At 37.6% G+C, this 72,089-nt stretch overlaps 5 protein-coding genes and 2 pseudogenes across 5 annotated transcripts; all 7 read right to left on the bottom strand.

Annotated features, from left to right (window-relative positions):
* Positions 1-14,080: 14,080 nt before the first annotated feature.
* LOC118899589 (olfactory receptor 10Q1-like) lies at positions 14,081-15,167 on the bottom strand. Its single transcript, XM_036861354.1, is given in 4 exon segments — positions 14,081-14,204; positions 14,206-14,626; positions 14,629-15,036; positions 15,152-15,167. Coding segments are annotated over 4 exon segments (969 nt in total).
* A 10,454-nt stretch (positions 15,168-25,621) lies between these two features.
* On the bottom strand, positions 25,622-26,694 carry LOC118899590 (olfactory receptor 10W1). Its single transcript, XM_036861355.1, is given in 2 exon segments — positions 25,622-26,436; positions 26,439-26,694. Coding segments are annotated over 2 exon segments (1,071 nt in total).
* A 16,476-nt stretch (positions 26,695-43,170) lies between these two features.
* Positions 43,171-44,115, bottom strand: LOC118899728 (olfactory receptor 5B2-like). Its single transcript, XM_036861630.1, has one exon. The coding sequence runs from the start codon at positions 44,113-44,115 to the stop codon at positions 43,171-43,173; it is 945 nt and encodes a 314-aa protein (XP_036717525.1).
* Positions 44,116-54,233: 10,118 nt separating this feature from the next.
* Positions 54,234-55,147, bottom strand: LOC118899725 (annotated as a pseudogene).
* An 8,371-nt stretch (positions 55,148-63,518) lies between these two features.
* Positions 63,519-64,010, bottom strand: LOC118899591 (annotated as a pseudogene).
* A 5,002-nt stretch (positions 64,011-69,012) lies between these two features.
* Positions 69,013-69,960, bottom strand: LOC118899730 (olfactory receptor 5B2-like). Its single transcript, XM_036861631.1, has one exon. It carries the CDS (start codon positions 69,955-69,957, stop codon positions 69,013-69,015), a length of 945 nt encoding a protein of 314 aa, XP_036717526.1. The 5' UTR covers positions 69,958-69,960.
* A 728-nt stretch (positions 69,961-70,688) lies between these two features.
* On the bottom strand, positions 70,689-71,489 carry LOC118899592 (olfactory receptor 5B2-like). Its single transcript, XM_036861356.1, has one exon. The coding sequence runs from the start codon at positions 71,487-71,489 to the stop codon at positions 70,689-70,691; it is 801 nt and encodes a 266-aa protein (XP_036717251.1).
* Positions 71,490-72,089: the final 600 nt, after the last annotated feature.

The following is a 72,089-nucleotide window of genomic DNA, read 5'->3' on the forward strand; positions in this document are numbered from 1 at the left end:
TTCAGCATTCAGGGCTCTTAGTTCCAAATTAAAGAAATAAACTCTGGATGTTTAATATTGAAAAGAAATATATTGAAATGTTATTGGGTGGTTCACAGATACACTGGGAAGGCTGGAAATATAGACTCTGAAATAGGAGAAAGGGAGGATGCATAGCCAGAGACAGAACTAAAATTAATAGACTCTCTCTTCTAATGATTGCCTGTGCCTCATAACATAGTACAGCCATGTCTCACCCAAAACAAGAATACTCACCCCTTCCTCAACAGGAAATGACTTAACCTATGGACTAACTGTATAAATATTCATGACTAATATTTAAAATAACTAGGTAATGGAGAAGAAACAAAAGGCAAGTTATTCTATCTGTCTATCTATCTATCTAGTCACAGCTAGGAAAGAAATGTGGGTGGAACCGGAACCCTTGCTTCTACAATTTGTCCATGAGGCATATTTATGAGTTCCTTCCTATACTACTGTTACGGTCTAAATGTTTGTGTCCCCTTAAAATCCATATGTTGAAACATGACCCCAGCTGATGGTATTAGGAGGTACGGTCTTGGAAGGTGATTAGGTCATGGTAACAGAGCCCTCATGAAAGGGATCAGTGTCCTTACAAATGAGGCCCGAAAGAGCTCCCTTGCCCCTTCTGCTATGTGAGGATGCAGTGAGAAAATGGCAGTCTATGAGCCAGGAGGCACACTCTCTCCAGACACTGAATTGCTAGTGTCTTGATCTTGGACTTCTAGCCTCCAGTACTGTAAACAATAATTTCTGTTGTTTATAAGCCACCCGATTTATGGTATTTTGTTATAGCAGCCCAAAGGGACTATGATAAATACTATCTTAGCATAGGTCTTCTTGTTTCTAGAGACTGAAACAAGAATTTATGTCTTAACATTTGATTTGGAAGATGAAATCCCAGGGATGTAAGGAGGAGGCCAATGGAGGCAACAGAGGCTAGGCTAGATGCAAAACAGTGCAATGAAATGCATCACTGCAAGGGTGATTGTTCCCAACAAGCACAGAAGAGACAGAGAAGATTACTCATCAGATATATTCGCCCAGCATGTCGGACTCCTCTGGCAGGAAAAATCATAGCTAGGAGGACCAGTCCAGGGAGAGAAAAAAGGGATACTTATATGTCCCATTCCTTTTCATCTCTTGCTTCCCATTAGCCAAGGTTCATCCATGGGGACTTGACCCTTTCGAACTTCCAGGTTGCATCATCTGGCCCCTTGGTGGCCACACAGGAAATCAGGAACCGTATTCCACAATACGGCTATATCTGAATCCAGAAGATGAGGGAAACTTTGTGTGGGCAGGTTTGACATATAAGTTTAATGTGGGTCTCAGCCAGCTGAGAGAGCTTGGAAAGAGGTAGCAGAGTTCCCGAGGTGAACTATGTCATTAGAAAGAAGAAGGTAATATAAGGTTTGTGTCCAATGCAATCCACTTCTTGTGCTACTCATATCTACTCATGCCCTCTCATTATCTCTAGATTCTATAGTATAATTTTTGCAAGAGAATGAAAAAACTCTGAGAAGGGAAGTACAAGTCCAGTCAGTCTAGAGCAGTTTCTCATCCTTTTATTCATTATTGCCCGAGAACCCCCTTAAGGAGGCTTATAGATCTTTTATCCTCAATTCTCTCCACCTCCCGTGAAATCAAATGCTATGAAATAAGATTTTGTCAGATAGTGTTGAACTTTGGAGAGGCACAAACCATTAAAATGTCTTAGATTTTTTTTCACCCCGAAGTACTAATGTTTTCCCACTTCTGGGTAGTATCATCCCTGTTGAAACCCCTCCAAGTTGGCCAGTGCTGCCCTCCTGGAAAACTAAGGCAAGAATGTCATCGGAAAGCATCACAATCCTCATGGCCCATTAGCTGGTGCTGAGGCTCTGATTGATATTCTTCCTCTCCCTCTGCCATCACTCATTAGATTCCCCCACTCTTGGCTTATACTGTGGCTGATTTAGGTTGTTCTCTGTGGAACCCAGAACTTTTGCCCTGAAGGGTATAATTCTTAGTGGCCCTGACCTTTGGGTTGTGGTGGCTGTAATTGCTTATTACAGTCATTCCTCCAGAGTTCGGAATTACCCTGGTTCAAGGTTTCCAGAATAGGAAGCCCATCTTCCCTACTGTGCCGTGAACTTGTGGAGGTTAGAACCTGAGTATTAACCCTATCTAAAGAGAAGGACTTGGAAAAATCGTCAGAGCCTCTAAATGAATTTTATCTGCTCCAAGTTTATTAATGAAACATTACTTAGGCTTTGCTTTATATTCTGTTCTAGCCTAAGTATTATGGGGGAAGTCATGAGGGCTAACACTCAGGTTCTTTCCTCCAAAAGTCCACGACTGACTTGAGATATAAGACGTGAACAAAAAGCAAGAGTCTGTAGTTGCCAATGGCAGGTGGAGACAAATATAATGGTTCCCATCAGATATCAAGCATGGGAGGGAAAATGCTGCAGGAATTCAGGGGAGAGAGAGCTTTCTGTGAACTAGAGTAATAAGTAAATATTTCATGGAATAAGTGAACTAGAGCTATGCTTTAAAAATGGGTAGGGTTTATACAGGTAGAAAGACACAGAGAAGGGTTTTGAACCAAGTGGATGGTACGAGCAAAGGCCAGGTGGTAGGCCCAGGCACGGCATATTCTGGTTCAGTAAAGAGACTAAAGAGACCAGCACTGCTAAGACTGAGGTTTATAAAAAGAAGTAAGAAATAAAGTTGCAAAGTTGTAGCTTGGGGCCTGATCCTGACAGGCTTTTCAAGTCAGGATAAGGTGTTTGGATTTGCATTTACCAATTCCTTACCAAACACTTCGTAGTCATTCATAAATTATACAGTGTCGCGTAATTCCATGAGTGAAGTCATAAAATCTATAGCTGGAGGGTACCACATAGGTCAATGAGAACATCACTCATTGTACAAATAAGTAAACTGACCCCCCAGAAGGATGGGTCTCTTGTCAACATCAGTTGATTAATTTTGGCAGAACCAAAATGAGAATCCACGTGAAGTGGTTCCTAGTCCAGTGCTCTCTTGTTGATTCTCTTTCAACGTGATGTGGTAGAAAGAGTAGGGACTTTGAAATGAGACAGACCTGGATATGAATTCCAACTTTGCTACTTGATGGGTGGGTGACCTTGGGCATGTCACTTAGCATCTTAAAGCTCCCATTTCCATATCAATAAACTGGAGATGAGGTTTGCAAAGCACCTATCTTGGCCTCTGGAACATAGTGAGCAGCTCAACAGGTGTTAGTTTCTCCTCCTCTGTTTCCTTCAGAGGGGTCAGCATCCTAGGGATTATAATTTAAGAGTTCCATAATCCCAGCCTCTTTTCTGAGCTGGTTTGAGATAAACACTGATAAAATCACCAAGGGGTCAGATAACAAAGTATCTCCAGAAAGACCAGGCTAGAACACAGGTATATTAGGCTCTGGGACAGTGAGGGATGCGAATGGAGAAGCATCAGAATATGGGGGTCAGTCACAGAAACCATCCAACGATAAGTGCCCAATTTTACGTGTCAAGCACAAAATACCATGAAAAAGGAGTGTGAAGAAGACGTTAAAACCAAGCTCACAAAGGAAAAAGAAATTGGATAAACAAATTGTGGTATATTCATACAATGGATTGCTACTCAGGAATTAAAAAGAACAAATTGCTGAAATACACAACCACCTGTATGAATCTCAAAAACATTATGTTAAGTGAAGGAAGCCAGACTCAAAGGAATATACACTGTATGAGTTCATTCATATGAAATTACTGGATGGGCAACACTAATTTATGATGATAGAAGTCAGAATCGTGGTGGATTGGGCAGGGAGAGGAATTGATTGGTGAGGAGGACAGGAGAATTTTCTGGGGTAATGAAAATATTTCATTATTGAGTACAATTTCCCAAACACATCAAACTGAACCAGTTGAGATCTATGCATTTTATCGTACGTTACTTACATTTCAATTCTAATATGTAACAAAAACAAGACAAGCTCACCAGTTTTTCCTTTTTGCTTCAAGTGGAATTTAAATCTATTGCAGTAAGTCCCCTACATATGAACCTTCAAGTCGCAAACTTTCAAAAATGAGAACGTGCATTCAGGCATGAGTGAAATTGCAACTTGCCTTCCATCTCCTATTGCTGACAGTCCTTCAGCTCTACTATCTCCCACCTCCTCTCCCTCTTCCAGTCAGTAACTCTTCTGGCCTGTTCACTTGATGCCAGCCCCTGTATGCCAGCTGTTGTACTCTACTACTGAACTTTTCAAGGTACTCTACTGTAAGATTAACAATGTTTTCTTTATTTGTGTTTGTTTTTTATGTATTATTTGTGTGAAAAGTATTATAAACCTATTACAGTACACTACTATATAGCTGATTGTGTTAGTTGGATACTTAGGCTAACTTTGTTGGACTTACGAACAAATTGGACTTACGAACGCTCTCTCGGAACTGAACTCGTTTGTATGTAAGGGACTTACTGTATCACATTAGAGTCAATGGAAAATCTTTTCTTGCCTTTTCTTTCCTCCCAGATAAGCAGAGGTTGAGATGTTGAATCTTTGCTATGATTCTGGAAGCAGAAGCTGGGAGGCAGAGAAGAACCAAGGATGCTCCTACACGTGATAACATCCAGAGTGAAGCTATCATCCCCCAGATAGTTTAATAAAAAGTAATACAAAGCAGCCGCATAGCACAGGGAGATCAGCTCGGTGCTTTGCAACCTCCTAGAGGGGTGGGATAGGAAGAGTGGGAGGGTGGGAGACGCAAGAAGGAAGAGATATGGGGATATATGTATATTTATAGCTGATTCACTTGGTTATAAAGCAGAAACTAACACACCATTATAAAGCAATTATACTCCAATAAAGATGTTAAAAAAAAAAAGTAATACACATTAGACATGAGAGAAGAGACCAGAAAAGTCATAGTTTCTCAGGAATAAGAAGACCCAGACAAGCCAGTGGGAGACACTTGTGTATAGCCACAAGGACTATTTGCTGGAGGCTTGTGGCCTCATATGTGAGTGTGGAAGAAGTTGTCAGTGTAGACATTTTGGAGCTAAGGTTCCTAAGAAAAGCTCTTTCGCCATGGAAAAAAATAATATTCTTCTTGGAAAACACAGAAGGACTTGCCAAAACTTATCTCAAGGAAGACCTTAGCATATCTTTACACCATGGTCTTCTTGCAAATATTATTCTCCTCTACTCTAGGGAAAAAAAGACATAATTGTGTGTTTATTTTCCCAATGGTCTGTAAACTTCTTGAAAGTAGGTGTCTTGTGTTTTTGTCTCTAAATTGCAAACATATAAACCGATACCTGGCAAATAATATGGTCCCATCTTCATCCCCAAGTCACAATTCCTCAGTAGTCTCCTAAATCTCCTAAATCCCAGTTGAAGGAATTGTTGTATGATGGCATAAAAGAGTCTTTCTAAAACAGTTTCACAAAGATCACCAAGTGTGTGGTCTGTCTCTGAAGATTGCTACACAAAATTGTGTCCCGTCTATGTTGAGTATCCTATTTTTCCCAATGCTATGAGTGCCATACTTTTCCCTTCTCATGAGAGCTGGCCTGAAACCAAAAAGAGGCAACTAGGACAATTCTCAGACTGGAGCTAGTGAACAGAGAGAGGCCCAAGCAATAATCACCATCATGTTTCAAACTTGTACTGATGTTCACTAGAATCTGTGATTTTACTATGTGGTTTTCAAAGTCATTGCTGAGAGAGAGAGAGAGAGAGAGAGAGCTATCATCGTTATGAAAATACCTGTTGAGATTCTTGATGGTGTGGTACTGCAGGTTATTTTTGATCCACCCAATATCCATAAAACGAACAGTCTGTCCAGGATGTGTGGTTGCATGATAATCTCTCTCATTCAATGATTTCCTTATCTACCCATCTTTCATCTACATGCATTAGTTGTACTTAGACAGCACAGACATGCAAGAACACACACTTCCTATATGGTTTTCTTAGTCTTCAATATGTGGGAATAGGATATTGGAATTCCTGGGAATTTTTAGGAAAGCATGAAATTATAAGTCATTCTTAAAATATTTTCAGCATTCTTTATACTCTTTACTCATTAGTGTAGGTATCTAAAATTTGTTTAATAATTATAAATTTTAGGTGTATTAGTATATACTAAGTATTGTAGACTATAACAAATAGCCAAACACTGGAAAATGCCCCATGAACATTACTGGGTAGTACTTGAATAACTAAACATTCAGATCTCCCAATAAGATTAACAACATTATACAGAATCACATGTCAAAACTGCCAGTTTAAGGACTTATTTGTTTCTAAAATTTATTATTTCTTGGAACATCACTCATAGGATTTGTATAAAGTATCCTATGCATATAAACTTATGAATATTTTATTTGCAAGAATGACTCACTGTTAACAGCAAACAGGGTTATGAACACACACGTGGGAATAGCTACCAGCAAGACTGACTGATTAGCTTGTGATTGAGTCTCTACCAGTGCTTCTAGTTCTGGTTCCACAAATGTAGACTTAACTTTTGACTCTGTATGTCACATTTCCTGGTTCCTACTTTCTCCTTGGCATGAGTGGATTCCGCTGAACAAGTAACCTCTCTACGTTGATCATTACGCTTTATTTGTTTATTTATTTTTAAATTAAATTAAAATTTATTTTTAAAAAAAATTAACATGTAGTTTATTTACAACATTGTATTTGTTTTATGTATACAACATAGTGATTCAATATTGTTGTAGATTATACTCCATTTAAAATTATTGTAAAATATTGGCTATTTTCCCTATGCTGTATAATATATCCTTGGACCTTACTTATTTTATACATAAACTGTACATATTTTGCACCTCTTAATTCTCTATCCCTGTGCTGCCCCTCCCCACTTCCCTCTCCCCACTGGTAACCACTAGTTTGTTCTTTGTAGAACTTTTGTAGACTTTTTGTTATTTGTAGACTTTTTGATGATAGCCATTCTGACAGGTGTGAGGTGATATCTCATTGTAGAGTTTGATTTGCATTTCCCTTATAATTAGTGATGTCGAGTGATAGTTATGCTTTAATTCTTGCAGGAGAATTATAATAATTTTCTCAATTTTCCTGTTTTCTCAACTACCTTTTCTCAGAGTTTGGATTTAAAAATAAATACCTTTTTTGGGGGAGAAATGCTGGGAAGGAATTTCCACATAGAAGCACTACTCCTGCTGCTGTGACTAACCCTTCTCTTCACCCAACAGTTAAACTGTAAGAAAAGAGTTGAAGAAATCCACTGTATCAACATACCAGTGACATTTTTGTCATGTATTCTGGTCATAAGGTGTTTATTGATTCATAGTGGAAACATATGTGTACTTAATTACACTATGTGATGGACTGTATTTTAATAAAATTCTAATGAGAGAGGCATTGGTAGAGAAGGCCAGCAGAGGGAGAGGTTACTTCCTGGGCAAGTACTTTTCTGTAAGTCACTTGATACCAAGGACAGACAAAACCCAAAAGGCTGCATGAAAAGGATGAGCAGGGCTTTGAAAGAAGGAGTGGAAATTTGAAAGTAGCGGTGAAGATGGAGGAGAGGAAAAGTGGAGGAAACCTAAAATAGTTTTGCAAGTTCTGACTTCCATTTATGCTACCGGGACTCTACCTTGTTACCAGGGAGTGGAGGGTGGGGGGGAGGGGGAAACATCATTTTCTCAAGGGAAGCATCATTGATTGACATTTCAGTCCCATGGTGTGACTCATAATGTACTGATATTCCACTCAATGTTCTAATTCTAGAATCTAACACCTTCATGCAAAGACTCATTTTAAGGGAATAATTTTTTTTATAAGAAGAAGGAGTTCATTACATTCAACTTAAATATGTTCAGAAAGGTAACTGGGGGAGCTCAGTAATTCTGTTGAAAGGATTGATCAACACTTCAGGGCCTTCTTTCCAACAGGGTAACATTTCACCCTCTTCTTTTTGAATTCCAAGTTAAATTTCTGTATGATTTGTGACACTGAAAAAAAATGAAAAGAGGCAAGGAAATGCAGTTGCAAACTTTCCTTTCGTTGGCAATCCAGACAATGCCTAGCACAGTGTGTACATTTAATTGATTCATTATGTTCTGATGTGACTTGGCCTGAATTTGTTCATAAGCAACTTGCCAACCAGAGAGCTTTGTTTCTCTTCTCCAACATTTAGTTGGAAGCAAAGTCATTTCCAATATTGTTAAATCCATGGCTGTTCCTGGAATAAGTAACATGTTTTAGTTCTCCTTATCCCCATGTTAAATCAGCTTAAAAGTTTTAAAGCATCAAAAGTAGTTTTGAAGAGAAAAAGTAGTAACCAAAACAAAAAGTGTAAATCTAGGAAAAATATGAAAAGTGAAGGAGGATCATGCTGTATGATGGAACGTTTACATGCCAAATAAATCTACATGAGCCACAGATTCCTCTTAGAAATGATTATTTTCCCAGTTATAAGAGTAACACAATCTTATGTTAAAAATCATGAAAAATGCATACATGGATAAAGAAGAAAAAGATTATCCATAATTCTACAAATCACAGATAGCAACCGTTAACTTTTTGGTGTATTTCTACTCGTTATTATGCATACGTATTTTTACAAAATTGGGCTCCTATTGTAAACAAAGATTTGTACCTTGTTTTTAATCACTTATAGTTATAAATGCCCCTTATTATAAAGTATTGATTTAAATACAATTTAAATATACTGTATTTATGTGTCCAATATTTGAAACTACATTTAAATAACTTTTCATTTTATAAATGTAAGAAACAGCTTTATATTTTCATTTTTGTTTGACTCTCTGTTCATTATTTGAGGTTACAATTTTAGAATAAGGATTATTGAATCAAAGAATAGAAACTTTTGTAGGCCTTTGGCATACTTAGTCATTTAGCATTCAAAAGGTATAGCCAAATATAGAGTTAAAAATTTAACAACTAACCTTCTCTTTAAACACATGCATTAAATCAAATAATGTACACATGCTGTTTTTCTCTGCTAACTATGCTGATAAGTTCTTTCCTGTTTTGCTAGTTCTTCTTATCTTGAGTCACAGGTGTGTAGGACCAAGTGGTGAGCAGAAAAACTGTCAGAACATCTTGACCGAAGGCAGACAACCAAAATAGCCATGAATCATGAAAATGTCAAGAATCACGGCGCCAGCTCAGCAAGACCTTGATCACATAGTCCTGCGACCCCTACCTTCAAAATTCTCCTGAAGTAGACCTGCCCTCTTTCAGAGAGCAGGACGGTAGTTTTTAAGACGCTAGTTGGCTACCTTCCTCATTTGCTGGCAAATTAATACATTTCTCTTTCCTTTATCCTCACAACCTTGTCTTCATTATTCTCATTCAGCTCTGGGCACAAGGACTGAATTTTCCGTTACAAAGGGTTATATCAATTTCTTAGAACAGTTTAAATATCCACTGCAGACACTCTCACTCTTGTAAAAATTAAGAAACAAAAACCTCAACTAAGACAGAGTCAGGAGTCCAGAAGGGGGAGCTCTCATGCCCTATAATGAGAGCAGAGCCCAAGAAGAAGAAGAAATACTTCCTATTCTTGCCTGGTAAGAGTTCAGCCAATGAGGGACTGTCACAACTCAGCCAATGAAAAGCCACTATACTTTGGAACTCTCACTTCCTCCAATGGACTCTGTTTACTACAGTACTACCAACTTCCTTTCCCCCTCTTTAAAAGTGTTCTCCTCTCCTTGCTCTGTGAGGATTTGTGTGGGATTTGCCCTGGTTGCAGACTCTGAACTACAGTTCTTTGCTGATCCTGAATAAACTCATTTTTGCTGGAAAAATAACTGGCAGTCTATTTGTTTTAGGTCAACACTCTCTTCCTAGAATTGCTAGACAAAATCAGCTTTAGCAGCTGGGTCAAGACCCTTGTCTTGTAGTTATTCTGGGAGAGGTCATTCCAGTTAAGAAATGTCCTGGCAGTGCATACTTGTAAGTCCTTGAGGCACTTTGAGACTAAAAGGTGGTCTTTTGCTGGGACAAGTTTCGACAGAGACAATTAGGCCATGTAAAGCTGAGACTTTTACAGATCCTTAAAATTTTGACTTCTTTTGGGCAAGTTTAGATTTCTTGCTTAGTTTCATCATCAAGAAGTTTTGCTTTAAGTTAAGGTGCTGTAGCTCCCAAGAGTTATGCAGTATCAACAAAAAAATTAACTCGGGCCAAGAAATAATGGGTTTCGGCAGAAGCAAGAATAACTACAACCCTGCAGCCTGTGGAACAAAACCCACATTCACAGAAAGATAGACAAGATGAAAAGGCAGAGGGCTATGTACCAGATGAAGGAACAGGACAAAACCCCTGTTCCTTCAGGGGTTTAGAAAAACAACTAAATGAAGTGGACATAGGCAACATTCCAGAAAAAGAATTCAGAATAATAATAGTGAAGATGATCCAGGACCTCGGAAAAAGAATGGAGGCAAAGATCGAGAAGATGCAAGAAATGTTTAACAAAGACCTAGAAGAATTAAAGAACAAACAAACAGAGATGAACAATACAATAACTGAAATGAAAACTACACTAGAAGGAATCAATAGCAGAATAACTGAGGCAGAAGAACGGATAAGTGACCTGGAAGACAGAATGGTGGAATTCACTGCTGCAGAACAGAATAAAGAAAAAAGAATGAAAAGAAATGAAGACAGCCTAAGAGACCTCTGGGACAACATTAAACGCAACAACATTCGCATTATAGGGGTCCCAGAAGGAGAAGAGAGAGAGAAAGGACCTGAGAAAATATTTGAAGAGATTAGAGTCGAAAACCTCCCTAACATGGGAAAGGAAATAGCCACCCAAGTCCAGGAAGCACAGCAAGTCCCATACAGGATAAACCCAAGGAGAAACACGCTGAGACACATAGTAATCAAATTGGCAAAAATTAAAGACAAAGAAAAATTATTGAAAGCAGCAAGGGAAAGATGACAAATAACATAAAAGGGAACTCCCACAAGGTTAACAGCTGATTTCTCAGCAGAAACTCTACAAGCCAGAAGGGAGTGGCATGATATACTTAAAGTGATGAAAGGGAAGAAGCTACAGCCAAGATTACTCTACCCGGCAAGGATCTCATTCAGATTCGATGGAGAAATCAAAAGCTTTACAGACAAGCAAAAGCTAAGAGAATTCAGCACCACCAAACCAGCTTTACAACAAATGCTAAAGGAACTTCTCTAAGTGGGAAACACAAGAGAGGAAAAAGACCTACAAAAACAAACCGAAAACAATTCAGGAAATGGTCATAGGAACATACATATCGATAATTACCTTAAACGTGAATGGATTAAATGCTCCAAGCAAAAGACAAAGGCTTGTTGAATGGATACAAAAGCAAGACCCAAATATATGCTGTCTACAAGAGACCCACTTCAGACCTAGGGACACATACAGACTGAAAGTGAGGGGATAGAAAAAGATATTCCATGCAAATGGAAATCAAAAGAAAGCTGGAGTAGCAATACTCATATCAGATAAAATAGACTTTAAAATAAAGAATGTTACAACAGACAAGGAAGGACACTACATAATGATCAAGGGATCAATCCAAGGAGAAGATATAACAATTATAAATATAAATGCACCCAACATAGGAGCATGTCAATACATAAGGCAATTGCTAACAGCTATAAAAGAGGAAATCGACAGTAACACAATAATAGTGAGGGACTTTAACACCTCAATTACACCAATGGACAGATCATCCAAAATGAAAATAAATAAGGAAACAGAAGCTTTAAATGACACAATAAGCCAGATAGATTTAATTGATATTTATAGGATACTCCATCCAAAAACAGCAGATTACAGTTTCTTCTCAAGTGCGCAAGGAACGTTCTCCAGGATAGATCACATCTTGGGTCACAAATCAAGCCTCAGTAAATTTAAGAAAATTGAAATCATATCAAGCATCTTTTCTGACCACAACACTATGAGATTAGAAATGAATTACAGGGAAAAAAAGGAAAAAACAATGCAGGAAGCTAAACAATGGAGGCTAAACCATACTTTACTAAATAACCAAGAGATCACTGAAGAAGTCAAAGAAGAAATCAAAAAATACCTAGAGACAAATGACAATGAAAACACGACGATCCAAAACCTATGGGATGCAGCAAAAGCAGTTCTAAGAGGGAAGTTAATAGCTGTACAAGCCTACTTCAAGAAACAAGAAAACTCTCAAATAAACAATCTAATCTTACACCTAAAGGAACTAGAGAAAGAACAAATGCTGGAGAGGGTGTGGAGAAAAGGGAACCCTCTTGCACTGTTGGTGGGAATGTAAATTGATACAGCCACTATGGAGAACAGTATGGAGGTTCCTTAAAAAACTAAAAATAGAATTACCATATGATCCAGCAATCCCACTACTGGGCATATACCCAAAGAAAACCATAATTCAAAAAGACACATGCACCCCAATGTTCATTGCAGCACTGTTTACAATAGCCAGGTCATGGAAGCAACCTAAATGCCCATTGACAGACGAATGGATAAAGAAGATGTGGTACATATATACAGTGGAATGTTACTCAGCCATAAAAAGGAATGAAATTGAGTCATTTTTTGAGACGTGGATGGACCTAGAGACTGTCATACAGAGTGAAGTAAGTCAGAAAGAGAAAAACAAATATCATACATTAACGCATGTATGTGGAACCTAGAAAAGTTGTACAGATGAACCGGTTTGCAGGGCAGAAGTTGAGACACAGATGTAGAGAACAAATGTATGGACACGAAGGTGGGAAAGCCGTGGGGGGGTGGGGATGGTGGTGTGCTGAATTGGGCGATTGGGATTGACATGTATACATTGATGTGTATAAAACTGATGACTAATAAGAACCTGCTGTATGAAAAAATAAATTAAATAACATTAAAAAATTTAAAAGGAAATAAATAAAAATTAAAAAAAAAAGAAAAATGGGTTTCTCCCACTGAAGTTAAGGATTACTCAGAAGATTCTGTTTTCTTACTGAGAAACCACATTCCTCATAAAATAATGAGGTTTTTCCCTGTATGTTTTAAATAAATTTTGAGAAGAGAAAAAAAAAAAAAAAAGAAGTGTCCTGGGAGCCCTCTTCACTTCTTTTTTCCTCAGGGTGTAAATAAGAAGGTTGGGCAGCGTGAAGTCAGGTGTGAAAACCAGAGAGGGAGCCAATTCTACTTGACTATTTACCTGTAGTTGGGGCACATGTGGCAGCTAGACCTTGTGGAGGTGGGAGAAACAGTAATGCCACCCGCTGCGTGGATCTGAGCAGCAGCCGTTATGAAGACACAGGAGGAAGTGAGAAAGGAGGAACAGCAAAAAGACGACGTGAAAGCCACCAGAACAGAGAAAGCACATGCCGGCAGTCCTGGCATCATCCAGATACAGTTTCCGTACTCTAACATGGCTAGCACCTAGTAGGTGCTTAGTCAATGAATGCTAATTCCTGACCATATCCTGCCATGGCAGAATGAAAGAAAATGAAGGTGACCAGGCGGGATGGATGGAATGAAGGAAGTTGATGCATTAAATAAGCTATTGTTTGCCATACGTTCATTTCCAAAATAATAATAAAAAATATTTCTTTAAGTAAAATACAGGTTTTTATGGATAGTCCCTACTTAATGCATGCTTCATGGGATAAATTGAAATCATTGTCTCCTCAGGAGGCAGGATGTCTAAAGGTCTAAAGGTATCAACTTTCATTCACAGCATGTTTGGGGGGGGGTGTTGATAGAACAATTGCCATGGGTGAGCTGTGATCTTTAAGTCAGACTAGCAGCCTAGAGCTCCTTCATTGAAAGTTTTATCCAAATTTTCAAATCTTATTCGAAGCGCTTCAGGAAAATGAGTATAGATTGTAGACATGGGACAAGTATAGCAAGCAAACAAACAAACAAAAACAACAACAATAAAAAAACCCAAAACAAAACAAAACATATTAACTGCAAAGTGTGGGACAGTAAGTATTATAATGCTATATTTGTCATTATCATCTCAAGTGACAGACACCCACCCCAGTCCCCCTAAGCCTTCAGTTGGTATCAGAAGCTGCTTTACTGATGACGGCATTCCTCAGAACGCCTTTGACGTCCTTGTTCCGCAGAGTGTAAATCGGGGGGTTGAGTAAGGGGGTGACAGAAGTGTAGACCAGGGCGATCCTCGTCCTCTGGGGTGCTGGACCGTGGACGTAGGTAGACCAGGCTGCAGCAGCTATACTGCAGCAAGACCACGGTGAGGTGGGAGAAGCAGGCGGAGAAGGCTGGGTGGCGGCCCTCAGCAGAACGGAAGCGCAGGATGGCGGAGATGATGAACACACAGGAGACAGAAATGAGGACGAAGGGGACGGTCCGAACGAGGAGGCTCACGGCATAGAGGACAGCCTGGTGCAAGCGGGTGTCCGCGCAGGCCAGCCGCAGGACTGGCGGCACATCACGCAGGAAGTGGCTGATTTCCCGGCGGTGCCCGCAGAAGGGCAGGGGGAAGATTAAGGAGGTGAGCTGCAGGGGGAGGAAGAGGGCCAGGCCCACGGCACAGACCACCATTTGGATGCACAGCTTCTGGGTCATGATGAGCGGTCGTGAAGTGAGTGGCAGATGGCCACATAGCGGTCATAGGCCGTGACTGCCAAGAGAAAACAGTCAGTGCTGCCAAGCGTGACGTAAAGGAACATTTGGGTCCCACGAGTAGCTAAGGGAATGGGCTTCCGGGCCTCCAGAATGTTGGAAAGCATCAAAGGCACCACAACAGAGGTGTAGCAGATTTCCAGGAAAGACAGATTGGACCGGAAGAAATACATAGGGGTGCGGACGGCGCTGTGTGCTTACACTGCCCAGGTGATGGCTGTATTGCCGCAAAGGATCATCAAGTAGAGGAGGCGGAAGAGGATGAAGAGGAGGGCCTGGCATTCCGGGACGGTGGTGAAGACTCGAAACACAAATTCAGTGGGGCCGGATTGGTTGAGGACAGGGCTTCTAGCAAACTTGTCTCCTGCAAAAGAAGAGCAGAAAGTGCTGAACCTTCCTTTACTGAGTTACTTAATTGCCTGAGTAGAATCAGGCATTTAAAATTTGATTTTTGATTTGGAATTACCTATTTAGTATACCGTTTCCAATCTCCATGTTTGGGAATGAAATCACAATAGAGGGCATGGTATCTTATTCCTTGAAAATCTTCATGAACGGGATAGATTCTAATCTGTAAAAGTTTCTGGTGACAGAGATGTCGCCAGATGTTCCTGGAGAAACTTTTTCTTTTTTTTAACTCTGGTATTTAAAATCCAATTGACAAACGCTAACTCTTTGCTTGTATTTAATTAAACTAAAGAGTTGCATACAGTTTTACTTTGTTATCCATGGGGGATTGCTTCCAGGACCTCCTTGGATATCAAAATCCATGAATGCTCAAGTCGCTTTTATAAAATTGGATAGTATTTGCCTATAACCTACACACATCTTCCCGTTTACTTTACATACTCTCTAGATTACTCATAATACCTAATACAATGTAAATGCTATGTAAATAGTTGCTGGTGCCTGGCAAATTCAAGTTTTGCTTTTTGGAACTTTCTGGAAATTTTTTTTTCAGATATTTTCTATTGTTGATTGGTTGAACCCACGGGTGCAGAACACACGGATAGGGAGGGCCGATCTAGCTGTAGATAGTTTCAAAATTAGATAAGTGGACGTGATGTTTACTTTTTTGGTAAACATTCTTTTTGAAATATAGCATACATACAGAGAACTTTACAAATTCTAAGTGTACAGTTTGATCTGTTTTTTACACAGTAAATATACCAATATAAACACTACCAAGATTAAGAAATAGAACAATTCCAGTAAACTACAAGCATTCTTTATGTCTTCTCTCAGTCCTTATCCTTCACAAAGATGACTACTCTCTTGAGTTTTATCACTGAAGATTAGTTTAAGCTTCAATTTATATATGTAATAAGAAAGTGTGTACTTTATTGTAATTGGCTTCAACATTATGTCTGCAAAGTTATTTTTGCTGTTTTGTATAGCAAGACTGTTCTTTCCATTGCTTTATGGTATCCCATTTTTTATGGCTATACTATAATTTATTCATGAATTTTTCACTTTTCATCCAGTTTTGAGTCCATATAAAACTAGGCAAACACCTTTTATTCCAATCCTTTCTGATATATATTCTTTATCTATTTCCTCTTATTTGAGTATTTAAAAAAAGTTTCCAACCATGAACCTAAACTTTTAAGACTTGGACAGATTCAGATGAAAGGAACCTGTAAAGGAATCAGGTAAAAATGAAGTGGCGCTGCTTGAGGGAAGAAAAGACAATAAGAAAACTAAAAATACAATAGCAGAATTCAAATAGGCATTAAAACAATCAGGTGAGTAAGAGTTTTATGAGCATCTGGGAAGGGGAAAATACCTGTCAAGTAAGCACTTTCTACAGTTTGGACTACAATTTTATTTTCAATACAAAACCCCATGAGACAATAGAGCAATGTCTACAGAGTTTTAAGAAAAACAAATTCTTGTAAAAGAATACTATACCCAGGTTTAGCGATATATGCTCAAAAGCAACAGAAAGGGGCTTCCCTGGTGGCGCAGTGGTTGAGAATCTGCCTGCCAATGCAGGGGACACGGGTTCGAGCCCTGGTCTGGGAAGATCCCACATGCTGCAGAGCAACTAGGCCCATGAGCCACAACTACTGAGCCTGCGCGTCTGGAGCCTGTGCTCTGCAACGAGAGAGGCCGCGATAGTGAGAGGCCCGCGCACCGCGATGAAGAGTGGCACCCGCTCGCCGCAACTAGAGAAAGCCCTCGCACAGAAACGAAGACCCAACACAGCCAATAAATAAATAAATAAATAAATAAATTTTAAAAAGCAACAGAAAGATTTTCTCAGATTAACAAGGGTTCAGGAAACACAGGCATACCTCGGAGATGTGGGCTCAGTTCCAGACCACAGAAAGAAAATGAATATCGTGATAAAGCAAGTTACAACGTTTTTGGTTTCCCAGTGTATATAAAGTTGTGTTTACACCATATTATAGTCTATTAAGTGTGCAATAGCATTATGTCTAAAAAATGGGCATACCTTAATTAAAAAATGCTTTGTTGCTAAAAAATGCTAACAATTATCTGAGCCTCAGATTTGCAATAGTGACATCAAAGATCACTGATCACAGATCATTGTAAAAAATATAACGATAATGAAAAGGTTTGAAATATTACAAGAATTACCAAAATGTGACGCAGAAGCATGAAGTGAGCAAATGTTGTTGGAAAAATGGTGCCGAAAGACTTGCTTGATACGAGGTTGCCACAAACCTTCAATTTGTAAAAAAAAAAAAAGGTGCAATATCTGTGAAGCACAATAAAGTGAAGCGTGATAAAATGCTTGCATACCATTCTAAATACAATTAAAACAATTCCTCAACAAAAACTCTGGGTTGCTGGGTGATTAATTAGAACATATAATTCAAGATTGAGGAAGTTGTAATATAAAAACCTGATTTGAGAAATCAAAGAGTAAAATATATATTTAACACTAAATGGTTAATGAAAATATTGTTAAAAGCAAAAAACTTCTAAGAATAATTATTGAAAACATACATAATATAAAATGCAAAAACATTAAAATAGCTATGCATATTTAAAACCACAAATTATACAACTGGGAAATTGGTGGGGAAGGATGGGAGAAATGAAAGTATACTAATTTCCTCAATCTATGGAAGGAAGGATTCAAGAGCTATTTCATGTAGATGTGACTAATTAGAGAAATCTCTATTCAAACATGTAATTCTGAATAATAATCATCAGCAGAATATACACACAGCATATCCACTCCAAACGACCTGATTTTAAAAAGTAAATATACCAATTAAAACAAGTAAATATTGTGCAGAGAGAAAAAAGCTGAAAACAAAGGAAAATGTGAACAAACATATAAGATAAAATAGCTTAACATAAGCTGAGAAAAGTAAATAATTCACTTCTGAAAATAAGTTTAAGTGAGGTTTATGTTTTATTAAAGGAGTCTCACATTTACATTAGAAAAAATTCAACCAAGTTTACATATATTGACATAAAAAGGCTAGCATCACTTTTATTTAGCATTGTGTTTTATGACATAGCCAATGCAAGAAGACAGAAAAAGGATGCAGAAGATTTGATTGTTTAATTTAAAACATCACAGAACAAACTGAAAAATTGAGATGAATAAGATATTCATTATGGTGGTTAGTTCCAAACGGAATGTAGTAGGGAATCGCAACTAATTCTTACTTAACTGATGTGTCAGAGTAACCAATGCTCCTCATCCCCTCTGTACAATATACTAGATTATGACCATGAAGTACTGAACACAAAAGACCTATGGCTTATTCTCTGATATGTTTGAACATTCCTACAACCACAAATTGAATTGTATGTCTATAAGTCAGTTGAATTTCACCCAAGCCTAATTAGACCATTTGGATTCATTTTTGTAATGATATAATTTTATTACATTAAAATTCCAATATTTTTATTTTTAAATTTATTTTTCATTCTTTTGGCCACGCAGCATGTGGGGTCTTATTTCCCTGATCAGAGATTGAACCCGTGCCGCCTGCACTGGAAGCACAGAGTCTTAACCACTGGACCGTCAGGGAAGTCCTGACATTCAAATATTTTAAAAAGTGGAAGAAAACTAGAAGATAGTGTAGATAAATATTTTTCAGATCTCAGAGTACAACCAAGTGACTTAAAACCAAATGAGCAGAGAACATAAAAGTATTGATATTTTGACAGAATAAAAATTTAAAATTTCTGTGTGTCAAAAGTACAATAAGCAAACTGAATAGAAAATGAAATTTTATAACCCAGAAAAAAATCATCATCAGGAAAACAGGCAATTCAAAAAAGAAGAATTCAAAGGCAAACAAAAATATAAAAATTCAATTTCATTATTATTCAAATAAATATAAATTTAAATAAAATTGGATACTATTTTCTGCTTAGAAACCAACAGTTTTAGAAGAAAGGTAATACCTGGTTGTGAAAGTTGCGAAGAGGAGTATATTCCCAAATATTGCTACTGGAAGTATAAAGTGCTATAAAGATGTGTGGAGTGCAATCTGATAATATACAATAAAAGACTTGAAGAAATGCATTCACTTTGATTCAGCAATAATGTATTAAGGAATTTTTTATAAACTAACCATGTGTATGTGCATAAAATTGTTGACAGGAGTGTTCATTAAAGTTTTCAATATAATGGTGAAAAATTGTAAATATCAATAATGAGAAAATGCTTAAATTCACTGTGGTCTATCCATGTGATGGAACACTGCAGTCATTTGAAAATGATGTTGCAGAAAAATACTTAGTAAGATTGGGAAGCTCATGCAAAAACAGATTATAAACAAGTGTTAAATCATGATTCCATTTAAAAAATAATTATTTCTGTTCATAAAAAATAAAAGAACATACCTTAAAATGTTAACAATGAGTATACCAGGTTGGTGGGATTTTAGTTTATGGCTTCTATATTTACAAATTTTACAAATTTCTATATTTACAAATTTTACAATGAATATACCCAATTTTGCAATCATATAATACATTTAAAATTTTCCTTTGTCTTTTGTTATTTTAACATAATGTTGGGAAGGAAGAATGGTAGAGTGTTAATCGCATGGATTTTTGTAGTCAATTAGATCTGGGTGTGAAAACTACCCTTATTTGTTAATTTAGTTTTTACTTAATTATGTTACTTGATGAGCCTTGATTCACTAATGTGTGATTGGAGATGTGAATATGGAGCATTATGAGGACTTTATGAAAATTAAATGTTTCAAATATAAAATGTGCCTGGATATAACACTGGACATAACAGGTGTCCAGTGAACACAACTGCCTTCCTTTCTCTTTTCTCATGATGGTGAGTTTCCCTTGGATATTTACCCTTCAGTTCTTATCTTTTCCAGAGTAGACAGTGAGGCTCCTCTAGAGTTGTATCCTCCCAGGCCTTGCAGTTGCACTGCTAAACCTTGAAAATCAGAAGAAGAGTAAAAGAGAAAAGGAAGAAGAATAAAATAAAATGGATGAGACATTTCAGTAAAATAATGTGATTATATACCATCAAAGCCAAGTAAGATAGACCTTGGCTCAGGAAAACATTTAAAAAAGAATCTATCTTATTAAGACTTGAATATCAAATGAGCAAGATTTGGTGCAAAACATACTTAATCTGTGGATAATGGAAGATATATAGTATTGGAGCCTGATGTCTGCCAGGACAAGTTATACTAGGGCAATTTCAAGGGAAAAAACTAGCACATATATTTAAGGTGAGGCTATAATCTATTAAAAAATAAAACGCATCAAATTTTGTACTTACATATGAGGGTTTTCCCTTTCAATGGTCACTTTCAAAGGTTTTGCACTTACTCTAATGGTGTTTCTTTCAAACCATTTTAGGATTGCCTCTGGGGGTTATTTTAAAAGACTGCACATTTTCTTGAATATCATTAGTTGTGACGTATGTTCACACTTGGAGAATGCATTTGCTTTTTATTACTTAATAGCAAAATATTTGAGGTACGGTGAGATAAAATATAGTAAATTAACCAGGTGGCCCCATTTTGCACTATAGAGTTTGATCAGAACAGGAGTTGGTGAAGATAACATTGTTGTGAGTAGAAACATATGTTTATCTTCAGCTTTTTTTTGAAATGTAAGAATAAATATTATCGGGGCTTCCCTGGTGGTGCAGTGGTTGAGAATCTGCCTGCCAATGCAGGGGACACGGGTACGAGCCCTGGTCTGGGAGGATCCCACATGCCGCGGAGCAACTAAGCCCGTGCGCCACAACTACTGAGCCTGCGTGTCTGGAGCCTGTGCTCCGCAACGGGAGAGGCCGCGACAGTGAGAAGTCCGTGCACCGCGATGAAGAGTGGCCCCCGCTTGCCACAACTAGAGAAAGCCCTCGCACAGAAACGAAGACCCAACACAGCCATAAATAAATAAATAAATTAATTAATTTTAAAAAAAAAGAATAAATATTATCAGTGCTATTAGGTGTACCATTCAAGATGCGTGGCAAAATCTTTGTGAAAATTTTCCTCATGTTCAAGTTTTCAACCATAAGTAATTGATTTTGTCATTCCAATTCATCTGTTTTGGCCACTGACCTTAAAGTAATCTCTCCATTGGCACAAATGAAAAATCTGACCATTTCAACATTTTCATCTGGCTTATGTGTGAGGGGTTGATTGGATCTAAAAAAGTTCTTGATAGACATCATCCTGGTGCCAGCTCTTTATTTCACGTCCAAAAGAGCTCTGTGTAAATACTTTTGAATCTTTATCATCCTATTGTATTTCACGAGGCATTCAAAACTTCATTTCTTTATTACTTAACAATCCATGTAAATCCATAAAGCTGCATTTATTCTTCTCAGTCTTCTACTACTCTTCCCAAAACTCTTTTCAGAGAATCTTGCAACCCTGTTATCTTTGCTACTCACAGAATTCACTTTATTTCTGGGTGCCACATTCCTTCCTTGTGGAACACCCAACTCCTGGCAATGCCATTTTGATAAACATTTCAATCAGGGCTGTTTTTAAGCACCACAAGGGCAAGAATGCCTGTCTTGTTCACCAGTATATCTCTATCACAATTAATTTGATTTGAACTAGATTGAATTATTTTGTAGTTAAATCTCATGTTCTTTCAAAGCCAATATCCAGTGGCACCTTCTATAACCCAGTTATGCTGCCATTGCTTTAGCCCTACATAGATTGGGACTTTCTCAGTCCAATGGTTATTTTGCCTATATTTGTCTGCTGCATGCAAAAAAGGAGGGCTTTGATGGGGTAGATTCACTTGATTAATGGATGGTGGAAAGCACAACAATTAAACTATTGATGTGCTTGTTGAAACAATTAGTTTGATAATGTTGGGAAACTCGTCTAGTTAACTGTTATCTTCAATGACTGATGAAGCAGTATTGCAAGGTGTCAGGTATGCTTGCTGCTAATCCACAAACACTGTGCATATAAAACCAAAGCACTTGTGAAAATGTCAGGGACCCATGAAACCATAGCAAAGCCCAGTCATAGGTCAAATGTGTGCTCATTTATAAAGCATATATAAAGTTGAATCTCTATACCTGGGAACTGTAAGGGAACTTAAGAGGCACCTAGTCCCACATATATCCTACATGCAAAAACCAAGGTCTACTGAGATTCAGCCTTATTCAGAGGCATATGGCTAGTTATGAGCATATCTGGGGCCAGAATCTACATTCTATTTGATTAGTTACCAGAGTGTAATGTGTACATACAGGCCTTGAGTCTATCTCACGTTTCATCTACAACAAAGGCTATGTAACTTATTTAAGAGAGTGCAAACATCCATGCAGAAAGGACACAGTATGATTCTGACAGTGATGCTGAAAAACATGCCCAAGCTCAGTCTGATACTATGCTCACAAGAGAAGCAACATCTTTTGTAGAATAGTTTGAAAACTCTTTAAAACTTCTCCTGTTCCAAACGATTTCCCCTAATGTGACCACTGTGCCATTCCCAAGTTAATTATACCTTTTTTTTTTTTTTAGTTCCCCCCACCACCAGCTTTACTGAGGAAAAATTGACAAATGTAATTGTATATATTTAAGTTATACAATATGATGATTTGATATCTACATATACATTTTGAAATGATTACCAAGATCAAGATAATTAAGAGACATTTGATCTCTCAATAAGAGTGTGGGTTCTGGATCTGACATTTAATAGTTTTAGAACCATGGACAAAGTTACTTAATCTCTATGAATCTCAGATTTTTAGCTACAAAGGGTATCATATAGTTACCCTAGAGAGTTATTGTGAGAATTAACAGTAAGATGAATCAAGTGTTCTGCCTGACTTCTAGTAGGTGTTCTTTTTCCATTCTCCTTATTGCACTTTCTGCCCCAGATCTACTGAACCACTTTCAGTTCCTTCCCATGGTCCCTCTTGCTCTGGGGACTTGGCATTATCTATTCCTTCCTCCTTGGACACTCTTCTCCTTCTGCTCCTTAGCTACATCTTCTCCTTCAGAGCTCAGTTTAGGTGTCATCTCCCCTAGAAAGCTTTCCTTGATCCTCATCTTTCCCCAACTCTAGTGATAGGTACTCCTTCTCTGAACTTCCAAAAAACCTTCTTCTCACCTCAACTATAAGAAGATATAACAATTGTAAATATTTATGTACCCAATATAGGAGCACCTCAATACATAAGGCAAATGCTAACAGCCATAAAACGGGAAGTCAACAGTAACACAATCATAGTAGGGGACTTTAACACCCCACTTTCACCAATGGACAGATCATCCAAAATGAAAATAAATAAGGAAACACAAGCTTTAAATGACGCATTAAACAAGCTGGACTTAATTGATATTTATAGGACATTCGATCCAAAAACAACAGAATACACTTTCTTCTCAAGTGCTCATAGAACATTCTCCAGGATAGATCATACCTTGGGTCACATATCAAGCCTTGGTAAATTTAAGAAAATGGAAATCATATCAAGTATCGTTTCCGACCACAACGATATAAGACTAGATAACAATTACAGGAAAAAAAGAGTAAAATATAAAAACACATGGAGGTTAAACAATACACTACTAAATAACCAAGAGATCACTGAAGAAATCAAAGAGGAAATCAAAAAATACCTAGAAACAAATGACAATGAAAACACGATGACCCAAAACCTATGGGATGCAGCAAAAGCAGTTCTAAGAGAGAGGTTTATAGCAATACAATCCTACCTCAAGAAACAAGAAACTTCTCAAAAAAACAACATAACTTTACACCTAAAGCAATTAGAGAAAAAAGAACAAAAAAAACCCCCAAAGTTAGCAGAAGGAAAGAAATCATAAAGATCAGATCAGAAATAAATGAAAAAGAAATGAAGAAAACAAGAGCAAAGATCAATAAAACTAAAAGCTGGTTCTTTGAGAACAAACAAAATTGACAAACAATTAGCCAGACTCATCAAGAAAAAAAGGGAGAAGACTCAGATCAATAGAATTAGAAATGAAAAAGGAGACATAACAACTGACACTGCAGAAATACAAAGGATCATGAGAGATTACTACAAGAAACTATATGCCAATAAAATGGACAACCTGAAAGAAATGGACAAATGGCTGGTGGGAAGCAGCTGCATAGAACAGGGAGATCAGCTCGGTGCTTTGTGACCACCTAGAGGGGTGGAGTAGGGAGTTTGGGAGGGAGACGCAAGAGGGAGGCGATATGAGGTTATGTGTATACGTATGGCTGATTCACTTTGTTATACAGCAGAAGATAACGCACCATTGTAGAGCAATTATACTCCAATAAAGATGTTGAAAAAAAAATCAATGAAAGGGAAAGTCAAAATTAGGAAGAAAATGTTAACAATAAATATATCTGACAAAGGAATTATATCCAGAATGTGTAATAAACTCATAAATAGATAAAAAGCCACTTAAAATTGGCAGATGCTTAATGTATTACTTCACAAAAGAAGATATCCAAATAGTCAATAAAAGGTACTCATCATCATTTTGCCAGGGAAATACAAATAAACATTGACTCTGAATCTGGAATCCCTGGGTTCAAATTACAAATTCTAATTCCATCACATATTAGCTGCATAACCTTACACCAAGTACTTAAACTCTCAGTTCCCTCATTGGAAATAGGATAATAACAGTCTTCATACGCTTTTTGAAGATTAAGAGAATATATATGCATATGTATAATTTATGGTGCACAGTAAGTACTTAATTCATGTTACCTATCACTAATAACTAGTATTTGAAAACATAAATTTAAGGCTGCATAATATTCTTTCATACAATAATTGTTTATCTAATACTTTATTGTGAAGAAAGCACATAATCATTAACATATTTTCATTTTTACATAAAATGCTATAATAAACAATATTTTCCTGATTATTCTGTTTGCCCCTAACTCTCAGAGTCCTTTTCTGTCCTTTCCCATTCCAAAAGGCTAACTTCTGAGAGCTGAAATACTCAGTCTCCTCTGCCCTCTTGCTTCCAGTTGGGTTTGGCCAATGGGAAACAGGCAAGAGATGGGAGGGCACAAGCAGAGAGAGGTTGGGGTATTTATCTCCCACTTTCTCCTTGCACTGTCATAGTTCTATCAATAGTTGCTTTTTTTCAAAGCCATAGTTCCAACATAGTTCCAACCAAGAGTTTTATCTTGATAAATCTAGCTCTCTTTTGTCTCTGATAATACCGTACCCTCTTATGCCTCTGAGGTCTGGGGGTCAAAACGTCTTCCTGCTATTGCTAGTATGTAAGTGCCTTGACACAAATTATTGTTTCCCTTACTCATAGTTCTGAATATAGTCCCTTTATAATTTTTTTCAGTTAAACACTGTTGTATTAACCATCTGTTTCCAGCTGATACCTGAGGCACAGTCTTAGACTTGCCACTTTCTATTGTATTACGCTCATCTGTTAATTCTTTTCTAGAAGAGAAATTATTGAGTCAAATGGTGGAAACATGTTAAAGATCTCTGGCACACATAGCTAAATAGTATCCACATCATTTATACCATTTTTAAGGTAAGTTTTAACATCCACTGAGAGAAATTCTAGTTGCATGAGAATTTGCACAAGCTGGAACCAAACCCTTGTCTGAGAGGTCATACCCTCCCCTGGCTTTTCTGGAAGAGGCAATTCCTGGTAAGAACTCCCCCCTATGGCCCCCTTCATCCCACTGCTCCTCAGGGTGTAGACAAATGGGTTGAGAACTGGGGTTCACAATGTGTACACCAGGGAGACCAACTGATCTCGTTTGGGGTAGTAGCTGGAGCTGGGGCACCGGTACATGAAGATACAGCAGCCATACTGCCGCAGGACCACAGTGGGGCGGGAGGAGCAGGTGGAGAAGGCCCGGTGGCGGCTAGCTGCTGAGCGAATCCCGAGCACGGCGGCCACAGTGAAGGCGTAGGAGGTGGTGATAAAGAAGAAAGGCACAGCTATGACCAGTGTGGTTGCCATCAGCGCTGACTGCCCACGGAAGAGGCTGCTGGCAGAAACGGGACGCATCACTGGCTGTGCGTCACAAAAGAAGTGCTCTATATTCCGAGCCGGGCAGAACGGCAGAGAGAAGATGAAGACCACTAGCTGTAAGGACAGGAATAAGCCAATGACCACAGAGGCCGCAACCAAGCGGACACAAAGAGTTAAAGTCAGCATGAGAGGGTATCGCAAGGGGTGGCAAATGGCAAGATACCGGTCATAGGCCATGATAGCCAAGAGGAAGCGATCGGCACTGCCAGATCCAGTGAGAAAAACCATCTGAGTGGCACAGCCCAGGAGGGGGACGGTTTTCGCTGAGTGTAGGATGTTGCCAGGATGTGGGGCACCACCACAGCCGTGTAGCATATTTCTACTCCCAAGAGGCTGTTCAGGAAATAGTACATGGGTTTGTGTAGGCAGGCTTCTGTCTGGATGGCCACCAAAATGAGGACATTCCCAATGACGAACAATGTATAAACCAGGCTGATCCCAAGGAAGGACAAGACACGCAGCTCTGGGTGGGAGGGATAGGCCAGGAACACAAATTCTGTTAACACTGAGCGATTTTCCCAGGTCATTGAGCTAACAGCTTTTCTATGTCGAGTTACAAAGAAAGAATAAAGAATCAGACTGATAGTAAATTAGTTCATACTTTGAGCTATGATCTAAATCAGGGCTGGAGTTAAAAACTAGAAGAATTAGGACTAATTCTCTTTTTTCATCCCCTTTTACTAAGTTTTTTCATCTAAATATCTATGACTTATATTCTAACTTCCGAAAGTTGGTCTAAATTATATATTTTTGAGGAAAAGAGGCAGAGGAAGTTTGTGGAATTCCAAGCTATTTTCAATAGAAGTGGAATGAAAATTAAATTGTTTCAGTAAATTCACAAGAAAGCGTCGAGGAATTCTTGAGAGCAGGGGTTGTTAAGTTGAGAGCAGGAAGTTATTAATTTATTCATTCATTCATATATTTATTTACACACAATGCCTCCTGAGGTATTGACTCAGGGATATACGAATGTAACACTGAAAAGCTAGTGATATGACGGAAAATGAAGAAAAAAACCCAAACCCTATGCCCATGGGCAAAGAGCTGCCATAGGTCTGAGACTGACAGTGTCAGGCATAAGCTTCAGAAGGCAAAGCCCTCTCAACTCTTGGTTTCTCTATCCATATCCAATCAGGGAGTTTTATCATCAGCTTCCTCCTGGCTTGTGGTGGTATGGGAAAATATGTGATCATAAGCTGCTGGAGAACTAAGCATCCTTTCTGTGAGTTTAGGGATGACTAGGAAAGACTTGGACTGATATGTAACTCTCTGGATGCTGAAACTCTAAACACTTGTTTTTTCATTCAGAAAAGCAGAACATCCTTCATCACTTCTTGAACATTGGTCCATAGCTTTAATCTGTTGAGACTGACATTTAAAAAAAATCCTCAGTCTGTGACTCCACATCTTAATGTATCCTTCCTCCTACAGTCACTCACATTTTTTTTTTATTAATTAAGTGCCAAGCCCATATACAATGGTGATCAAAATGGCACAATTGTGTCCAAGTGGTTATATATCTTAATGAGAGAGACAGACACTGTTAAAGAATCTGGCATGCACAATAGTGTGTTATAAGATTGTGCAACCTGGGGCTCTGGCATAGCTGTGATTAAGGGTTTCTTAAAAGGCTTCCTAGAGGAAGTAATATTTAATCTTAGATCTGAAAAAATAGAAATTAAGAGAGGTAGGTAGAGTAGTGGAGATCATATTGTGGACAGACAAAATAGTGAATTTTGTGGTTCAAAGAGAGTGAAGTGTATTACATCAACATATTGTCACCTTGCTATTCCAGTTTGAAAGTAAATATATTGCATAGGACAGAGGCAAGATAACAGCACTTTGGCATCATCCCCAGAAGTCTGCCCCAGGCTGGCATCTATTCATTAATCCACACCCATCTCAGGGCCTCCAAGTCACACCCCACATTACATTCTCATCTTCCTTCTTACTTCTTCAGCAAGAGCATCTGTAGCTGGCAAAAGTGTCATGAGAAATGTTGTCTATGTGCATTCTGGAAATACAGAAAGTGTAGGCTGGAGCAGCTTTCCAATTGTCTAGTTAGCACCGTGCAAAAAAAGGTTACTGGATTTAGCAATACTAGACCTGCAGTAGAATCTCCATCTATTATTCTCGCCTGGGCAGATCATCTTACTTTAATTTCTCTTTTCTCATGTTTAAAAGATGTAAATAATAATACTTACCTAATGGAGTTGTGATGAGATAAAGTATTTAGAACTCTTGGCTTGGTGTATGAAACCGTTTAAATTGCATAATAAATGTTAATTCTTCTCTCCTTTAAATCTTTCAAGGGGATGATAATAATAGCTGCTTCATAGCAGGGGATTAAATGAGGTACTTTGTGAGGAAAAGGTTTTTATAAATCCTTAAACCTTAAATGTATATTAGTCATTCCCCTAATATTTCTTGGACTGAGATTAGTAATTATCATTTTAAACAGAAGAATAAGCTTTCCAAGTGAATTCAGAGAAACTCTGTTAAGTCATGGGCTGAACTAGTTCTGAAATCCTGAAGTATCTACTTGTTAAGCCATTATGTGCTTTTCTAGCCAGCATCAGCAAGTGCCTGGTATGTTGCAAATCTACAAGGAGGTAGAAAAAGACTTTCCCTTACCTTTAGCATGAGAAGGGAGAGGAGTTTACTGAGTCAGTATTCTTGGTTACATTCATAAAAGACAGGACCTAGCAGGTGATATCTGACCACTCTGATGGATAGAGAAACGAGGACCATGAGCCTGGAGAGATTACCCAGTTGGACTGAGACTTCAGTAACCTTCCTAAATTAAAAACCACGGCAGGAGTAAATTACTTTGCTATCTAGGGTCTTGTCTCATAAATTCCATCTCCCAGAAGAAGGTGGTGTAGTGATTGCTGATCTCCTCCCCTGTTACAAGATAATTAGTCCAACTGAAACTGTCTCTCCACTTGGGATACCCGGTCAATGGAAGGTCTGGGGTATGTTTGTCATAGCAAGAGCCAGTATTAAACCCTTTATCAACATTTTCAGTGTTCAAAATAATTTTCTGAGAAATAGGAAGTTACCTAATCAAGGTCAGTTGAACATCCTGTTCCAAGGAGTTTATACCTACCAGATGACCAGAGCTGAGTTCAGCCCAAGTCTCAAATTATTATCACCCTGGAGAAGTGAGACCATATTTTATATTTTATCTGGCTTCCATGCGACCTAGCATAGTGCTATATATTTAATAGATCCTCAGTGAATATTTATCAAATGTTTCACCTTTTCCATGGTATGTTTCTTTGTTTAACTCTCCACGAGCAGAGACATTCCCTTAGGTTTTAGCAAATTAGCTTATTCCTTGAAAAATTGTTGCCTGGTCATGTGTTTATAGATGTTTATATGTCTGTGTGTGAATGTATGATCCCACGTGCCCCATATATTCAAAGGCAAGTCCTCTGCATGGGTCTAGAGTGATTAATGTAGTACTTTGATGTGTGTGCATGTGCATGTCTTATATTGCACTACTATATTTCACACATTTTGCATATATTAACTCATTTCGTCTGTACAACAATTCTAAGAAGGAAGTACTATTGGTATCCTATTTACACATTTTATTATTATGTTATTTAATCCTTACAAGAACTCAGCAAAGTGAGTGATATTTCTATTTACAGGTGTAAGTCAAAGGTAAAAGTTTGATAGAATTTGAGTAATTTGACCAAGAATAGATGCAGCAAGTAGCTGAGATGGAGTTTGCTTGACTCTAAAGCATATTCTTATTCCTCTACAGCAAGCTTCATCCAGCCACATTGCTCTCAATTACTTTTTAGTGGAAGTAAAGTATGGCTCTTATGTCAAAGATGAACCGTAATATTGCTTACAGGCCATGTAAAGGCTGAAACTACTAACTTCTATCCTCCTCCTAGTTCTTTGCTCCAGAGACCATGTGTTTCTTGCAGTTCCTTCTCACCATCCTTCTTCCCACCACCAGGCCTTTGCACATGCTGTTCACTCTGCTGAGACTGCCCCTCCTCTTTTCTCTTTACCGAAGTAACTCCTACTTATCCTTTGTCCCATTTCCATTACAATTTCCTCAGGGAAGTTTTCCCTGACTTTGGTCATGTCAGGGTCAAAAGCACTTTTGGGAACTTTCTTTTTGGAATCTCATGTATCCCTCCGTCATTGCAACTGTGACTGCTGTAATTTTACATGTTTGATTAATTTCCATCTCCATTAGCCGTGTGTAAGCTCAGTGAGGACAAAGACTGTCTCCTTCTCTTCAACTTGTATGTATATTTTACGTGTAACAAACGGTGCTTCCAACTGGGCACTGTTGACATTTTGGGCTGGATGATTCTGTTGTGAGGGGCTGTCCTGCACATTGTAGAATATTTCACAGCATCCTTGATTCTACTCACTAGATGACAGTAGCATCAGCTCCTACCCACTGTTTATGATAACCCAAAATTTCTCCAGACATTAAAAATGTTTCCCTGGGAGGCTAAATTGCCCTCAGTTGAGAACCACTGGGCTGGAGATATAGAAGGTGCCCGAAACTATTTGTTGAATAATTGAATAAATAGCTTAAGACTCAGGTCTGCAACTCTATGGGAATGAATTATTCAACTCAAGATAAAGATTGAGAAGTTGGTATGTGAACACAGAATTGTAGCTAGCTGGGCTGTACGTGTTTAAATCTTCTTTCTATCCATCTAAGGTTGTCTGATGCATTTTCCTGACTGTTGTAAAGATATTTCAGTTAAATGAATTAGGGATGGTTATCTGAAATCAGAGCATCCTTTTCTCTGTTTATTTCTAAGGAAATATCGATTCTTTCTTACCAGCTCTTCATTTTGAATAATATAGATTAACTCCTGTCTGAAAGATTTCTTCAGAAGCAAGTTGTCTGTGTGGATCCTTGTTTGGGGGAATGAGGGAACAAGTGAATGGTCCTAAGAAGCCAAGACACATCTGGGGTAACGGGAGCTTGGAAAGGGGACTTATGACTGTGAACACACACACACACACACACACACACACACACACACACACTTGTTCATGCAAAATAGCTGACCACAGCAAAATAGAAAGTGCTTAGACTTCGGGATTGTCTTGACCTGGGTTTGCATCCTGGTTCAGCCATTGGTTGCCTGTAAGAGCATGGGTGCATTGTTAGAGCCACTGTTCCCAATTCCACCTGTATCCCCATTCCCATTCATTATCCCTCAGGGGGAAAAAACTTGGAGAATTGGATGAAGGTAACTCAGATATTTGATTAACCAAGAATGTGTTTATCATGTGCCATATTTTATAAACAAAACTATTAGGAAATACTGTAGTGATGGATCCAGCACTTCATGGAGTGAGTAATTTGTTGCTGCAATAACTCTACTTTTCTTCCCTGATTTACAGGGACTGGATTTAACTAATCCCAAAGGGAACTTGGGTGAAAGAAGTAAAGCCTACTGACATACTTTCCTTCAAAAAACTATTTTTAAAGAGCAAACTTAAAAACAAAAGAAATTAAAGAATATGAGTGGGAATATCAATTATCAATGCAGAAAAATTCCTTGTGGAGTTCTTATACATGCCATCTTCTCAGGAGCTTTCATGTCCTAGTTTAGACAAGCACAAAACAAAAGTAAAGACTTTAGAGAGAGGCTTAGCAGAGGGTCACTGGGGATGTGACCTCAACCGCTGAACCCTAAGGATTATCAACATTGACCGAGGAACATCAGTAAAAATGAAGATAAGTAGGCTCTGGTATCTTAATGTGGGTCAATGTTAAAAGAAGATTTGATTTGCATATCCTTATATAAACTTTAGTTTATGTGGAGTCACTGGATGTTTGTTTCAAAAGGATATTTCTCCATTCTTCATAGAAGTTCTGATTGGGTGGTATTGGGTATGGGACCTTGGGAGCAACAATTTCACCAATTACTGCCGGTGATTCTGATGCAGGAATCCAGCTGACCGCACTTACTGCTCTAGAGGAATTCAGGTTTGCACCAGAACCTGTGTTTGCTTATTCCATTATTTTGTATTAGGCATTTTTAGAGCTTTCTGATCACCCAAATACCTGTTCTTATTCTAGGAATTCTCTGCCCAAGACAGCTAATACAGTGGGTACTTTACTGGGACAAGGTAGGACATGTTCATCTATGTATTCCATGCTCACATGGCTCACAAGCAAATTAATATAAGGTATTACATAAATTTAAAAAAATAGTTAAATAATTGGAAGGCTACTCTGTAGTACACTCAGGCATAAATTATATTTATTAAGCTGGTATTCCATAAGATTTTCAGTTCACATTGTTGGGATGTCTATAAGGCCCAAACTGTTAGTTATGCCTCTTACTCTCTTTATAGATCTCTATCTCTATTTCTGTCATCTCTGTATCTCTGTATCTCTATATCTACCTGTTGGTCTATCATCTATCATTATCTGTCAGTGTGTGTGTGTGTGTGTGTGTGTAGTTGGAGAGGTTATTTACCAAATAATTTTATGGTGGGGGAAATGTCTAACTAGAAAATAATGAATTCACATCCTGATAAGACTCTATACACTTTACTGAAGAGTTATCTTATGCCTAATTAAAATACAGACAACATAATATAACATTTTAGAAGGTATGCTATGAGCTGCCAGTTCCTTATTATTAAGTGCATTGATCTGGATACTCAGAGAAGCAGATATCAAGACAAGATTAGATGTGTGAGAGATATTGGGGTAAAAGCTCATCTGAGAAAAGGGGGCTGGAGCCAGCAGAGGCAGGGAGAGATGTTGGACTGTGATGTAGATCTGATACTTACGGAGGAGGAAGAGAGGGAAGGAGGGTGGGATGGCCAGAGTCTCAGACTGCAGTGTAGTTCTAAGAGAGTTTTAACCAGGCCAATGTCATCTCCTCAGGCACAGTCTCTAGCCATAGGAGCCTTGCATCTTGCAGGAATAGATTTGCTTTAGTATTGCTAACACAGTCAAACATTAGCTAAAAGCAGCCTGTGGGCAGTACAGCCATGGCATGGACACAGTGGTGGATTCAACTCAGCATCTGGGGCAATCCTTCCTGAAGGAGGAGATCTGAGCGGCACATTTTGATGGTCACCTCATTAAGAAACACTTACTAGGAGAAAGTTACTACTCTGATCAACAGGTTCCTCTTGTCCTTGCTTTGTGAAGGCTCTAGACTCCAAACCCATTGTTCTGTAGGGAATTGGTTACTTCCCATTTACAGAAAGTTCTTAACGTGGACTTCAATTTCTGCAGGCACAATAGGTTTATCACAATATTCTAAGGAGAGGACTTTCCTTCAATAAGCTCTGAAATAAGTTGACATTTTCTTGTTTTTATTAATCTGGGAAAGATGCTGGTGTTGGTGGTGATAAAGGTGGTAATATCTCTAAATGTTTACTGACTACATTTAATTCTTTTTTAAATTTTTAAATTTCAAATTTTTATTATTTTTAATTAATTCTTATGGGAGTAGAGTGGATTTACAATGTTGTGTTTGTTTCTGCTGTACAACAAAGTGAATCAGTTACACATATCCATATATCCACTCTTTCTTAGATTCTATTCCCATATAGGTCATTACAGAGTACTGGGTAGTGTTCCCTGTGCTATAGAGTAGGTTCTTATTAGTTATCTATATTATATATAGTAGTGTGTATATGTCAAACACAGTCTCCCAATTTAATCCCACCCCTTTCCCCCTTGGTAAACACAAGTTTGTTTTCTACATTTGTGACTCTATCTCTGTTTTGTAAATAGGTTCATTTGAACTTTTTTTTTTTTTTAGATTCCACATATAAACGATATCATATATTTGTCTTTCTGTGTCTGACTTACTTCACTCAGTATGACAATCTCTGGGTCCATCCATGTTGCTGCAAATGGCATTATTTGGCTCTTTTTTATGGCTGAGTAATATTCCATTATATGTATGTACCACATACATTTACTTCTATGATGAATGACAGGAAGATGCACAACAAAGAACTTTAAAAGGAAAGTGTAGGGTGGAAGGGGAAGGCAACACATCCAAAGGAGGGCCCTTGGAGTGTGGAGTTCTGGAGTTTGGAGCCGTGTGGTTGACAGGGTCTTCGTGCTCTGGCAGGGTGTCAGACCTGTGGCTCTGAGGTGGGCGAGCCAAGTGCAGGACATTGATCCACCAGAGACCTCCCGGCTCCATGTAATATCGAATGGTGAAAGCTCTCCCAGAGATCTCCATCTCAATGCTAAGACCCAGCTCCACTCAACGACCAGCAAGCTACAGTGCTGGACACCCCATGACAAACTACTAGCAAGACAGGAACACAACACCACCCATTAGCAGAGAAAATCATAATAAGGTCACAGACAGCCCAAAACACACCACTGGACGTGGTCCTGCCCATCAGAAAGACAAGATCCAGCCTCATCCACCAGAACACAGGCACCAGTCCCCTCCACCAGGAAGGCTACACAACCCACTGAACCAACCTCACCAGCTGGGAGCAGACACAAAAAACAACGTGAACTACGAACCTGCAGCCTGTGAAAAGGAGACCCCAAACACAGTAAGTTAAGCAAAATGAAAAGACAGAGAAACACACAGCAGATGAAGGAGCAAGGTAAAAGTCCACCAGACTAAACAAATGAAGAGGAAATAGGCAGTCAACCTGAAAAAGAATTCAGAGTAATGATAGTAAAGATGATCAAACTCTTGGAAATTGAATGGAGAAAATACAAGAAACATTTAACAAGGACCAAGAAGAACTAAAGAGCAAACAATGATGAACAACACACTAAATGAAATTAAAGATTCTCTAGAAGGAATCAATAGCAGAATAACTGAGGCAGAAGAACAGATAAGTGACCTGGAAGATAAAATAGTGGAAATAACTACAACAGAGCAGAAGAAAGAGGAAAGAATGAAAAGAATTGACGACAGTCTCAGAAACCTCTGGGACAACATTAAATGCACCAACATTCGAATTATAGGGGTCCCAGAAAAAGAAGAGAAAAAGAAAGAGCCTGAGAAAATATTTGCAGAGATTATAGTTGAAAACTTCCCTAATATGGGAAAGGAAATATTCAATCAAGTCCAGGAAGTTCAGAGATTCCCATACAGGATAAATCCAAGGAGAAACACCCCAAAACACATATTAATCAAACTATCAAAAATTAAATACAAAGAAAAAATATTAAAAGCAGCAAGGGAAAAATAACAAATAACATACAAGGGAATCCCCATAAGGTTAACAGCTGATATTTCAGCAGAAACTCTGCAAGCCAGAAGGGAGTGGCAGGACATATTGAAAGTGATGAAAGGGAAAAACCTACAACCAAGATCACTCTACCCAGCAAGGTTCTAATTCAGATTCGATGGAGAAATTAAAATCTATACAGACAAGCAAAAGCTAAGAGAATTCAGCACCACCACACTAGCTTTACAACAAATGTTAAAGGAACTTCTCTAGGCAGGAAACACAAAAGAAGGAAAAGACCTACAATAACAAACCCAAAACAGTTAAGAAAATGGTAATAAGAACATACATGTCAATAACTACCTTAAATATAAATGGATTAAATGCTCCAACCAAAACACATAGACTGGTTGAATGGATACAAAAACAAGACTCATATATATGCCGTTTACAGAGACTCACTTCAGACTTAGGGACACATACAGACTGAAAGTGAGGGGATGGAAAAAGATATTCCATGCAAATGGAAACCAAAAGAAAGCTGGAGTAGCAATTCTCATATCAGACAAAATGGACTTTAAAATAAAGACTATTACAAGAGACAAAGAAGGACACTACATAATGATCAAGGGATCAATCCAAGATGAAGATATAACAATTGTAAATATTTCTGCACCCAACACAGGAGCACCTCAATACATACGGCAAATGCTAACAGCCATAAAAGGGGAAATCGGCAGTCACACAATAATAGTAAGGGATTTTAACACACCACTTTCACCAATGGACAGATGATCCAAAATGAAAATAAATAAGGAAACACAAGCTTTAAATGACACATTAAACAAGATGGACTTAAGTGATATTTATAAGACATTTCATCCAAAAACAACAGAATACACTTTCTTCTCAAGTGCTCATGGAACATTCTTTAGGATAGATCATATCTTGGGTCACAAATCAAGCCTTGGTAAATTTAAGAAAATTGAAATCGTATCAAGTATCTTTTCCGACCACAATGCTATGAGACTACATATAAATTACAGGAAAAAATTTGTAAAAAATACAAAAATACAAATGGAGGCTAAAAAATACACAGCGAAATAACCAAGAGATCACTGAAGAAATCAAAGAGGAAATCAAAAAATACCTAGAAACAAATGACAATGAAAACACAACAACCCAAAACCTATGGGATGCAGAAAAGCAGTTCTGAGGGAAGTACATAGCAATACAATCCTACCTCAAGAAACAAGAAACATCTCAAACAAACAACCTAACCTTACACCTAAAGCAATTAGAGAAAGAAGAACAAAAACCCCCCCAAGTTAGCAGAAGGAAGAAATCATAGAGATCAGATCAGAAATAAATGAAACAGAAATAAAGGAAACAATAGCAAAGATCAATAAAACTAAAAGTTGGTTCTTTGAGAAGATAAACAAAATTGATAAACCATTAGCCAGACTCATCAAGAAAAAAAGGGAGAAGACTCAAATCAAGAGAATTAGAAATGAAAAAGGAGATGGAACAACTGACACCGCAGAAATACAAAGGATCATGAGAGATTACTACAAGCAACTATATGCCAATAAAATGGACAACCTGGAAGAAATGGACAAATTCTTAGAAAAGCACAACCTTCCGAGACTGAACCAGGAAGAAATAGAAAATATAAACAGACCAATCACAAGCATTGAAATTGAAACTGTGATTAAAAATCTTCCAACAAACAAAAGCCCAGGACCAGATGGCTTTAAAGGCGAATTCTATCAAACATTTAGAGAAGAGCAAACACCGATCCTTCTCAAACTCTTCCAAAATATAGCAGAGGGAGGAACACTCCCAAACTCATTCTACGAGGCCACCATCACCCTGATACCAAAACCAGACAAAGATGTCCCAAAGAAAGAAAACTACAGGCCAATATCACTGATGAACATAGATGCAAAAATCCTCAGCAAAATACTAGCAAACAGAATCCAACAGCACATTAAAAGAATCATACACCCTGATCAAGTGGGGTTTATCCCAGGAATGCAAGGATTCTTCAGTATCCGCAAATCAATCAATGTGATAAACCATATTAACAAATTGAAGGAGAAAAACCATATGATCATCTCAATAGATGCAGAAAAAGCTTTCGACAAAATTCAACACCCGTTTATGATTAAAACCCTCCAGAAAGTAGGCAGAGAGGGAACTTACCTCAACATGATAAAAGCCATATATGACAAACCCACAGCCAACATTGTTCTCAATGGTGAAAAACTGAAACCATTGCCTCTAAGATCAGGAGCAAGACAAGGATGTCCACTCTCACCACTATTATTCAACATAGTTTTGTAAGCTTTAGCCACAGCAATCAGAGAAGAAAAAGAAATAAAGGGAATCTAAATCAGAAAAGAAGAAGTAAAACTGTCACTTTTTTCAGATGACATGATACTATACATAGAGAATCCTAAAGATGCTACCAGAAAACTACTAAAGCTAATCAATGAATTTGATAAAGTAGCAGGATACAAAATTAATGCACAGAAATCTCTTGCATTCCTATACACTAATGATGAAAAATCTGGAAGAGAAATTAAGGAAACACTCCCATTTACCATTGCAACAGAAAGAATAAAATACCTAGGAATAAACTTACCTAAAGAGACAAAAGACCAGTATGCAGAAAACTATAAGACATTGGTGAAAGAAATTAAAGATGATACAAACAGGTGGAGAGATATACCATGTTCTTGGATTGGCAGAATCAACATTGTGAAAATGACTATACTACCTAAAGCAATCTACAGATTCAATGCAATCCCTGTCAAACTACCAATGGCATTTGTCACAGAACTAGAATAAAAAATTTCACGATTCATATGGAAACACAAAAGACCCCGAATAGCCAAAGCAATCTTGAGAAAGAAAAATGGAGCTGGAGGAATCAGGCTCCCTGACTTCAGACTATACTACACAGCTGCAGTAATCAAGACAGTATGGTACTGGCACAAAAACAGAAATATAGATCACACTATACACAAAAGTAAACTCAAAATGGATTAAAGACCTACATTTAAGGCCAGACACTATAAAAATCTTAGGGGAAAACATAGGCAGAACACTCTATGACATAAATCACAACAAGATCCTTTTTGACCCACCTCCTAGAGAAAGGGAAATAAAAACAAAATAATCAAATGGGACCTATGAAACTTGAAAGCTTTTGCACAGCAAAGGAAAACATAAACAAGATGAAAAGACAATTCTAAGAATGGGAGCAAATATTTGCAAATGAAGCCACTGACAAAGGATTAATCTCCAAAATTTACAAGCAGCTCAACATCAAAAAAACAAACAACCCAATCCAAAATTTGGCAGAAGACCTAAATAGACATTTCTCCAAAGAATATATACAGATTGCCAACAAACACATGAAAGGATGCTCAACATCACTAATCATTAGAGAAATGCAAATCAAAACTACAATGAGGTATCACCTCACACCAGTCAGAATGGCCATCATCAAAAAATCTACAAACAATAAATGCTGGAGAGGGTGTGGAGAAAAGGGAACCCTCTTGCACTGTTGGTGGGAATGTAAATTGATACAGCCACTATGAAGAACAGTATGGAGGTTCCTTAAAAAACTAAAAATAGAACCACCATATGACCCAGCAATCTCACTACTGGGCATATACCCTGAGAAAACCATAATTCAAAAAGAGTCATGTACCCCAATGTTCATTGCAGCTCTATTTACAATAGCCAGGACATGGAAGCAACCTAAGTGTCCATCGACAGATGAATGGATAAAGAAGGTGTGGCACATATATACAATGGAATATTACTCAGCCATAAAAAGAAACGAAACTGAGTTATTTGTAGTGAGGTGGATGGACCTAGAGTCTGTCATACAGAGTGAAATAGATCAGAAAGAGAAAAACAAATACCTTATGCTAACACATATATATGGAATCTAAAAAAAAAAAAAAAGGTTCTGAAAAACCTAGGGGCAGGACAGGAATAAAGACGCAGATGTAGAGAATGGACTTGAGGACATGGGGAGTGGGAAGGGGAAGCTGGGACAGAGTGAGAGAGTGGCATGGACATATACACACTACCAAATGTAAAATAAATAGCTAGTGGGAAGCAGCCGCATAGAGCAGGGAGGTCAGCTCGGTGCTTTGTGACCACCTAGAGGGGTGGGATAGGGAGAGTGTGAGGGAGATGCAAGAGGGAGGAGATATGTGGATATATGTATATGTATAGCTGATTCACTTTGTTATAAAGCAGAAACTATCACACCATTGTAAAGCAATTATACTCCAATAAAGATGTAAAAAAAGAAATGAGAGCAGAGAAATGGATAAGGACAGAAAGAATATTTTAAGAAAATTCACATAGTTTTGAATTAAAAAACATGCTTTATACAACCAATGGGTTAAAGAAGAAAACAGAAGAGAAATAAAAAATACTTTAAGACAAATATAAATGAAAACACTACACATCAAATATTGAATAGTTAACAAAAACAGTGCTCATAGAGATCCTTACAGCTGTGAGTGTTCATTTTAAAAATGAGGAAAGATCTCAAATCAATAACCTAACTTTGCACTTTAAGGGAAAAGAAGTGCTCACTAAAACCAAAGCTTAAAGACGGAAGGAAATAATACAGATTAGAGTGGAGATAAGTGAAATAGACAATAAAAACAACAGAAGAGACAACAAAGCTAAAGTTGATTCTTTTAAAAAAACAACAAAAATGGCAAACCTCTGTAGGCTGACTATGAAAAAAAAAGAGCAAAGGCTCAAATTACTAAAATGAGAAATAAAAAGAGGGACATTACTACCACTCTTACAGAAATAAAAAAGATTATAATACTAACTATTAACAACTGTACAACTATCGGTAGTCCAGATGAAATACACAAATTCTTAGAAAAACCTAAATTACCAATATTGTGTCAAAATATCAAAATATAAAATCTGAGCAATCATATAACAGGAAGAGATTAAATCGATGTGAACTTTTCAACAACAACAAAAGCAAAAACAGGAAAAGATGGCATCACTGGTGAATTCCAAAAGTATTTAAAAAACAATAAATATCAGTGTTTCTGAAACTCTTCCAAAAAATAGTACAGAAGAGAACTCTTCCTAAGTCATTTTATGAGGGCAACATTACCATGATGGCAAAATGTGTCAAAAACATGAGCCAAAAAAACCCCCCAAAACGCTATAGACCAATATCTTTCATGAATATAGATGCTACAATAGTCAACAAAATGTTAGCAAAGTAAATCAGTGAACATATTAAAAAGATTATAAACCATGACTAAGTAGGATTTATCCCAGGAATGCAAGAATGGTTCAATATATGAAGATCAATAAGTGAAGTAAACCATTTCAATATAATGAAGGATAAACATAATCATCTTATTGATTCAAAAAAATTATTTGAGGGACTTCCCTGGCCATCCAGTGGTTAAGACCCCACGCTTCCAATGTAGGGGGCGTGGGTTCAATCCCTGGTTGGGGAACTAAGACCCCATATGCCACTCGGCACGGCCAAAAAAAAAAGCATTTGACAAAATCTTACATGCCTTCATGAAAAATAACACTCAGAAAAGTAGGAATAGAAGTGAACTTCCTCAACCTGACAAAGTGCATTTATGAAAACACACAGCTAACAATTTTCAAAAGTGAAAAACTGTCCCCCCACCTAAAATCAGGTACAAGTAGCCTTTTTTTGTGTTCCAAGATGGCTACATAGGAAGATCCTGACCTCACTTCCTCCCATGGACACACTGAATCTACACCTACACATACTACAATTCCCTCTGAAAAAGTTCTGAGAACAGATGATCAGCTCTGCATTAGACAATAGCAGGGTCACACTGAGGTGGATAGGAGAGGATAAGACATAAACCTCACCCCTGGCAGAGCAACCCACAATTGGGAGGGAACTCATTACTCTGGAGCTTCTCTCTGAGGAACAAAGGGTTTGTACACCACATCCGGCACCCCACCTCTTTAGACCTGCACCTGAGAGATGAGCCCCCAAAGCATCTGGCTTTGAAAACAAATGGGGCTCAAATCCGTGAGCCCCAAAGTGCTATAGCAAACTGAGAAACTGCTCTCAAAGGGCTCATGCACAGATTCCCTCACCCCGGGGTCCAGGGCAGAAACAGCAGTTTGAAAAGCTCCCAGACTCTATGTGGTGGAGGTTTATTTGCTATTCTTAAAGTGTCCACCAGAGGTGCTGGCAGGTACCATTTTCTTGCTCTCTCTCTACCTTGCTAAAGTGTGTAAATTTTTGTTGGTACATTTTATCTATAAACATAGCATTTTCATAGAATTATCATTTATGTTAGCACTGATTTATTTGTTTAAAACAACATGTTCTCATAATAATTTTTTTAAAATGGCAGCATACAAGAGGAGAGAAAATAAAGGCTGTTTTCAATTTATGCTCATATGACCACCAACTCTTCACATTGCGTTAAATAAATATAACGAGAATAACAATAATGTTACACGTTGTTCTGTCCTTAAATGCTTTTAAATGGTTATTGCAACCCATTTACTCGTACTTTAGTTGAGTTACATCATTTGTTATCATTCCTCTAGTCATTCAGCTAGTTGTATAAACTCTGATTTTTTCTACTCTATGACAATACAAAGCATACTTTTAGCGCAGGACATTTTACTACCTGTTTCCTCTACCTAGGATGTCCCCTTATTTCATTATGTGCTTGATTAAATGATACCATATCATAGATACAATCCTTTACCTCCTTCATAAAATTCCTCCTTTTCATGCAACCTTATTTATCACTCTGCTTTATTTTACATAGCCTTTATTAACACTCATTGTATATTTATTTATTTATTTTTCCTCCAATGGACTTTTTTTTTTAACATCTTTATTGGAGTATAATTGCTTTACAATGGTGTGTTAGTTTCTGCTTTATAACAAAGCATTGTATATTTATATGTTCACTTGTAAGTATTTTCCCCCAATTAGAATGTAAACCCCATGAGAGTATTACTGACTTTATCTGCTTTTTTCACAACTCTAGTCTTAATACCTAAAATGGTGTCTGGTTCAAAAGTCATATATGAAAAATTGAAATGCTTTTATTTTCCTCCATTTTTTTTCTATTCTAGCTCTTTCATCCTTTCAAAAAATTTAATGTGAACATTTGGTTCTACAAAATGACTCAGTCAAGACAGAAACATAACTCCATTTAAAAGTAATATTTATGTGTCTTTCCATAATGTGTGCCAATAAAGCACATACTGTCATTTAGAATTACATAATATTTTTTTCTAGTTAAGACTCTTAGAAGAGTCAACTAAATAAATAAGATTAGACATAAATTTATATTCTAATAACCCAAAAGTTATCTTAAATTATTTTATTAAAAACTACCTACACTTTATTTATTGCTTACATTTATACCACTGTCATGTGTATGTGACCACATGTCCACATACAGCACACATATGTGTTTCTGTTCATAGCCTTGTTTGTCCCACTGATTTACATGTATGTTTCCCCTGGCATGTGGTAGAGAAAATGCCTGTGTAACAAGTGAATAAATCAAATGCCATGAGTAATGTTTTTGAGAAGCAGGACGCAAAACATCTTATTCTTTCCTTGAACCATACTAGTCTAAGTATTACATTTCTGAACATATTTTATTATCCCTAAATAACATATTTTAAAGTGGTAAGGATATAACTTTAGGAATTAAATGCATTTTAGGGCTAAAAAAGAGAATGGGATGACCTGAGAGAAACGAAACTAGATTATTGTACATCACACAACATTAAAATCCAAAGGCTAGAGAGAATTTTGCGTTCCCCAAAACCTTCTTGAATGCACTTTTAACCTCTTTGTTCCTCAGGCTGTAGACGATAGGGTTCAGCATGGGAATGACCATAGCATAGAACACAGATGCCACTTTGTCTGTGTCCATGGAATGACTGGAGCTGGGTTGTAAGTACATAAAGATGACTGTCCCATAGAAGATGGAGACTACAGAGAGGTGACTAGCGCAGGTGGACAAACCTTTTTGGTATCCCTTAGCTGAGTGCCTCTTCAAGACGGTGATCGATATGAAAAGGTAGGAAATCAATATTACCAGAAGAGCAAAAAAGACATTAAAGCTTGAAATTAAAACAAGAACCATCTCACTAATGTGTTTATCCGAGCAAGAGAGAGCCATGACGGCTGGAATGTCACAGAAAAAGTGATGGACCACATTGGACTTACAGAAAGAAAGGCTGAATGTACCTCCAACGTGGATGGAAGCATTCAAGAAACCACATGCATAGGAGCCTATGGCTAGACATGTACACACACTTGTCGTCATGGTGATGGTGTAATGGAGGGGTTTACATACTGCTGCATAGCGGTCATAGGCCATTGAGGCTAAGAGGAAATTTTCCACACTGGCAAAGGCTGCAAATAAGAACATCTGAGCAGCACATGCATTGTAGGAGATGATCTTGTCTCCTCTAAGGAACCCAGCCATCACTTTAGGTGTGACAGCTGAGGAGTAGCCAAAGTCCACCAAGGACAGATTAATGATGAAAAAGTACATTGGGGTGTGGAGATGGGAGTCCAACAGGATCAATGTGATCATCCCCAGGTTTCCAAAAGCACTGATGAGGAAAATGAGGGTGAACACAATAAAGAGAGGAATCTGAAGTTCTGGGGCATTGGTTAGACCCACCAGGATGAAATCCGTCACCTCTGTACCATTTTCCATGAGAATTTCTAAATTCTCTGTAGTAATGAGAAAGCAAGGAATATTTGGTAAAGAGCAAAGAGATTTCACTTAAATTTAAATATAAAAACACCCTGTTTATTTTACCATAATATTACGGCAATAAATTATTCTTCATGATTCTCTGATCTAAAGCATAGATCTGAACCAAAAAACATAGTAAATAGATTATCTTATAGTTACACACTGTTGAAGCTGAAAGATCCATAGAGATTACATGGCCAACTTCCCACTTGTGCAAATGAACAAACTAAAGTGCAGAAAGAGGTTATGATTTGTCTAAGGTCACATATTTGCCATACATACATCTCCCAAATCAGATCGCATGAGTCTGTTAACAGCTTACATTTACACAGTTCTCATTCCAAGTACACATTTACGTTTAATGTATTTTAAAATGCTTAATCCTCTCAACAGACCTACAAAAGGTTAAGTGTTCTGTGGACCTTTACACAAATGTCAACTGACAGAGTCAAGCTTCAGATCAAGGCAGAGCTAGGGCTCTGGAAAGAAGTACATATGCATTCAAAAAGCAGTCCCACCTTTTACTATCTGGGAGACATTATTCTTAATATAACTTCTGAGAGCCTTGTTTTCTCTATCTCCAAGATGAAGATGGTAATGGGACATCTAAAATTAGATTATTATAAATAGTTAAATGAGATAATACATTTTTTTTAAAAAGCACAACTTGGGTGTTCAGCATAATCCTGATGAGTTACTATCTTCTTATTAGGATGAAATGATGGTCTCCATCTTGATTTAGGAAAGAAAGGTACTGATATGTAGGGTCTCAAGGTGTGGGTGAGTTTGAAGTCCAGTACATTCACTTCTCAACTTGCCTTTCCTCACACATTGTGTTCATTTAGCCTTTTCTGTGTCCTCCAGGATATCTCACTCTATACCAGCCATTTCATGTGAAAATCCAGGGACATTCAGTCTATCTTGCTTAATTTTCCTTCTGATTTGTATTTGAAGGAGTTCCTTCCCTAAAACTCATTCTTACTCAGTTTATTCTCATTCCGTAGCTAAATCACAGAGATGAGGGTTGAAAAGTCATGGACCAGGAGTTTAATTCTAGCCTGCACATCTGTTCTCTGGCAAGGTCCATATTTTTATTTTTTAATGATATGCTTGTGCTTTTAATTTAATTTATTTTCTGGGTTAGAAAGATTTATTGAAATACACAAGGAGTGTTACCTAGTTATACATATCTTTCACATTTGTCTCAGATGCAGCTATATTCCAGTGTTTACGATACAAAGTAAAACTAGTCTTTGATAGAGAATAGTAAAAGCCCATGTGATATCCAGTCAGCATTGGGAAGATTTTTGAAAAGTCAATTGCCTATTTTTTTAAATTTTCATTTTATATTGGACTACAGTTGATTTACAATGTTGTGTTTGTTTCAGGTGTACAGCAAGCTGATTTATTTATATGTATAAATATATCTATTCTTTTTCAAATTCTTTTCACATTCAGGCTATTACAGAATATTGAGCAGACTTCTCTGTGCTATACAGTAGGTCCTTGTTGGTTACCTATTTTAAATGTAGTAGTGTGTATATATCAATCCCAAACTCCCAATTTATCCCTCCCGCCCCCCTCCCCCAGTTTCCCCTTTGGTAACCATAAGTTTGTTTTTGAAGTCTGTGAGTCTGTTTCTGTTTTGTAAATTAGTTCATTTGTATCATTTTTTTAGATTCCGCATATAAGCAATATCCTATTTGTCTTTCTCTGTCTTATTTCACTTAGTATGATAATCTCTAGGTCCATCCATGTTGCTGCAAATGACATTATTTCATTCTTTTGAATGACTAATATTCCATTCTATATAATATGTACCACATCCTCTTTATCCATTCATCAATGGACATTACTTAGGTTGCTTCCATGTCTTGGCTATTTAAATAGTGATGCAATGAGCATTGGAGTGCATGTATCCTTCTGAACCATAGTTTTCTTTTAATATATGCCCAGGGGTGAGATTGCTGTATCATATGGTAGCTCTATTTTTAGTTTTTTAAGGAACCTCCATTCTGTTCTCCATAGCGGCGCTACCAGTTTACATTCCCACCAACAGTGTAGGAGGTCCTTTGGCAGGACACCCATTGTCTGGCAGCTACTTTTCTCTGCAATCTTCCTCCTGGCCATGTTGCAACTTCACTTTACATTCCTAGTCTCTAAAGACATTTCTGTTTACAAATTTCTGACAAACATGATAACGTAGCTTTTTAATAGCATATTCTGTGTTCTATGACCACTAATAAGAGAATTATATATGCAGATATAGATATGTTTCATTTAATCTTTCCATTAAAAGTGCTACTACCAATATTTTACAGATAAGAAAACTGAGAATTTTAGGAGTTACTTCCTAAATTACATGTCTAATATGAAGTAGGTTCAAGATTCAAATGTATATATGATTGGTTTTACAATCTATTTTCTGAATGACTGTTTTGTCAGCTTTTATAGATGTCATGAAAAGGGTGAAATTATGAGGTAAATAATAGTGAATGGGATACAAATCTACATAATCTCATGAGGACCCTTCTGGAATCTAAACAACTGTCAGTTCAGACTTTTGCTGTGAGCGTCCCCTATGGTAACAAGGGAAGCTAATAAACCAAATGAAATTGCTACCTACTCAGAGCATCGTCTAATCTTTTTGCCCATCCTCTTTGGGAACATAGCATAGTGTTTCATGAGTATCACTGAACTTCCTACTAAGGGAAGCATTGGGCTTGATCAAGCTTGTAATTGGGCTTGATCCCAGTTGTTTCAGAAAAATGTTTATGACATTCTATTTTGAGCCCAAATAACTCATAGTATCAGTTTCACTACTGCTTTTACAAGTACTCCACTTCTCACTCAAAATGTGTATAGAATATAGAATCTTACCTGTTATTTGAAATCAAGGTCCTGGAAATCCTAAATTTTTAGTCGGATTTGAAACTCTCTCAGAGAAGAATGTATAAATCCTGTTGGAGAAACTCTCTTGGAGCACTAATCAAAAGGTGCCCTTGTAGTTGTTACTTACCTTACGACAATCTTAATTTCCTTATTTGTGAAATAGACATAATATTATTAACATAGCCTAATTCACAGAATCGTGGCTGTGAATAGCTATTGAAATAAGGTCTATAAAACAAGTCAGTAAATCGTCATTTTGTCTGCATTCAATATAATTTTTATCTTGGTGATTTTTCCTGTCAATGGTTGCAAACTCACGGATAATCCTTAGTTTGGGGAAAGATCAGCATGTGTACTAACAATTATTCACATTCAGATGAGTAAATAAATTACCAAAGAGGCTCTGTATATAGTCTGTCACTTCTAAAATGATGTCAAAGAGAAGAACTATTTGGGGATTTCAGAAGCTAATGAATGGGAACCAGGAGGGAATTTTAGAGACCTGGAGATCTCAGGCGAATAAGCCCCCATGAGGAAAAATACAGGTCCTGCTCACTTACTTCAGGAAGAAGCAATTAAACTGCATGTGAAGACGCAACTTGGCTTATTGAGATAGCACAGAGATGTGTTTACATTATTTTGTTGTTGTTTCTTCCTTTTTTTCCAGTTTCAGTATGTTTTATTTACAGTAAATTTTATGCATTTTAGTGTACAGTTCTGAGAGTTTGGACAAATGTATATAATAATGTAACCACCAATGCAATCAAAATAAAGAACAGTCTTATATACCCCCCAAATTTTCCTGTGTTCTTTTGCAGAGAAAATTTCCTGGCACCCCCCAGAGACTATATTTGTCCTTATGACTTTTCCTTTGCAAGAAATGTCATATAAATGAAACCATGCAGTATGTAGCTTTTTGAGTCTGGTTATTTTCATTTAGCATAATACACATGACATTCATCCATTTGTTGCATGCATCAGTAGTTTGTTCCTTTTTATTATCAAATCGTATTTTATTACACGGATCTAACCAAGTTGTTTATTTCTAGTTTTTATTGATTACAATTAAATCTGCTATAAACATCTGCCTACAGGCTTGTGTATGAACATAGGTTTGCATTTCACTTGAGTAAACACCTTGAAGTGGAATTGTTGACTGATAATGGTAAAGTTTATGTTTAGCTTTATAAGATACTGCCAACTGGCTTTTAAAAGTGATGCATCATTTTGCAATCCCACTGGTGATACATGATAATCTCAATTCTTTCATGTCATTGACAACCCTTAGTGCTGTCTACAACAGAGGTGAGTGTTCCTGACAGAATCTTCATACATTACTGGTAGTCTTCACGTTTTGGATTGCTTGAGGCTGAAGAATTTGGCCAGACTCTTCTAAAAGGTAGAGTAAAATGCCCTGCAGTCTTTTTATACAAAGGAAACAAATAACTGCTACAGGAGGAGACTGTCTCAAGACAAGGACAATCTCACTCACAGGACATAGTCATATTTTGAAGGTAATAAGATGCTAGAGGGCTGGACTGGAGAATTCTGAATTTTGAGGAGACAAAGACGCACTAGAGTTCCAATCCAAATTTCTGGCAGGGGACAACTTAAATTTCTAGCTAATCACATTAGAAGCTCAATTATCAGTATATCTAAGTGATAACTTTGTCACCTCCATCCAGTCCAGTGTGGTTCTTTCTCATCCAACAACTTGTGAACTAAAAAGAAAACTTAGCTCATCCCATATACACATCCAATCTATCATGTTGAAGCAGGGTAATGATAATAAGGGGAAAAACCCTCATTCATAAAAGAGAATAATGGTAGACATGTTAGCCAATTCTGAAATTTTGCTGAGTTGGCATCACAAAGACTGCCCCCCGCCAGCCCTGAGAATGATAGACAATTCTTCATTACATCTTGATATGTCTCTTGGTTAAGAACTCCATTTTGCATTCTTTTTCTTAGCATCTCATCCAATCTTTTGGATATTGCTTTCTGAATTCTTTTTTTATGATGACTTCTGAAGTGGTATTGAAGTCTTTTCTCCTTGAGGAATATTGTTTTGTGGCTTACTTCCATCCATGCAGTTTGGACTTTTCAGAGGTAATCTAATGCTCAAAGACTTTTTAAATGAAAGCATAGCTTTCTTAGCAATGCAATTCCTTCAACAACCTAGAGGTTTCTTATCAATTTTCTCCCATATTCTGATCATCACACCCCAGATTTTTTTCTAGCTATGACTCTAGCCTGCTTCATTTATTTTCCTTCATACCCCATATGTTTCTCTTTTATCTTAATAGTGGCTGTGCAAGTTACACATTGTTGGTAACACACTATTACCTCATAGACTTCAAAATGACTACTTTGTTTCTGATGTTCAGGATTGGATCCTGAAACAAAGAAACATTACATAGTGGAAAAACTAGTGAAATTTGTATAAACTCTGGACTTTTCAGTTAACCACAAAGTACCAAAGTTGGATTCTTTGTTTTGAAAAATGAACCACAGTAACATAAGATAATGAAACTTTACATGTAAAGTGAACTAGGTGAGTGGATATAGGAATTCTCAATACTATCTTTGAAATTTTTGTGTAAATCTGAAATAATTCCCACACTAAAATTTTAGTAAGACCTGAAACCATAAAACGTCTAGAAAAAAACATAGGAAATAAGCTCTTTGACATTGGTCTTATTAATTTTTTTTTTTTTTGGATATGTCTAGTCAGGCAAGGGAGACCAAAGCAAAAATAAACAAATGAGGCTACATCAAACTAAAAAGATTTTACACAGCAAAAGAAACTATCAACAAAACAAAAAAAGCAACCTAGTGAATGGAAGAAGATATTTACAAATGATATATCCAATAAGGGGTTGATATCCAATATATATAAAGAGCTCATACAACTCAACAACAACAACAACAAAAAACTGATTAAAAATGAGAAGAGAAGCTGAACAGACATTTTCCTGAAGAATACATACAGATGGCCAACAGGCATATGAAAAAATGCTCATCACTAATCATCAGGTGAATGTAAATCAAAACCACAATGAGATATCACCTCACATCTATCAGAATGGCTATTATCAAAAAGATAACAAATAACAAATGTTGACAAGGATGTGGAGATAAAGGAACACTCCTGCACTGTTGGTGGAGATGTAAATTGGTGTAACCACTATAGAAAACAATATGGAGTTTTCTCAAAAATTTTAAAATAGAACTACCATACAGTTCAGCAATTCTACTTCTGAGAATTTACCCAAGGAAAACAAAAACACATTCAAAAAGATACATGCATCCCTATGTTCATCACAGCATTATTATTTACAGTAGACAAGATATGGAAACAACCAAAGTGTCCACAGATAGATGAATGGATAAAGAAGGTGTGGTGTAGATATACAATTTATATTACTCAGCCATAAAAACAAATGGAATCTTGCCATTTGTGACAATGTGGATGGACCTGATGGGTATTAGACTAAGTGAAGTAAGTCAGACAGAGAAAGACAAATACCTTATCATTTCATTTATTGTGGAATCTAAAAACAAACCAAAAAAAAAATGAACAAAAAAAGCAGAAAGAGATTCATAGGTACAGAGAAAAACATGGCTGCCAGGGAAGAGAGGGTGGGGGATGTGCAAAATACGGAAAGGAGATTAAGAGGTGCTCATCAGTTACAAATAAATAAGTAATGGTGATGTACTACATAAAATAGGGAATATAGTCAATAATATTGTAGTAATTTTAAACGGTGACAGATGGTAACTCTACTTATCAGTGTCATCATCTCATAGTGTATACAAATGTCAAATCACTACGTTGTACACCTGAAACTAATATAATATGTATGTCAATTATAGTTCAATTTTAATAAAAAGCTGATGAAGTTCATCATCACTAGACCTGCCTATCAAGAAATGCTAAAGGAGCTGCATAGCACAGGGAGACCAGCTCGGTGCTTTGGGATCACCTAGACGGGTGGGATAGGGAGGGTGGGAGGGAGGGAGATGCAAGAGGGAAGAGATATGGGGACATATGTATATGTATAACTGATTCACTTTGGTATAAAGCAGAAACTAACACACCATTGTAAAGCAATTATAGTCCAATAAAGATGTTAAAAAAAAAAAAAAGAAATGCTAAAGGAAGTGCCAATTGAAATGAAAGGACATTCGACAGCAACCCAAAAGCATATGAAAATATAAAGCTCACTGGCAAAGGTAAATATACAGACAAATATAGAATCCAGCAAACTGTAATTGTGGTTTGTAAATCACTTTGAATTCTAGTATAGCATTTAAAGGATAAACAGATAACTATAGCTGTAAAACTATATTAAGGGATAAAAAATATAAAATGATATAATTTGTGATATCCATAATGTAAAGGGGAGGGGAGGTATAAAGGATTAGAGTTTTTGTATATAATAGAAAGTTAAGTTGTTATCAGTTTAAAATAGACTGTTACAACTATAAGGTGTTTTATGCAAGCCCCATGATAATCACAAAGAAGTACCAATAGAAGATACACAAAAGAAAATGAGAAAGGAATCAAAGCATGTCACTAAAAATCAAAATCAACAAAACACAGAGAAAGGCACCAAGAGAGTAAAAGAGGGGAATAATAGCTACAAGAGGTACAGAAAATAATAACAAAATGAAAATAGCAAGCCCTTCTGTGGTGCGTAATTTTATGTGTCAACTTGAGTAAGTAAGGGGATGTCCAGATATGTGGTTAAACACTATTTCTGAGTGGATCTGTGAAGGTGTTTTTGGAAGAGATCAGCATGTGAATTAGTGAACTGAATGAAGCACCCCAATGTGGGTGAGCATCACCCAATCCCTTTGGGACTGAATAAAACAAAAAGGTGGAGGAAGTTTGAATTCACTCTCAGCTGCACTGTTTGAGCTAAATTTAAAACACTGATTGTCTCCTGCCCTTGGCCCTTCTGGTTGTTATGACTTTGTTAAATTAACATTTGTTAAGTGGAGCATGTTAAATTTACATTTGTTAAGTGGAGCAAAGGGTGCCAGGTAGTGAGCTACAGTTCAACAACAGACCAGGAGAGAAATTGAAAGAGAGAAGTTTATTACTCACAGGTCGTGGAAGAAGTATACAGCATGCCTCCAGGGGTCACACAGGGAGGCCAAGCCAGAGTGCAGACAGAGGGAATGACAGAACATGGGGCACATGCGTTTATTAGGGTCCATAGATGGAGTGCTTTGGGGTTCCTGGGTAAAACCAAATTGGTCACTTCAAATCAAAAGAGTAGGGTTTTTTTTTTAATTTTTATTTTATATTGGAGTATAGTTGATTTACAATGTTGCATTAGTTTCAGGTGTACAGCAAGGTGACTTACCTATACATATATATATACTCTTTTTTTTTGGTAATCTTTTTATTTTAAAAAATTTTTATCAGGGTATAATTGACTTACAATGTTGTATTAGTTTCAGGTGTACAGCAAAGTGAATCTGTTATACAAATACATAAATCCACTCTTTTTTTTAGATTCTTTTCCCATATAGGCCATTACAGAGTATTGAGTAGAGTTCCCCGTGCTATACAGTAGGTCCTTATTAGTTATCTATTTTATATATAGTAGTGTGAAAAAAGGCTACGAATGAACTTATCTACAAAACCGAAATAGAGTTACAGATGCAGAAAATAAACTTATGGTTACCGGGGGGGGAAGGGGGGAGGATAAATTGGAAGATTGTGATTGACATATATCTATTCTTTTTCAGATTCTTTTCCCATTTAGGTTATTATAGAATATTGAGTATATTTCCCCGTGCTATACAATAGGTCCTTGTTGATTAATTATTTTATATATGGTAGTGTGTATATGTCATTCCCAAACTCCTAATTTATCCCTCCCCCCTCCAGTCTTTCTTTTAGCTGTTAAATTAAGTAGCAACAAAAGACAGGAAGCTCAGTATCATTGCAAATATTTTTGAGACATCTTTGAGTATATATTGTGTTTATTTAAGTTTTCTACTTTTCTCTCAATTCTTGTTCCAAATCCCTGCCTTTATCTCACTTCATCACCTCAAGCATCACACCATTTCTTAAGCATTTTATTTTCCTGTCTGTACACTGCTTTCCCCAAAAGTAACATAAATCACTCTTTCTCTTCATTCTCCCAAAGAACTAATTACACACAATCTTATATTCAGAAACAATGAAGGGAAAGTAAAGCCCAGAACTATAAATTGTTGCAAAGTAAGTATTCAATACAACAGATCTTTAGGTACCTGCTTTCTTTCAAAAGTTGAGGGTATCAAAGCCATATTTCCCTAGCTGCTCTAAGAAAAGCACAACATATATTTACTGTATTATGCAGGTTGGGAAAACATTTAGTAACTAAAACAATGAATAATTAGGGACTAGATTGTAGGGTATACATTTAAAATATTTTTACCCCCACCATTGATCTAAAACTACTCAAAGTCATTCATCAACTTCATATCACTAAAGCTTATCATCAATTCTTAATCTTGATATTACTTAACCTACCAGCACCTTTGACACAGACATTCCCTCTTGAAACATTTCATATCACTTGGTTTACAGGACACCACTCACCTTTGCTGGCAGCTCCTCTCTCTGACCTTTTATTGAGACAGTTACCCAGGTCTTAGTCCTTAAACCACTTCCCTTCTCTCTACCTATGTCTTCTTACAGATCTCATTCATTCTCAGGACTTAAATACCATCTACATGCTGATAACTTTCAAATTTATACCTCTATTTCGATGCCAATCTTTTATGGAAGAAAAAAAAATGTTGTGAGTTGGGAGTCTGGACTTCAAGAGCCTTTTATTTTTACTTTCACACTGTGAGAATGCTGGCCTGAAAATATTATGAAAGAAAGCTTGTCCAGCCTCTGGAGGATCAAAGACCATGTGGAGAAGAGGTAGAGAGTAGCCAGAATCAACATCCAGGAATGTAAGGCCATCTTTAAGCTTTCAGCCCAACTGACTATGCAGAAGATAGGCAACCTCATGAGTGAGTCCGTGAGAAAGCAGCAAAGTAACTGCCCTGCCAACCATAGAATTATGAGAAATATAAAATGTTGTTTTAAGCCACTAAGTTTTGTGGTAGTGTGTTACAAAGCAATAGATAACTGATTAGCTATACAGATCGTATAATCTCTCTAATTAAATCTATGTGCTGAACAGAATCTTCATCTTCTCAATGGCTCTCCTGAAAGCATTACTAACCTCTTTATTCCTTAGACTATAGGGTTCAACAGATGACATTTGGCCCTTGCCCATAGAATGACTAGAACTGGGTTGTAAGTACATGAAGATGACAGTTCCATAGAATATGGAGACAGCAGTGAGGTGAGAGGTGCAGGTGGAAAAGGCTTTCTTCCTTCCGTCTGCTGAGTGCATTCTCAGGATGGCAATGAATATGAACAGATAGGAAGTCAAGGTAACTATAAGGGCAAAAAAGACATTGAAAGCTGCTAAGGTAAAGAGCACAATCTCATTTATGTAGATATCAGAGCAGGAAAGGGCCAGGATTGGGGGAATATCACAGAAGAAGTGATGGACCATATTGGAATGGCAGAAGGAGAGGCAGAAGGTGAATCCAGTGTGGATGGCAGATTGAGCAAAGCCCCAGACATAGCAGCCTATGGCCCTTTGAGCACACACACTGGTGGTCACAGTGGTGGTGTAATGCAAGGGCTTACACACCGCTGCATGCCGATCATGAGCCATGACTGCTAGTAGAAAACAGTCTACACTGGCAAAGCCACAAAGAAGAACGTCTGAACAACACATCCCCCATAGGATATGACTTTATCTCCTGTGAAAAACCCAGCCATCACCTTGGGAGTAACAGTTGAGGAGTAAACACAATCCACCAGAGAGAGGTTACTGAGGAAAAAATACATGGGAGTGTGGAGACGAGAGTCCAACAGAATCCACGTGATCATCCCAAGATTTCCAATGAGAGTGATGAGATATATGAAAGTGAATATTATGAAGAGGGGGACTTGCAGTGCTGGGATATCAATTAGTCCCAAGAGTCTAAGCTCATGCACTTCAGTGCTGTTCTCCATGAATGCCATTTTGAAATGGTGTTTCACCTGTCAAAACAAGGGAAGCAAAATGGATGAATTACTGATGCATGGAAAATGATTCATGGCACATTCTGTCACCTGAATGACACAAGCACACTGTGACACCATTACCAGTGTAGGATTCCCAATAACCCTGAGACTGGCAGCTTCTGACCTCCATCTCACCATTTGTAAAGGTATGCACTATATTCGTTAGTTCCTGACTCCACTCAGATATTCCAAATGACCACTCAGTTATATTCAAAATATCTGTTGCTTATTTTTATTTGGGTTGAAAGTTTGTGCTTCCTCTGCAAATTACTTTCACTTTTATCACTGTCATTCCTGAGCAAGATAGCACTCATACTAACTAAGCACTTACCATATGCCAGGTAGTCAGAGAACAATAAATAATATCTCATTTAATCTTCCCAGATATTCTTTTAGGTAATTACCTGAGAAAAAATGATGTATCACTGCCTTCTGGATGTGAATACTGTGAAGAATGAGATTATTACCCAAGCCATTGTGCTCCATCTAAGGTCTAAGAAGGATAGCTTTCCTTTCACTCCTCAGAGAAAATTGTCCCCCCATTAAAAGAAATACCCCCAAAAGTGTAAAAATATCAAAATCATGACCACTCAAACAAACTCTATACTATACAGCCTATGCCTGGCTTCATCCCCTTGAGGGAGGCATCACAGAATGGAGGGAGATGGTCATTCCCATTTTATCCCCTTGGAAAAGCCACAGAATGTTGCTGAGTTTTAATTTCTTCATCTGACAAAATAAAGTGGGCATTCTTCCCTACTTTTAGTATGTTACAAAAGTCTTACAGCAATTTTAAAAGGTGTTTGGAGGGGCAGTGGACCTTCAAGATGGTGGAGGAGTAAGACGTGGAGATCACCATCCTCCCCACAAATACATCAAAAATACATCTACATGTGGAACAGCTCCTACAGAACACCTACTGAACACTGGCAGAAGACCTCAGACTTCCCAAAAGGCAAAAAAATCCCCACATACCTGGCCGTGTGGCTGACAGGGTCTTGGTGCTCTGGACTGGTGTCAGGCATGAGCCTCTGAGGTGGGAGAGCCGAGTTCAGGACATTGGACCACCAGAGACCTCCAGCCCCATGTAATATCAATCAGCGAGAGTTCTCCCAAGATCTCCGTCTCAATGTTAAGACCCAGCTCCACCCATTGGCCAGCAAGCTACAGTGCTGGATGGCCTATGCCAAACAACTAGCAAGACAAGAACACAACCCCACCCACTAGCAGAGAGGCAGCCTAAAGTCATACTAAGTTCACAGACACCCAAAACACACCACTGGACACGGTCCTGCCCACCAGAAAGACAAATCCAGTGCCACCCACCAGAACACAGGCACCAGTCCCCTCCACCAGGAAGCCTACACAACCCACTGAACCAACCTTACCCACTGTGGGCAGACACGAGAAACAATGGGAACTACAAACCTGCAGCCTGCGAAAAGGAGACCCCAAACGCAGTAAGTTAAGCAAAATGGGAAGAGAGAAATATTCAGCAAATGAAGGAGCAAACTAAAAACCCACCAGACCAAACAAATGAAGAGGAAATAGGCAGTCTACCTGAAAAAGAATTCAGAGTAATGATAGTAAAGATGACACAAAATCTTAGAAATAGAATGGAGAAAATAAAAGAAACGTTTAACAAGGACCTAGAAGAACTAAAGAGCAAACAAACAATGATGAACACCACAATAAATGAAATAAAAAATTCTCTAGAAGGAATCAATAGCAGAATAACTGAGGCAGAAGAATGGATAAGTGACCTGGAAGATAAAACAGTGGAAATAACTACCGCAGAGCAGAACAAAGAAAGAAAGAAAAGAATTGAGGACAGTCTCAGAGACCTCTGGGACAACATTAAGCACACCAACATTCGAATAATAGGGGTCCCAGAAGAAGAAGAGAAAAAGAAAGGGCCTGAGAAAATATTTGAAGGGATTATAGGTGAAAACTTCCCTAACAAGGGAAATGAAATAGTCAATCAAGTCCAGGAAGCACAGAGAGTCCCATACAGGATAAATCCAAGGATAAACATACCAAGACACATATTAATCAAACTATCAAAAATTAAATACAAAGAAAAAATATTAAAAGCAGCAAGGAAAAGCAACAATTAACATACAAGGGAATCCCCATAAGGTTAACAGCTGATATTTCAGCAGAAACTCTGCAAGCCAGAAGGGAGTGGCAGGACATATTGAAAGAGATTAAAGGGAAAAACCTACAACAAATATTACTCTACCCAGCAAGGATCTCATTCAGAGCCAATGGAGAAATTAAAACCTTTACAGACAAGCAAAAGCTAAGAGAATTCAGCACCACCAAACCAGCTTTACAACAAATGCTAAAGCTACTTGTCTAGGCAGGAAACACAAGAGAAAGAAAAGGCCTATAAAAACAAACCCAAAACAATTAAGAAAATGGTAATAGGAACATACATATTGATAATTACCTTAAATGTAAATAGATTAAATGCTCCAACCAAAACAAATAGACTGGCTGAATGGATACAAAAACAAGACCTGTATATATGCTGTCTACAAGAGACCCACTTCAGAGCTAGGGACACATACAGACTGAAAGTGAGGGGATGAAAAAGATATTCCATGCAAATGGAAATCAAAAGAAAGCTGGAGTAGCAAGTCTCATATCAGACAAAAAAGACTTTAAAATAAAGACTATTACAAGAGAACAAGAAGGACACTACATAATGATCAAGGGATCAGTCCAAGAAGAAGATATAACAATTGTAAATATTTATACATCTAAGATAGGAGCACCTCAATACATAAGGGAACTGCTAACAGCTATAAAAGGGGAAATGGACAGTAACACAATAATAGTAGGGTACTTTAACACCCCACTTTCACCAACGGACAGATCAACCAAAATGAAAACGAATAAGGAAACACAAGCTTTAAATGACACATAAAACAAGATGGACTTAATTGATATTTATAGGACATTTCATCCAAAAACAACAGACTACCCTTTCTTCTCAAGTACTCATGGAACATTCTCCAGGATAGATCATATCTTGGTCATAAATCAAGCCTTGGTAAATTTAGGACAATTACAATTATATCAAGTATCTTTTCCGACAACAATGCTATGAGACTAGATATAAATTACAGGAAAAAAACTGTAAAAAATACAAACACATGGAGGCTAAACATTACACAACTAAATAACCAAGAGATCACTGAAGAAATCAAAGAGGAAATCAAAAAATACCTAGAAACAAATGACAATGAAAACACAACAACCCAAAACCTATGGGATGCAGCAAAGCAGATTTAAGAGAGAAGTTTAAAGCAATATAATTCTACCTCAAAAAACAAGAAAAATCTCAAATAAACAACCTAACCTTACACCTAAAGCAATTAGAGAAAGAAGAACAAAAAACCCCCCAAGTTAGCAGAAGGAAAGAAATCATAAACATCACATCAGAAATAAATGAAAAAGAAATGAGGGAAACAATAGCAAAGATCAATAAAACTAAAAGCTGGTTCTTTGAGAAGATAAAAAAAATTGATAAACCACTAGCCAGACTCATCAAGAAAAAAAGAGAGAAGACTCAAATCAACAGAATTAGAAATGAAAAAGGAGAAGTAACAACTGACACTGCAGAAATACAAAGAATCATGAGGAATTGCTACAAGCAACTATATGCCAATAAAATGGACAACCTGGAAGAAATGGACAGATTCTTAGAAAAGCACAACTTTCCAAGACTGAACCAGGAAGAAATAGAAAATATAAATAGACCAATCACAAGCACTGAAGTTGAAACTGTGATTAAAAATCTTCCAAGAAAAAAGCCCAGGACCTGACGACTTCACAGGTGAATTCTATCAAACATTTAGAGAGGAACTAACACCTATCCTTCTCAAACTCTTCCAAAATATAGCAGAGGGGAAATACTCACAAACTCATTCTATGAGGCCACCATCACCCTGATACCAAAACCAGACAAACACATCACAAAGAAAGAAAACTACCGACCAATATCACTGATGAACACAGATGCAAAAATCCTCAGCAAAATACTAGCAAAGAGAATCCAACAGCACATTAAAAAGATCTTACACCATGATCAAGTGGGGTTTATCCCAGGAATGCAAGGATTCTTCAATATACGCAAATCAATCAATGTGATACACCATATTAACAAATAGAAAGATAAAAACCATATGATCATCTCAATAGGTGCAGAAAAAGCTTTCAAACAAATTCAACACTGATTTATGATAAAAAGCCTCCAGAAAGTAGGCATAGAGGGAACTTACCTCAACATGATAAAGGTCATATATGACAAACCCACAGCCAACATCATTCTCAATGGTGAAAACCTGAAACCATTTCCTCTAAAATCAGGAACAAGACAAGGTTGCCCACTCTCACCACTATTATTCAACATAGTTTTGGAAGTTCTAGCCACAGCAATCAGAGATGAAAAAGAAATAAAAGGAACCCAAATCAGAAAAGAAGAAGTAAAACTGTCACTGTTTGCAGATGACATGATACTATACATAGAGAATCTTACAGATGTTACCAGAAAACTTCTAGAGCTAATCAATGAATTTGGTAAAGTAGCAGGATACAAAATTAATGCACAGAAATCTCTTGCATTCCTATACACTAATGATGAAAAATCTGAAAGAGAAATTAAGGAAACACTCCCATTTACCATTGCAACAAAATGAATACAATACCTAGGAATAAACCTACCTAAGGAGACAAAAGACCTGTATTCAGAAAACTATAAGACACTGATGAAAGAAATTAAAGATGATACAAACAGATGGAGAGATATACCATGTTCTTGGATTGGCAGAATCAACATTGTGAAAATGACTATACTACCCAAAGCAATCTACAGATTCAATGCAATCCATAGGAAACTACCAATGGCATTTTTCACAGAACTAGAGCAAAAAATTTCACAATTTATATGGAAACACAAAAGGCTCTGAATACCTAAAGCAATCTTGAGAAAGAAAAACGCTGCTGGAGGAATCAGGCTGCCTGACTTCAGACTATACCACAAAGCTACAGTAAACAAGACAGTATGGTACTGGCACAAAAACAGAAATATAGATCAATGGAACAGGATACAAAGCCCAGAGATCAACCCACGCACATATGGTCACCTCATCTTTGATAAAGGAGGCAAGAATATACAATGGAGAAAAGACAGTCTCTTCAATAAGTGGTATTGGGAATACTGGACAGCTACATGTAAAAGAATGAAATTAGAGCACTCCCTAACACCATACACAAAAGTAAACTCAAAATGGATTAAAGACCTAAATGTAAGGCCAGACACTATAAAACTCTTAGAGGAAAACATAGGAAGAACATTCTTTGACATAAATCACAGCAAGATCCTTTTTGACCCACCTCCTAGAGAAATGGAAATAAAACAAAAAATAAACAAATGGGACCTAATGAAACTTAAAAGTTTTTGCACAGCAAAAGAAACCATAAACAAGATGAAAAGACAAGCCTCAGAATGGGAGAAAATATTTGCAAACGAAGCAACTGACAGGATTAATCTCCAAAATATAGAAGCAGCTCATGCAGCTCAATATCAAAAAAGCAAACAACTCAATCCAAAACTGAGCAGAAGACCTTAACAGACGTTTCTCCAAAGAAGATATACATATTTCCAACAAACACATGAAAGGATGCTCAACATTACCAATCATTAGAGAAATGCAAATCAAAACTACAATGAAGTGTCACATCACAGCAGTCAGAATGACCATCATCAAAAAATCTACAAACAATAAATGCTGGAGTGGGTGTGGAGGAAAGGGAACCCTCTTGCACTGTTGATGGGAATGTAAATTGATACAGCCACTGTGGAGAAGAGTATGGAGGTTCCTTAAAAAACTAAAAATAGGACTACCATATGACCCAGCAATCCCACAACTGGGTATATACCCTGAGAAAATCATAATTCAAAAAGAGACATGGGGCTTCCCTGGTGGCACAGTGGTTAAGAATCCACCTGCCAATGCAGGGGACACGGGTTCAAGCCCTGGTCTGAGAAGATCCCACATGCCTCGGATCAACTAAGCCCGTGAGCCACAACTACTGAGTCCACGTGCTACAACTACTGAAGCCCGTGAGCCTAGAGCCCGTGCTCCGCAACAAGAGAAGCCACGGCAATGAGAAGCCCGCGCACTGCAACAAAGAGTAGCACCCACTCGCCGCAACTACAGAAAGCCTGCGCACAGCAACGAAGACCCAACACAGCATGTTCCACGTGTGCCACATTTTTCATTGCAACACTATTTACAATAGCCAGGACATGGAAGCAACCTAAGTGTCCACCGACAGATGAATGGATAAAGAAGATGTGGCACATATATACAATGGCATATTACTCAGCCATAGAAAGAAACGAAATTGAGTTATTTGTAGTGAGGTGGATGGACCTAGAGTCTGTCATACAGAATGAAGTAAGTCAGAAAGAGAAAAATAAATACTGCATGCTAACACATATATATGGAATCTAAAAGAAAAAAAAATGGTTCTGAAGAACCTAGGGGCAGGATAGGAATAAAGATGCAGATGTAGAGAATGGACTTGAGGACATGGGGAGGGGAAAGGTTAAGCTGGAACGAAGTGAGAGAGTGGCATGGACATATATACACTACCAAATGTAAAATAGATAGCTAGTGGAGAGCAGCTGCATAGCACAGGGAGATCAGCTCGGTGCTTTGTGACCACCTAGAGGGGTGGGATAGGGAGAGTGGGAGGGAGATGCAAGAGGGAGGGGATATGGGGATATATGTATATGTATAGCTGATTCACTTTGTTATACAGCAGAAACTAACACACCATTGTAAAGCAGTTATACTCCAATAAAGATGTTAAAATAAACAAACAAATAAATAAATAAATAAAAGGTGTTTGGAGACCAACACTGTTATTTACAGAGGAAGCATATTGTGGTGATAAAGAACACGGTCTCTGGAGTGACTTGCCTGCATTCAAATCCTGGTATTGCTACTTACTAGCTGGGTAACCTTGGGCAACTCACAACCTCTCTGTGCCTCAGTTTAAAACAGGGATGGTAATAATAGTACCTCATAAGGCTGTTTGGGGAATTTAATAAGTTGATATGTTTAAATCACTTAGAATACTGCCTAATACATAGTTAGCATGCAATGTCACAATTATTACTACTATTGAATAAATATTAATATGAATAGTGGTCATAGTATTATATGACTATCGAAAAAATAACAAAAAAAGCTCAACAAAATTATTGGAACCACATTACTAAAGAAACTTATGTGGGTGAGTGACCTAATAGCTTAAATTCAAAATTGTATAATCAAACATACCATACTTACAATTATTAACAACAAAAAACTTGAGGTTTGAGATTTAGGGATAATAACAGATACAAATTTTGACACGTTATCTTTCATGGCAAGACTTCTGCCACAGGAATCTATTGAAGGTTGTACTGATTATTTCACCCAACTGTATTTATGAAATAGCTTTCCCAATTTTCAGAATCCAGGCTAAATATCTAATCCAATCTGATAAAGTCTTCAACAAACAAGCTCTTAATGCCAGAATTATTCAGCCCTGGCTCTCTTTTCCTCACAATCCACATGTAGTCCATGAGCACATACTATTATCTCTACCTTCAAAATATATCCTAAATTCATTCATTTGTCACCACCTTTATTATAACCATTTCAGGGCAAACCCTTGCTTAGGTCACACCTGGTAAGAACTGAGACAAAGAAGGAGACACTGGGAAACTTAAGAAAAGGATATCTGAGTTAAGATGCAGATATGGAAGCTGAGAGATGGTGGGGGCTAAGGAGTAGATATTAAAGGATGTTGAAGTTTTATCCTTTCAATTTGATAGTAAATGTGTCCTATAGGACATGTCTTTTTAATCTTAACAACAATAATATCAGCAACAATCACATCTGCAACCTTATTACCCTTCACACCAGGCACTGTTGTCTTAGTTCATATAGATTCAAACCTTTAAAGTCTGAATCCAAGCCTGAATAATAATATAAACAATATAATATGCTACCTTAATTTTTTTTTTCTGTATTACCCAATGTACCCAGTACATACTAAGGCCTCGAAATGTCTTAAGCTCACTGGGAGCTCTTATGATTAAGCTATTACATTTCTGTGTATAATGTTTACTCTTAATCAAAAACAAAATTTTGAACAGGTGAAGATATCACCTCAGGAAATAAAGTTTATTGACAGGTATGTCACTGTGCCAAGATCTAAGAGGGTTAAATTAGGTTATTTAGGATCCTAAATATTTAAAACACTAATGAGACAATATTGTCTTATCTGTGTCCAGAGAATTCCTGGAGATTAAATATAAGTACATGAAGAGGACTGTCCCATAGAATGGAGACTGCAGGGTTGTGGCCAGCACAGGTTGACAAGACGTTCTGGTATCCCTTGGCTAAGCACATACTCAAAATGGTGATATTTATGAACAGGTAGAAAATCAAGGTAATCAGAAAAACAAAAAAGATATTGAAACTCGCCACAAAGCAAGAACTAGCTCATTGGTAGGTTTATGAGAGCAAGAGAGAGACATGACTGCTTGCTTTCTCAGAAAAAGTGATGGACCATGTTGGACAGACAAAAGGAGAAACTTAAGGTGAAATCATTATGGATGGAAGCGTTCAGGACATCCCACAGACCTAGTAGTCAATGGGGGCCAGATGACCAAAAAATTTATTATCATAGTGGTGGTACAATGGAGAGGTTTACACACTGCTGTATAGTTGTCAGAAGACATTGAAATCATCTCAGTCCCTCTCAATCACATTTTCTTTCGCTTATTGGGTTATTTGACCAACGTTGGACTACATTCCAAGAATACAAATTTAACGGGATAACACTTCTGCCCTCGAAAAGCTCACAATTAAATAGCAGAGCCACACTTGTAAATGTAAATATATATATTAAATGTAACAAGAATATATTAAATATATTAGTGTTTATATAAACGATATAACTATTTCTATAATACATTCTATTAATATTTAATAATACAATATATGATTTATTGATATGTTATGTGTATTTAATGTGTTCGGATGAACAGAGGAGGATGCCAATACAGAAAAGGAAGAGGCAGAAGGATTAGGGAGAAGAAGAGAAGGGAAAGGACACATTTATTAAACAACTATTCTCTGTCCAGCACTGTGCAAAGTTCTTGCTCATTCAGCACTCATTTAATACAATTATTATCTCCAGTAGACGCTCAGAGGATTTTAGTGTGATATCTTAGATCAGAAAATTTGGTTAAAGTGGACTTTTATTTTTCTTGTGCTAATGTTATTCCTACCAGCCATTTTAATTATGTTTTACAAGCTGGGTGGGGATTAAGAAATAAATACTTCTGGAATTAAGTTGCACTGTAGATATTTTACAGAATTTTCTGTCATATATTCCTCCACTTCTTACCAACAGCACCCAGAAGGTCTTATGGGAATCTCTCTATATTTGTTGGTATAAATAATACTAGCTGTTAGACAAAAAAATAGCTCACCCACAGAGGCTTTTCTTGCTCATATACTGTTCATATACACTATACGGGACTCATATAGTGACTTAGGAATCCAAGTTCTTTCCATTTAGTGGCTCCACTGTCCGCTATGGCCTGGAAAGACCAGTCACTCAGTGTGAGAAGGGGGCCAGGCTGACCTCTATCTGGCACCAGTAATGTCTGCCCTTACCCCATTCAAATATAGTGCTGGGTCCGAGCTGCCTCTGTCCCCAGCCACTTCTTACTCTCCTTGCCAGGCAGCCTTCTCCTTAGTGGAACAAGAGGGGCCAAGCTGGTGCTTGGCCTGGGCCTGGGCTCATGCTAGGGTGACTGTGGGAAACTGGCCAGAGGTCCAGGCAGTCTCAACATGCTTCTTCCTCCTTGTTTGGAGGGGGAGAGAGGGGGTCAGCAAGTGTGTGTGAGCTCTTCACAGTGGACTCCACATTTCTCACAGCTCCCCAGCCTGTCCCACTGGTCTTCAAACCAGCCAAGGGGACTTGTCTTCCTGGTGTTGGGCCCCAGGGCTGGGGTACCCAATATGTGGTTAGAATTGCTCATTCCCCGTGGAGGATCTCCTAGCCCAGGTAATCCCCGCCTCCTCCCTGTCCGTTCCTAGGGGCGCAAGTCCCAAACTGATTGCTTCTCTTCTCTTCCTACCCGACTCCCTGCAGATCGTTCTTTACAGCCTTGGTTGTATAAGAGTCTTTCATCAGTTGCTAGTTTGTTTTCAGTGAGAATTGCTCCACACTTAGATGTATTTCTGATGTGTTTGTGGGGGGAGGTGAGCTCAGTGTCCTCCTACTCTGCCATCTGGATCTCCTCTCCCCACAATTTCTTTATCCATTCATCCTTCAACTGATACTTAGGTGGTTTCCATGTCTTGGCTATTGTGAATGATGCTACAACACACATACACACAAAAGTAATTAGGTGAGAAGATGTATATGTTAATTAGCTTGACTGCAATAATCATTTCACTATGTGTATGTATATCAAAACATCATGTTGCACTCAAATATATACATTTGTTATTAAAATTTTTAATAAATAAATAATACAGGACATAGGGGAACCTGGGCAAGGGTTTATTAGTTTCCTATGGCTTCTCTAACATGTTACCAAAAAATTGGTGGCTTAAAAATCACAGAAATTTATTCTCTCACAGTACTAGAAGCCAGAAATTCCAAATTAGTTTCACTGTGCCCAAATCGATGTGGTGGTGGTAGGGCTCCTAATCCCTCTGGAGGATGTAGAATAAAATCCATTCTTGCTTGTTTCATCTTCTGGTGGCATTCCATGGCTTGTGGCTGCATCACTCCAATCTCTGTCTCCATGGTTACATTGCCTTCTCCTCTTCTCTCTGTGGTCCAATCTCTCTTTGACTTTTTTTAAAAAATAAATTTATTCATTTATTTATTTAGTTTTGGCTGTGTTGGGTCTTCGTTGCTGTGTTCGGGCTTTCTCTAGTTGTGGTGAGCGGGGGCTACTCTTCATTGCCGTGCGCGGGTTTCTCATTGCGGTGGCTTCTCTAGTTGCAGAGCACGGGCTCTAGGCACGTGGGCTTCAGTAGTTGTGGCACACAGGCTCAGTAGTTGTGGCACACGGGCTTAGTTGCTCCGAGGCATGTGGTATCTTCCCGGACCAGAGATCGAACCCGTGTCCCCTGCATTGGCAGGCGGATTCTTAACCACTGGGGCAACCACCAGGGAAGTCCTCTTTGACTTCTTCTTATAAGGATATATATGATTTCCTTTAGGGCCCACATGAATAATCCAGGGTAATTGATCAGTCTTAAATACTTAAGATAATCACAGATGCACACAGTCCTTTTTATGCTACATAAGGTAATATTCACATGTTCCAGGGACTCAGATGTGGATCTTTTGGGAGCCACTATTCAACCTACACGGGTTCACATGGGAACATTCTACATGATCTTTGAAAATTTGCTGTAACTCTAAAATAATTCTAAAGTTAAATAATTAAATTTCAACAAGAGAAGCATCACTATAAAGACAGAAGTGAATCTTGTGATATAACACACTGCCCACTAGGAACAGCATGATCATCTTAGTACATTCAAGCACAATCTTACAAATGTCGAGATGTTGAAGTCAATAATTAAATAGAGACAAAAAAGGAGCCACTGGTGCACGTTCCCATTAGAGCTTTAGTATAAAATGGAGATCCCTGAGGGTCAAATAAATGCATAATGATTATGCTTTACACTAGGATATGAAATGCATGTTATGTTTATCACTGACAGATACTTTCTGGTCTATATTCCATACGGACATTTTGAAGCATTTCAGTTAGGTGTATAAACAGTACGTATGAAGTAATTTTCCAAATTAAATCAGAGAGTAAACTTTTATTCAATCTCATATTAATGTATTCTTATGATTTACCAATTAGAATTTATTTGGTGTTTACTTACCACTTTACAAGACATATTGAGATGATCTGAGATTACCCATTGATGGGATATCTAGGAAATCATTGTGCCAAAAGTGGGGCATGAAAACATTGAGCAAGAATGTAGATTAAAACATTTCAGCAGGGCTTCCCTGGTGGCGCAGTGGTTGAGAATCTGCCTGCCAATGCAGGGGACACAGGTTTGAGCCCTGGTATGGGAAGATCCCACATGCCGCGGAGCAACTAGGCCCGTGAGCCACAACTACTGAGCCTGCGCGTCTGGAGCTTGTGCTGCGCAATAAGAGAGACCACGACAGTGAAAGGCCCGCGCATTGCGATGAAGAGTGGCCCCCGCTCGCCACAACTAGAGAAAGCCCTTGCACAGAAACGAAGACCTAACACAGCCAAAAATAAATAAATTAATTAATTAATTAAAAAAAAAAAACATTTCAGCAAAGCAGAAAATAAGCTGTAACTCTGGAAATGCTCTATATGTATATCTACAAGGTAACTAAGGGGAATAAACTGTAATATAATCATCAATGGTTCAAAGATTTAACGTATAGTACAAAAGGACTCAAACTTTATTTGTACTTTTGGTAAGTGTTTATTGAGAATCTGCTGTGAAACACATACTCATTTAGGTACTGAGGACCACATGAGAAAAAGAGATAAAGTCACTGCTCTTATGGAACTTACACTCTAGTTAGGAGAAATAGTTAACAAACCAGTTGGCGAGCAAACATACATGAGTGAGTGTTGATAAGGACTATAAAGAAAAATGCAGGGTGAGGAGTTGCTGTATGTGGGGAGGAGAGAGCATTTTATAAAGATGGTCAGGGAAGGCCTCTGTGGTAGGATAACATTTAAGGACACCCTGAATGAAGTAAGGGAAGATTCCTCTTGGAGGGAGTAGTAAGTACAAAGGCCCTGATGTGGAAACATATATGGAGTTATCAAGAAATAGCAAGGGAATCAGTGTAAATGGAGTGGAGGAGAAGACTTGGAGAGTGAAAAGGATGACCTAACTCAACTTAAGTGTAAACAAATGAGAAGCACTAACCATTTCAAAGCATCTGCAGATAGAAAAACATACAATGTCATTGATACTCTCAGTGCATATTTTTAAATATTGTGAAAGTTTGTGCTCATGTACAAATAATTGAAAATGCTTTTATTTCCTTCCATTTTTCTTGTATTCCAGTTCTTTCTTCCTTTTGAAAATCGTAATGGAAACATTGGTTCTACAAAATGACTCAGCCAAGACAGAAATATAACTCAATTTAAATGTGATATTTATGTCTTTCAATAAAATGTGCCAACAAAGGACATACTTTCATTTAGAATTATATAGCTTTTTCTCCAATTAAGACTCTTAGAACAGATATACTAAAGAAATAAATAAGATTAGATATAAATTTATATTCTAATAGCTTTAAACTATTTTAAATTATTGTATTATAAGCTACCTACACTACAAATTTACCATTGCCATATGTATGTGACCACATGCCCACATAGAGCACTTGTATGAACCTCTGTTCATGGGCTTGTTTGTCCTACTGATTTACATGTATGTTTGCACTGGCATGTGGTAGAGAAAACATCTGTGTAACAAGTGAATAAATCAAAAATGATTCATAAGGTTTTTAAGAAGCAGGACCCAGAATATCTTATGCTTCACCTGAGACATATATAGTTGAAGTATTAAGTATATTTTATTTTTACTAAACAACAGACTTTTGAGTTGGATATAATTTTAGGAATTAAATGTAATGTAGGGCTAAAATGTGAATAGGATGACCTGAGAGAAATGAAACTAGATTTTGTACATCACACAACATTAAAATCCAAAGGCTAGAGAGAATTTTGCTTTCCCCAAAACCTTCTTGAATGCACTTTTAACCTCTTTGTTCCTCAGGCTGTAGGCGATAGGGTTCAGCATGGGAATGACCATAGCATAGAACACAGATGCCACTTTGTCTGTGTCCATGGAATGACTGGAGCTGGGTTGTAAGTACATAAAGATGACTGTCCCATAGAAGATGGAGACTGCAGAGAGGTGACTAGTGCAGATGGACAAACCCTTTTGGTATCCCTTAGCTGAGTGCATCTTCAAGATGGTGATCGATATGAAAGGGTAGGAAATCAATATTACCAGAAGAGCAAAAAAGACATTAAAGTTTGAAATTAAAACAAGAACCACCTCACTAATGTGTTTATCCAAGCAAGACAGAGCCATGACAGTTGGAATGTCACAGAAAAAGTGATGGACCACATTGGACTTACAGAAGGAAAGACTGAATGTGCCTCCAGCATGGATGGAAGCATTCAAGAAACCACATGCATAGGAGCCTATGGTCAGACGTGTACACACACTTGTCGTCATGGTGATGGTGTAATGGAGGGGTTTACATACTGCTGCATAGCGGTCATAGGCCATTGAGGCTAAGAGGAAATTTTCCACACTGGCAAAGGCTACAAATAAGTATATCTGAGCAGCACATGCATTGTAGGAGATGACCTTGCCTCCTCTAAGGAACCCAGCTATCACTTTAGGTGTGACAGCTGAGGAGTAGCCAAAGTCCACCAAAGACAAATTAATGATGAAAAGGTACATTGGGGTGTGGAGACAGGAGTCCAACAGGATCAGTGTGATCATCCCCAGGTTTCCAAAAGCACTGATGAGGAAAATGAAGATGAACACAATAAAGAAGGGAATCTGAAGTTCTGGGGCATTGGTTAGACCCACCAGGATGAAATCCGTCACATTTGTACCATTCTCCATGTGTATTACTAAATTCTCTGTAGTAATGAGAAAGCAAGGAGCATCTGGTAAACAGTAAAGAGATTGCACTGAAATTTAAATATATAAACACTCCATTATTTTTTCATTTTATGATGGCGATAAATTATTCTTCATGATTCTCTGATCTAAAGCATTGATTGAAAAAAAACTTAGTAAATAAATTATCTTATAGTTACATACTCTTGAAGCTGAAAGATCCATATGGATTACACGGCCAACTTCCCACTTGTGCAAATGAACAACCTGAGGTGCAGAAAGAGATTATTATTTGTCTTAGGTCACATATTTGCCATAAATACATGTCCCAAATCAGATCACTTCAATCTATTAACAGCTTACATTTATACAGTGCTCAGTCCAAGTACACATTTATGTTTAATTTGTTTAAATATGGTTAATCTTCTAACAAATCTACAAAAGGTTAAGTGTTTTGAGCAAGTTTACACAAGTACCAGCTGACAGATTCAAGCTTTGGACCCAGGCAGAGTGACTTCCAAGACACATGATCCTAACTGAAGTTCAATTGAATTTATTTTAACTAAATTCATATTTATTCATTGCATACAGTAGACCAAACTCAATGCTTGTGGGTGCACAGTGGAGAAACTAAGATATATATGTAAACTAGATGTAGTGGGGAAACTAGCACACCAAAATCATTGTTTTAAATTATACTAATAAAAGTAGACTAATCCCACTTACGTTTGGACTCATTTTTCTGTCCACTCATGGATGTGTGAATTACATGTGGTTTGCATAAATGATGTTTCTTCGGGCATGTACTTAAATATACTTTGAGTGAAATGAGAGTGGGGATGATCATGCATCTTCAGGATGGTGATAAATATGAACATGCAGGAAATAAAGATAGCCATGAGAGCAAAAAACACATGGAAGGTACTAATATAAACAAGAACCATCTCACTCATGTGTTTATCTGAGCAGGAAAGGACCATGACTGCTGGAAGATCACAGAAAAAGTGATGAACCAGATTGGACCTACAGAAAGAGAGACTGAAGGTATCTCCAGTGTTTACAGAGGCATTCAGAACACCACAAGCATAAGAGCCTATGGCAAGACAAGCACACATATTTGTTGCCGTGGTGATGGTGTAATGGAGGGGTTTACACACGGCCGCATAGCAGTCATAGGCCATTGAGGCCAAGAGGTAACTTTCCACCGTGGCAAAGACTGTAAAAAAGAACATCTGAGCAGTGCATGCATTGTAGGAGATGACCTTATTTCCTGTAAGGAATCCTGCCATCACATTGGGTGTGATTGCTGAGGAGTAACCAAAGTCCACCAGTGAGAGATTACTGAGGGAAAAGTACATAAGAGTGTGAAGATGAGAGTCCAACAGAATCAACATGATCATCCCCAGATTTCCAACTAGAGTGATGAGGTAGATGAGAGTGAACATTATAAAGAGTGGGACCTGCATTTCTGGAGCATCAGGAAGTCCTAGAAGGATGAATTCAGTCACTACTGTATTGTTCTCCATGGACATCATTTGGGAATCACACGATGCCCTGCAACAATGAGAGGTAAAGGAACAGGAATGGAAAAGAGGGTACAGTGAAATTGGAATGCATGTATACTCTGTGGATTATTTCAATTACAGCAATAATTTGTTCTCCAGATCTAAAGCATACACATAAGAAAATTAGTAAATAAACTATCTGTTGTGTTATAGATAGTTGAAATGGAGGGGTTTCATGGATCACTCATGAAGGTTACTAATCTTGTATATGAGAAACTGAGGTATAGAAAGGGGTAATGACTTGTCCAAAGTCACATATCTGGAATGACTCCATCTTCCAAATCATATCTACTGAGTCAAGAAACAACATACCCTTCTATAGTGCCCACATTCCAGTATGTCACAGTCGATCCTCATTATCTGTAGTAGTTGGGTTCTATAAAGTAACAGTGAACAGTGAATTCATGAGTGCTTATTTGCTCCTAGCAGAAATACACAAATAGGTTCCTTCAAACCTCTGGTCACATTTTCATCAATCAATCAATCCAAAAGCTTGTTTATGTGTGTTTCTCTTTAACAACATCGTATTTAATATATACTGTTGATTCATTAACATTGGTCTCACAGCCA

The sequence above is a fragment of the Balaenoptera musculus genome, chromosome 8 (genome assembly GCF_009873245.2).
Source record: "Balaenoptera musculus isolate JJ_BM4_2016_0621 chromosome 8, mBalMus1.pri.v3, whole genome shotgun sequence".
Taxonomy (NCBI): domain Eukaryota; kingdom Metazoa; phylum Chordata; class Mammalia; order Artiodactyla; family Balaenopteridae; genus Balaenoptera; species Balaenoptera musculus.

What these genes read in the sequence shown, in the direction of transcription:
- LOC118899730 (XM_036861631.1), bottom strand. Translation starts at nt 69,957, where the DNA reads ATGGAGAATGGTACAAATGTGACGGATTTCATCCTGGTGGGTCTAACC.
- LOC118899728 (XM_036861630.1), bottom strand. Translation starts at nt 44,115, where the DNA reads ATGGAAAATGGTACAGAGGTGACGGATTTCATCCTGGTGGGTCTAACC.
- LOC118899592 (XM_036861356.1), bottom strand. Translation starts at nt 71,489, where the DNA reads ATGATGTCCATGGAGAACAATACAGTAGTGACTGAATTCATCCTTCTA.